General features: G+C 43.6%; 5 protein-coding genes and 1 pseudogene across 6 annotated transcripts in view; 2 read left to right on the top strand and 4 right to left on the bottom strand.

Moving 5' to 3' along the window:
• Positions 1-9,923, bottom strand: part of c2cd3 (C2 domain containing 3 centriole elongation regulator) — a gene marked incomplete at its 5' end in the record, with an annotated part of 27,287 nt that extends 17,364 nt beyond the window's left edge. The window contains 16 exons of the mRNA XM_083636692.1: positions 140-383; positions 1,462-1,613; positions 1,754-2,194; positions 2,786-2,917; positions 5,067-5,185; positions 5,321-5,439; positions 5,534-5,737; positions 6,693-6,829; positions 6,980-7,124; positions 7,262-7,417; positions 7,501-7,633; positions 7,738-7,904; positions 8,019-8,194; positions 8,430-8,587; positions 8,684-8,953; positions 9,872-9,923. Of these exons, the coding sequence (XP_083492818.1) occupies positions 140-383; positions 1,462-1,613; positions 1,754-2,194; positions 2,786-2,917; positions 5,067-5,185; positions 5,321-5,439; positions 5,534-5,737; positions 6,693-6,829; positions 6,980-7,124; positions 7,262-7,417; positions 7,501-7,633; positions 7,738-7,904; positions 8,019-8,194; positions 8,430-8,587; positions 8,684-8,953; positions 9,872-9,923 (2,805 nt within the window). The remainder of the gene's footprint in view (positions 1-139; positions 384-1,461; positions 1,614-1,753; positions 2,195-2,785; positions 2,918-5,066; positions 5,186-5,320; positions 5,440-5,533; positions 5,738-6,692; positions 6,830-6,979; positions 7,125-7,261; positions 7,418-7,500; positions 7,634-7,737; positions 7,905-8,018; positions 8,195-8,429; positions 8,588-8,683; positions 8,954-9,871) is intronic.
• A 3,689-nt stretch (positions 9,924-13,612) lies between these two features.
• On the bottom strand, positions 13,613-28,989 carry p4ha3 (prolyl 4-hydroxylase, alpha polypeptide III; the record flags this gene model as incomplete). Its single annotated transcript, XM_083636691.1, has 13 exons — positions 13,613-13,683; positions 14,993-15,089; positions 15,875-15,943; positions 16,175-16,237; positions 16,379-16,538; positions 21,180-21,244; positions 23,980-24,156; positions 24,981-25,144; positions 25,371-25,422; positions 25,502-25,651; positions 27,421-27,644; positions 28,212-28,366; positions 28,802-28,989. 13 exons carry the CDS (start codon positions 28,987-28,989, stop codon positions 13,613-13,615), a joined length of 1,635 nt encoding a protein of 544 aa, XP_083492817.1.
• A 3,513-nt stretch (positions 28,990-32,502) lies between these two features.
• LOC310776505 (dynein axonemal assembly factor 5 pseudogene) lies at positions 32,503-35,067 on the top strand (annotated as a pseudogene). Its single transcript has one exon. The product of its transcript is annotated as a dynein axonemal assembly factor 5 pseudogene (transcript).
• Positions 35,068-39,872: 4,805 nt separating this feature from the next.
• Positions 39,873-40,814, bottom strand: LOC310776504 (odorant receptor 131-2-like; the record flags this gene model as incomplete). Its single annotated transcript, XM_083636688.1, has 1 exon — positions 39,873-40,814. One exon carries the CDS (start codon positions 40,812-40,814, stop codon positions 39,873-39,875), a length of 942 nt encoding a protein of 313 aa, XP_083492814.1.
• A 3,618-nt stretch (positions 40,815-44,432) lies between these two features.
• On the bottom strand, positions 44,433-45,386 carry LOC310776503 (odorant receptor 131-2-like; the record flags this gene model as incomplete). Its single annotated transcript, XM_083636687.1, has 1 exon — positions 44,433-45,386. The coding sequence occupies one exon, from the start codon at positions 45,384-45,386 to the stop codon at positions 44,433-44,435; it is 954 nt and encodes a 317-aa protein (XP_083492813.1).
• A 10,768-nt stretch (positions 45,387-56,154) lies between these two features.
• diabloa (diablo, IAP-binding mitochondrial protein a) lies at positions 56,155-59,683 on the top strand (the record flags this gene model as incomplete). The annotated part of the gene is made up of 6 exons (XM_083637027.1): positions 56,155-56,285; positions 56,759-56,891; positions 57,318-57,443; positions 58,073-58,183; positions 58,408-58,504; positions 58,966-59,683. 6 exons carry the CDS (start codon positions 56,155-56,157, stop codon positions 59,172-59,174), a joined length of 807 nt encoding a protein of 268 aa, XP_083493153.1. The 3' UTR covers positions 59,175-59,683.
• Between the last annotated feature and the right edge of the window lie 12,054 nt (positions 59,684-71,737).

The following is a 71,737-nucleotide window of genomic DNA, read 5'->3' as shown; positions in this document are numbered from 1 at the left end:
TTCTGTGAATGTTGTTCCACATGTATTTCCACTGATAGGGGCATGATAGTTGTACTTGTGTGCTGTCTTTCCATAAAATATATGTAGTTGAATTGTCTGAAAACATAAAAAGACTAATGTAGCAGCAATCCCCACAGACCTTTGTTTGTGAATGCGGCTGGTGATCAAGCAGGTGGAGCGGTCTCAGAAGATGAGACGCAGAGCCACATTCTTCATCCCTCATGCGCTGGAGGGCAACTATCTGTTCTGATTGGCCCATAGCCAAAATGACCCTGAGGTTTCCCTTGCAACTACCTGAGAACACATCAATGACTGGCATGTAGCAGTCGACCCCTACAACAGGGTACTGTGCCTGGAGGAGGAGTTGGGTGATGTTTGCATCCCTGGACAGAATAAACAAAGAGATATTGTGTTATTGTACAATACAAAGTTATTGTGAAATATAAGCAGAATCCCAAGCCAAAAGCATCTTATATAATAGAATAGGAATAGAATAGCGATTAGCCTCACTATGGTAGAGTTAATAAAACAGACAAGATGCAATAAAAACATCAATACCCCAAGTGAAGACAAAGGAACATCATCATCCAGTACACATTCAGGTTCATATTTACAAACAAACAACATTGTAAAAAGTGCAATTCCTAGTGAAGAATTGCTTAGAATTTCATGATAAGAATTCAATAAGTTCATGGCTTGCACCATTTGAGGTGAAGGTGTACTGTAGCGCCTCCTAGAGGGCAGGTTATTAAAAATTCAGGGGATGTGTTCTAACCTTGCAAGGCAGCTGGATTCATGTGAGATCATGAGATCAGATCACACAACAAACAAAACCATTTGGCAGCGTCAGGTTAGATGTGTTCTTCTGAACCACAGATATCTTAGTTGTCTTCAACAGTTCTTAATGATGTATTCATTTATGCTCAATGTTATTCATTATTTTCTATTTCTGGATTTTATTAGTTAAGACTTATTTATGTATTAGCAGATTTATTTATTTATTTACTTCTCATTACAGTCAAATAAAAAAAGAATGGTCACACAGCTGTTAATACCTACCTATATTAGATTATGCTGATATTGTTTACCAGAACACATACGAAACACATCTTCAACCCCTCAATGTTACTTACAATAGTCTCTGTATATTTATCCTAAGGTATCCCTATCACACTCATCACTGCTCCATGTAGGAAACTTTGAACTGGTTACTCTTACTGTTGGTTACTGTTGCTCAGCTCTTCCAACATTACCCCTCAATGCGAGAGGACATTACATTACCATTGGCTCCATTTTCAAATGTATTAATTTAAATTTTCCCACTTGAGCCACATGAAATGAGGCTTTGTACAAGACCTCTGAAATATTTTGGTTGGCAGCAATACCAGTTAGCCACACCAGATGATGCTAATCTTGCATAGTATTTTTAAGACATTATTTACTGTCATGAGAACTACTCACCTAAAGGACATGTAGAACTGGTGAAGAGGTAATTTAACGAGGCCGAGGAGACGATCCTGCCCCGAGCTTACTGTCCTCTGCCACACCTCGATCACCATCATGTTATTCTTCATCCTCTCCAGCAGCTTAGTTGTTAAGGCCACGGGTGTTACCTGACACATTGGAAAATATATATATAATTTGGCTCAGTAGATTATTTAACAACCACATGAGACAATGTTGCAGCCTTAGCAGCCTGCAATTATTTATTTATTTTTGGCTCATGAGACTACGGTAATTTCTTTTAGCTAACCTGAGCAAAGTTGAAAGACGGGTTTGCCTGACCCCAGCTGATGACAGATCTCGCAGTCTCATCGGACCAAAAGAGCTTGCAGTTCAAGTAGAGGTTTGGAGCCTGCATGGGCCCACAGTTGAAATTCTTTCCATCTGGCACCATGAGTAAGGCATGCAGGAGGACCGCCGAGTCCTCCTCCACCTGCTGGCAGGATTTGTGAGGAAATGCATGGAAGGTGGGAGGAGGAGACGGACCATTTGAGGCCCTCTGGACTCTGGACATATCCAGCCTGGAGCCTCCTGCATAGCCGGCTGGTAACTCCTCTCTGCCAGTGTCAGCATGCTGAGATCTGGAGCTAGGCTCTCTCTGTGGACTGGATATGATCTGTGAAGGCGTTGCAGCACTGCCAGCCAGATTAGCAGATGAGAAATCTTTGTTGGCTGCAAGTTCTAGTGACACCTGAAAAACACAATTCAATAAATATTCCTCCTATGAAAAACACTAAATAATGGCATAAGTCACTTTTTCAAGTTTTTCAGAAAAACTGAACCAAATACAGAATATATGATATTTATGAATCATTCCACAATTTTTTTATGACAATAGATGACTATTGACATACAAATAACACTGTGTGTCAATTATGTAACATAAAACGATTAGATGACTGATTAGATGACTTAGGCCAATTTACGAACATGCCATTGTGACGGCACAAAAAAAATGACTTAGGCCTGACTTACAGTTGCATTTTATGTCAAGCGTGTGACTTAGGCCATTTTATTTTTGCCTAAGTCCCATTGTCTTTACTTAGGCAAAAATAAAACGGCCTAAGTCACACTCTTGACATACGCCATTGCACTACCAGGTAGGAAGAGCATGATATTTTCAATTAAGGACTTAGGCCATTTTACCAGAGGTGGTCAGCATCATGAAGAGATGATTTAGGCAAAAATATAATTTTCCTCAAAAAGTGACATAGGCCATTATTTTAAGAGGGTGGCGCAATATTGGGTTCGACAACATAAATATCTGGGGAAAACCTATCACCTTGAGAGGGCCAATCGCCTGGGTTTCACAGTTCCCTTCCAGACTCTGTACAGCTAAGACAACAGACTGGCTCAGCTGCTCCCTCTGCAGCAGACAACGCAGCGGGTGAACTGCCTCTCCAACAGGAACAGGCTGCAACAACACAAGTTCAAATTTGTTTATTTATGGTCACTATTTTTCCCGCACAAAGGTATATATGTTAACGATAAAAATAAATACGAAAATAACAAGCGCAAATTCGCAATAGCTGCGAGCACATATGCAAATTTCCAAAATGCCGGAAGGTAAGGTGCAGCCCACCCTACTCTGACGCTGCCACCCTACATTTTTATTTGAAATTTGTCCGCTACCACCAACTGTTAGCCAATTGACATGAACACAAACACACATTAACCTCCATGCCAAATTTCAGCCTCCTAGGGCATCAACTCTGCCCGCTAGGGTGGTGTGGACCAACCAACCAACAGAATGACTTACATATAGAATTTACTGTTTAGAGCTGCTGGTCGCAGCTAAAAAAACACAGACACACAAAACAAAGTAATGAATGAATGAAAACCAAATGCCCTCAAAGAGGCATAGAAAAAAAGATGATGAGAGAAGAAAAGAAATCAAACACCAGTACAACAAACCTAGCCTGATATTCAGACTGAAATCGTCAACGCTCAGCGGCCTAGTATCCTCATCACCATCAGTAAATAAATGGGAGCTGGGGCTCTGTCTGTCTGTCTGTCTGTTTCTTTGTCCCACTGTGATGTCATAAATCCCACTGTGACATCATCAGTGATGTCATAAATCCCACTGACGACATCATCAGTGATGTCGTGAATCTGACATGCGTTTACATGGACCGTTTATTCCCCTTTTCATTCGGAATTAACGTTCAATCCTATTAAAAGTTATCATGTAAACATCTGAAAAAACTTAAATCCGAATGAAAATGGCCAATCCGAATGAAAATTCAATCCGATGTAAGTGGCCGGTTGATTCCGTTTTTTCTTCCGAATGAAACCATTTTGCGTTCATGTATACCCTTTTTTAGGAATTAAGTTCATTCCGGTCTTTCTGCGCATGCTCGCTCCCTTTTTCATCCACTGCTGTCTGGCCTTGCGAGTGGGAAAAGGCAATGGACTGAGGTACAGCGGTTTTCTACTGCCTCCCTTCTCCTCCTCAGCAGACGCAGAATAAGCAGTAGCATATTACTGTCGTGCTGCTGCTTAACACAAACGATCAAAATGAAACAGAAAAGTGCGGTGATAACGTTTTCTTCCATGTTGTTGCTATTCAGTTGGTTCATGAAATCGCTGGGCTGCGTGTCCTCCAGTGTTGCTCCTGGCCAATCCCGGCGCCACAGGGCGTGGTTATTGCTTATCCTATGTGGGGTTAGAAATCACGCAGCGCTGAGAACTCTGCTGAGTGTTTACTTCTGGTAAACGTAATGACGTTAACATCCTGTTTACGTTTATCCAATCAGAAGCCTTCCCAGCCCCAAACCTTACGATGACTCAAAAACATCAGATTAAAGTTTCTTTCATGTAACCACCTTTTCGGAATTAAGATTTTACATGTAAACTCGCAGGAAAAAACTTTACTTCTGAATGATTTCATTCGGAAGTTTTAATTCTGAATTAAAAGTCATCATGTAAACATAGCCATTATCAGTGATGTTGGTCTCATTGGCCACACAACAGCCGAGTTGCAGGCAAGGCCGTGCAGCGGGCGAACTGCCAATGCGAGCTGCAGGGTCAGCTTGGCGAGCTGCAGGACGGGCGAGTCCGCGCAGTGGCCGAGCTTAGGAATCAAGCGCACGAGATGCCCGGGCTTTAGGTGTGACACCAGCGAGAAGCGAGCCCGTGATAGACAGATGGTTCATCCGATCACCTGCCAGGTGTATTTTTTAAGTGCCTGTGCTTTGAAACGGTTTCCCAAGCGACTCGTTCCCTAATGGTTATGTGAAAAGAAAACCATCTGGCAAAGTTCCAACAAGAAAGAAAATCCGATAATTTCAGGTTTTTATGGTAGTGTCTGAAAGCAGTCTTTTCCCAGATCAGATTTAACATGTAATGACTGGAGAATCAGCCAGTCCAGATGCTAGCTAGCACAAGGGAATTGGGCCCAATATCAAAGCCTTGGGTACACCTTTGTACCTTTTGTTTATGCTTCGAAACTCAGAGCAAAAGTCACCCATCATTACAAACTGGCACCAATCACATAAGTAGTTTTTAAACCAATACTGCTTTTAATGTCAATTTCAAGCCTTGTACCCATCTATCCCATGTACCTTCTTTTGGTCGTTCTTCCGGGAGTAAATCCTGAAAACGAGGTCAGTTCCCCACCACTGTTGAATTGCTGCTTCACTGATGTGGACAGGAAACACACAGCGCTGATCGAACTTCACCACTTAAAACACAGAAGAGACTACATCAGATACCTTAATGAAAATTTGCCAAAGGCCAGCTCATATCTTTCAGGGCGAAACCATAGATTTTTGCTCTGACAGGTCTCATAAAAGCTGCCAGTCTGAACACATCATACCTCCTCCTCCTGTGATATTACTGGAGAAGGCTCTGGTCACCTCTCTTGCTGCGGCCTGACCGCAATCACGTCGACTGGAACTGGATGCCACAGGGAACACGTACTCTACAAAATATGAGCTACAAAAAGAGAGGAGACGTCACAGACTCTTGTTATGCAAAATTATAATTTATTTTTAAATTAGATCAAAATAATTGAAAATGTTTTGCCTACCATTTCTTAGCTATTAACGGTCGAGGTGGTTTCCCTCTACCAGAGGTCTTTCTGGGAGTCGTGGTGGTGCTGCCTGCCGGTACAGTCAGGGAGTGGATGGTCACTCTTGCCAGCCGGATCCCACCAAGCACCGTCAGCTGCTCCGCACTCAAGCCAGGGAGAATATCACTGTCGTCTAGAGTCTGCTGATGCTCTGACTTTGAGCTAGAGAGAACCACAATACTTTGACCTTATATCAAATGTTCATGACTGTGTAAGGATAATGTAAAGAAATCTTTACAAATGCTATGATAATGAATATTTGTTTTGTTTGAGACTCACAGTAAATGCAGACCAGTTGCATTTTAAGGTCCTTACACACCGAGCACGTTTTTTTCGTGCGATTAATTCGCACGTCAATAATATTTTCCGAACCTATATCAGTCAATGCAACCGTGCATACCGACGGCGAAGTTTCGCTGAGCGTTATTGCAGTGTTTATTTTTTCGAACCACGTTCGATTTTTCAGAAATTCGCTTCCGACGTGTACACATCTGTGGCTGTGATTGACAGGTGAGTCAAAACTCGCATCGCAATTTCGTGCCGTATATTCGCATCGCTCTTGATGTGTAAGGAACTTTACCCTAATAATTTTGTCACATTTTTCCAATTTTGAGAAGGAAAAAAGAAAGAAAGAAGAATCCAGTTCTGGAAAACAAATTTTCAACTTCCATAACTTTTCCAGTATTTCAATGACCACTGGAAACTTGAAAACTTTGACAATTATTTTGAACACTGCAAAGTAAATGCTAGGACACTAAATAAAATGTAGCCTTTTATTTGCAGTGTGCAGAATTATTTTCTATTTCTAGTTTCAAAGCTGCAGTAGGCAATTATTATTTCATTATAATTTTGGTGGTGGGTCTAACAGAAAACAACCAATCAGGCTTAGCTAGAACGTTAACCAGCCGATCACAGCACACAAATAATGGTCATTCGGGTTCTACTCTCTGCTATGGTTAACATTTCATTGATGTTGTTTAAAACTGCATACTGCTACTACTGAACTATGTTTATTATTCATAGCTGTTTATTCATAATTGTTCAACAATACAATGACGTTTATAAGTCATTTAATGTATCTAATGAAGATAAAACAGCAAATTTGAGAATAACTTACTCTCTAGCAATCTTGGGTCCAGATTGCCTCAGCTGTTTCTCAGCTCCACCTTGGTAGTTCTTCTTTTGTTGACTTTTGCTACTAGATATTATCTTCTCAACCTCCACCTCAGTGTCATCTGGTCTGACATCTGACATCTGAGAGACAAGTACAAAAAATGGTTTGCAAGAACCTCTCGTGAAAAAAATCACTGTTAATGGTTGTGATAGAAGTCAACTGACATTGATATCACACACAAAAGCAACAAGTGGTTTTCTCTGACAATCACAAGGAAACCATCTACTCACAGGGGTTTTGTAGAACAAATTCTCCAATAAGCTCTGATCATATTGCGGGTCATTGAGGTCACTATCTCCACACACACTATGTCCAGACAGAGATTCGGGGGAGGAGCCGTCCCCATCCCAGAGAGGTAGAGGAGATGTGTTTAATCTAATAAAAAAAAGAGGGGGGAAAAAAGAGAGAAGAGAATGGACATGGGAGAAGAAACACACAGCACAATTATTCTTATTCACACTGGCTATAATTTGCTGTGAAGTTTGGAAGTAAATGCTGAAACACATAGCTACCTGCCAAGTAGCAGCTCCACAGCCCTGTTCTCCATGTCAAGGTGACGGTCTGGGCTGAGGCAGTCTGACACTACAGCAGCATGATGAGAGTGCTGGAGGCTTGAGTCAGCATGCAGAATGTTTTGGAGCAACGTCCCACAGGGAGGAGGAGATCGCCTGGAGACATAGGAATATAAGACTTAGAATAATAATACTTTTTTTTTTACACAAATCATGCCATTCTCTCTTGATACACTAACTTGAAGGTTGGCAAGATGTTATCCTTTGGGAGAGGGAGAGGGGTGTCTTTCAGAGCCAGGTCAGAATCCAGGTCACATTTCAAAGCTGAAACCACCATGGCGTTTCTAAGCTTGCTGCCACGCTCTAAAATAACTGAGAAGACAAGAGAAAATGTTGTATTGTTAAAACAGTCAATTTGCTCAATCTATTACTTTTGTGATTAAGTACATCTGATGTGCAGCCATGTTGAAACCAACCTGAGAGGATATCATTGGTTGTCTGACCGTCATGAGGTTCCTGTCTTGAGGGATTCACAGCTGTTTGAGTATAGTGAGATCTGTCTGTTGTTGGCATCTGGTTTTCCAATGACTCTTCCTTGCCTTTGTCTGTCTGGGCACTTTGGAAATATAAATGGTCTTTCCCTCTGAAAATATTATATCAAAATATAAAATCATTACCCTCAGATTTAAACTTGTACATTCTCTGATCTGACAACAAGAAACAGATCTGATTATGAACAGCAACAACACAACTAAACCTTGGTGTGTTTCCGCTGCTGTTCCCCGAGTCTTTCCCACTGCCGACAGAGAGACGTCTGGGCTGAGAGGGAACCGTCAGTGTGGTGACTTGTGGTACTTCAATACTGATATCTGAGGCAGGAACTGAGCTGCTGCTGTCATAGGCATCAGTCAGGGGCTCCAAAGTAAGGGACACCTAAGGTGGTCAAAGGCAAATCTATGTAATATAATATTTAACGTAATATTTATCAATATAATATCTGCTAATTAAGAGTAACTGCATACTGGTTGACAAATGAACACCAGGCAACAACCAAATGCTGATGAACTTTTACTGTAGCTGGTACGTTTGTCTACTTTGCCGCCAGCCACTATTATCATTTGGAGGTCCTATTCTAGAAATGCCTTAAAATGTGCCATTTCCCACTTACCTGTAACTCGCCCAACTTTTCAGATGTTGGAGACAAGAGGGTGTAAAACCCGCTGATGGACTGTGACAGAGAGAGACGAGAGATCCCAGCAACCTGAGCACGTGCGATCGGCAAATGATCCAGCTTTGTCAGAACATCCAGCACCAAAGAGCCCATATCTGTTCATGAATGACAGATGTGTTGCAACTTTTAAAAGCACGTACAGTATGTTTGCATCATAGCAAACGCATACATATTTAAGCCTGCTGAGTTACCTGTCAGGTATGAGGTGAACTGCTTTGGACTACAGCGGATGGGGAAGCGAGCTGTGGTCTTGACGCTCTTCTGTGACACTTGTGATCCATCTCGTGGACAGAAATGTGTCCCGTTGGATGATTCTCCCCACCAGCGCACCCTGACGAATGTTACAGGTGGAGGCTCGTGAACCGTCCATAACACTCTGCTTATTGTCACTTGTAGGAAGCATCTCACCTGGCCCTCGACCAGAGGAGGGAGGCTGGTGGAGGGGGACACATCACTAGGAGCTGCATAAGAGAGTTTTGTTATTATTACACAAATTAAAAGAATGTCAATTTGTTATAGTTCATTTGACAAAAAGGCCCATAAAATACTGTTCACAGCTAACGTAGATAATCATAGTTCATGCCTGTAATGCTTTAAAATGCATCACACTGCATAATAGGGGAAATAAATAGTATTTATTTCCCCTAACTAGGTTATAGGGATTTATTGTGGGTATTTATTAAATACCCACAATAAATCCCTATAACCTAGTTATCCCTTGTACATACTTTCATTTCTATATCATTGAATAAAATATGTGCCATTTTAATTATGTTGGTGATGCAGCACCAACATAATTCAGGGATTATACTGTATGTATGCAGGTTCAATTTTATTGAGTGTGACTTTAAACTCAAGTTTTGTTGGAAAATGTTCTGACACTATTCTGTAACGTTATTTGCAAAAGGCATAACCTACCACATCACCTGAGTGGTGAACATGAACCTAACGTTAACGTACAAGAATTTTATATCTTGTCTGTAATTTTGTAACTTTTAGAAATATTTTTGCTGTAACAGGGCGCCATTGGAAATGAGTTTGTTCTCAAGGACCACCCATGTATAATAAAGGTCAAATAAAAAATAAAAATAAAGGCTACACCATTGACGTTACTGACTTTAACGTTAACGTAACGTTACATACTGAAATCATGAAACTACTGAGCACGGACAAGCACAGAGAAAGAGACAGGGCTTGAGAGAAAGAGGGAGCACCTCAACACAACATTAGCATAGCACAAGATTAGCTAACGTTAGTCAACTAATTAAAGTTAGCTACTAGAATGCAGAGTTTGACAGCTGACGCTAACGTTATCTACAAAACAACTTTAGCTGGCTTGCTAGCAATGAGGTTAGCAATACTAACTGACAACACTTTACCTTTCCTTTTGCTGCTTCCACCTTTGGCAGACTTCTGTTTTCTGCCCTTCATTCCTCAGCTAAATAAATAAAGATTATATATGTCCGTTTGACCAAAAGCAGTGGTTGAATAGTTCGCAGGCATCATTTTGTAGCATCCCATCCCATTTAATAGAGCTGTTTTGTGTTGGAAACAAACAGCAACAACGTCCGCTTCGTTCTGTCGTTCTGTCCCGCCTCCACTGCCGCTGCGTTTCATTGCGGCATTCTGGGAAATTGAGTTTTTGTGATTGTAAGCAGTAACGTAATCATCCAAGTATCACAATCACAATATGAAATTAATGTAACTGATTAGTGATTACTCCCCGTTACTTTTGAACAAATTTCCTGCATTTGGAGTCTGGGGCATCAGGAGGACATTTTTCAACAAAAAACAAAAAACAGCTCTGTAATAGGCTACTAATTTCAGACTTTATGTATTTCCATCTTCAGATTACATTGCACTGATATTGTCAGGTTTCTAGTCATTTATTTTTCGGGAGCACTGGTCCTTTTTAAGAGCCAAGTGTGTTTTTTCAAGTGTCTTTCTCTCTCCAGGGTTTTAGGTTTTCTTTATTTGCACCATGATATCAAACATAAAGTAGACAAGAGTCAATATTTACAGTGCACACTGCACAGCTCATTTGATAAATATACAACATACAATAGAATATACCATAAATATATTTTAAATCGTAATCCTGCTAGTAAGCCCAATTTTTTACTTAATGTAACTGTAATCTTGATTACATATTTTTCTGTAACTGTAAGGGATTAGTTACCCTTTTTTGTATCCTGATTACAGTAACTGGATTACATGTAATCAGATACTTCCCAAGCCTGATAACAGGTTTAGTGTAATTATATGTTTATACATTTTATTACAATTATATGTAATAACATCTCTGTTATGGACAAAGAACGTGCATTGATCATTGTGAATGTGTTTCTGTCCAAATAATTATGAAGCTCCCTCTACAGAATATCAGGCTAATGACAGATCGACATTTGGAGGAATTCCATCCACCTACGAACCGAACAACAATTCAAAGTATTTTCTGAATGAGTGAGTGGAATTAGAGTATTGGAGACATTTTGATAGGTTGGAAAATCAATCCTTTCTAGTCATCACCAGCAGAGAGCAGCACTGATCTTCCCATTACTGTCACCAAATCAGCACAATGATAGGACAGCCAGCAGGAAGACTATTTGATTGCTTGGCTGGAAGAGAGATTAAAAAGAAGCTTGTTGGCTTCTGTTTTACTTTTGAGTGTTGTTCATCTCTTTGCTCATTTCTGTCAGTAGGCACATACTCTACTGACCGGTCTCTATCTCAGTGTCCCTATCATCATAAGTAATCACATAGTTCTCAAACTAATCATCAAATCTTCATATTTCACAAGTTAGGAATGTTTCCAAAATGTTAAAATCTGTAGAATGATCTGTTTTGATCATAATCGCAGAAGTCACCCTCTTTTAATGTGCTGACATACCGTATAGCCTATACATTTGATCATGCGTTCAGGTACCTGATGTCATGTGTGCTTTAAATAGTCTCTTTGGACAAGTTGGTGGTGAAATATCTCACGCATAGCAACGAGGACCTCAGCAGCCATGTTTGTTGTGGGGAACATGGCAACACTGGGGGCAAAGGTGCACAGGAATGGTGCAAGGCAAGTCCTCTGAGTCCTTTGAATTGTGTGAAAAGTTAAGCTCTGGGTTTCAAGGTGGACCTGTGAAAGGAAACTTTAGCACCAACAAATAGCCTACAGAGTAGAGTAGAGTAGAGCCTAGAGTAGGTCTATGGTAGAGAAATTTTTATTATCCCCACTGGTGCAATTTATTTTGAAGGACACTGTAAAAAAAAACATACAGAACATTAAAATTGAGTCCGAAAACACATACAGCTAAAGGAACATAAAAACAAGAAGCAGAGTTAAGCTGGACCTGGAATGCTGCTGCTGCTCAACACCGCTTTGTTCATTTCAAGATGACTCACAAAAGACAGTTCACTCAACTCTAATCAAATTGTATAGGGAGATGAATACATTACTGACTACAGATGGTTTGTTTCACATACACATCTGGGAACTCGCCCTGGAAAACGTTTGAAAGGGGCAAGCACTTTCAAAAAATACCTGGCAGGTGATTGGATGAACCATCTGTCTATCACCATCTATCACACGGTCACTCTCGCTGGCGTCACACCTAAAGCCCGCCCGTAGCTGCATCATAGGACGCTGATTGGTGCGAACCACTGGTGTTTCAGATTTAAAACAAAAGATTGGAGCGTGGCAAGATGGATTTGTCCTGCGATCGTGAGCTCATGACCTCATGCAAATCCAGCTGCCTACCAAGGTTAGGACGCTTTTAGCCACTTAGCTTATCAAATCTAAATGTGGCTGTAAAAGCGTTTTGAATGCCTTGAACCCCATTCATATTTGTGACGAGATATTTTGTCCATCAGCTCCGGGGGGGAACAATCAAGGCCTACTGATGACTATGCATGCAGTCAGCACCATGTAGTCTCCATCCAGTATGCAGTATATGGCCAGTTACGTTTTGTGTGTATGTGTGGAGGGTGTGTCCGCCTGTGTACACTGTGGTGAGCCGAAGGGAAAACGTATATCCCTCAACGTAAGCAGAGGTATTATCCTCTCTTGAGCCCCCCACCCTCTTCTCACTCTCTCTCTACTCCTTGTCACTCAAGCAGCAGTCCGTCCCTAAGAATCACATAGAGGCCCCTTGGAGCCTCCAGCACAAGCAGCACATCTCTCATCTCACTCTTCCCTTCTCATTGACAAAGTGAGAAAGCGAGCAGTCTTGTTTTCAGATGGGTTCTTCTGACCTACTTAGACACAGATACATCTGCCTGGTATGCAGACAGACACTCAGCGTTTGTTGTGTGAGTTGAGACATGAAGGCCGGAGCAGATGGGTTCCCGATCACGTCTCTTATGATTAATGACGTTCAACCTCTGACGATGAATAAGAAGCTGATGATGGAACGTGTCAGCTGTTCCATTAGGCACCAGACGAGACAAGGCAGTAACATTAAAACAATTTAAAACCGTCTCTCATGGGTCGCGATGACCACATTGTTTCCAAATGGGAATAAACACTCACAGTGACACAGTTCCTTTGACTCATAACACTGGTCTCAACTGCATTCCTCAGAGCTGACATGACTACTTACAGAAGAACTCTTAAACCAAAAAGTCTCAATCAGCAGTGTGCCAACCAAATAGGAAAGCACGCAAAGAGTACATTGCATTCTGTCCATACGTTTCCGAGGGGCTAGCACAGAATGTGATTTTTTTTTAAGCAAACTGCAAGCAGAGGCAAACAGCCTCACGCAGTTAACTGAAACCAGCCCAGTGTGCAAAGGCAGAGGCCTCTCTCCATCTACAAGGACTGGGCAGCAGGAGCAAGAGAGCACTTTTGCCCTCTGGGGCTGATTGCCAACTGCCCCACTCCTCTTCCAATCCACCTTCCAAAGCGTGGCTCGGCCTCACGCTGCTCCTGCCCCCTCCAGCAGTGTCCGCTGCATGCTCTGTGTTCCCTGGGGCCTGGAGCTCCAATCACAGAGGCGGGCTGCCCCTTCGCAGCTCTCTCCTCCCCTGCCTGTGCACTCTCTGGCTCCCTCCTCCTCGCTGCCTGCAAGTCTGCCTCTCTCCATTGTAGAGGCGTACTCCAAGCGGGCCCAGCTATTGCTCCACCCCTCTCACTCTTCAGAATTAAGGCTGCAGCGACGCCGGAACTCTTGGCCGTGCTCATGAATCCATTTGTTCGCCACTAGAAAGTACAGAAAGTTGCATTGTCATGCTCAAATACATTCAAGATTTTTTTTTTAAATGTATTTAGGGTGAGCACCCTTTATATCAATTTTATATCCTTTTCATACATTTCTGGTACAGTTACATGAAAAGTCAGCATGTGCAATACATGCGTTGTAAGAGCCATGAATTGATTTATGGGGAACTATAATGAATTGAGAAAACTGATTATTGTGCTTGTTTATTGTTATTTTGTTTGTTATTCCATTATTGCAGTGATTGATAGAATTAATTGGGTCAAATGAATGGGGGCGGTGATATCCATCTACTCTAGTTAATTTATACACCTGTTCACCTGCTGCTGGGGAGGAAAGAGGGGAGTGAGTAGGTCTGTTTGTTGACCGCTGTTTCTGATCGTTGTGATTACTTTGATATAAGTTCCTGCACGTTGTGTTGATAATTTTTTCTTTGTAATAAAACTTTAAAACATATTTTTTGATCTCAGCGAATCCTTTTGTTTAGCGCGTCAATTAATCTACAAACAAGACCTATCTCAGCCTCTCAGCGGCTTTTTACTTTGTCTCCAGGAGCCGCTACATGTGTCTCCAGCTGCACTGGGATGACTAATGTGCTTCTCTGTTCTGTGTAACAGAAGCATCAACAACACTGCTGTTCTGGTCTGAATGGAGGCCAACCAGCAGCATGTGTTTAGCATCCAGGATGAGCGCTCAGTGTCTGACCTGCACTCTGCAACATCTCTAAATGTATCTCTGTAATGCAGAGCAGATGTGCCCTATCTCTCAGACAGTAACTCCTGTGCCACAAGAACACTATTGAGAGAAATAGGCCATGATAATAATGCATGTGTTCAAATAAGGGTGGTTCTCAATCTGGGGGTCGGGACCCACCGGGGATCACGAGATTATTTTGGGCGGTCGCTGGATGATTGTCAAAAAGAAGAAGAAATGAAAATTATTTTTCTCCCATGATGATTCAATCTCCCATACCAATTATTTAATGTACTATAAAGCTATATAAAACTATATATAAACTGTATAAAAAAAGATTTCAGTGAGTGAGTGAAATCAGTGAGTGAAATCAATGTGTGAATGTGTGCGCACTGTCGTTTGGTTGGGTAGCGGCGGGAGGGGGGTCGCGAAACCCCAGCCTAAAGTTTATTGGGGCTCATGGCTCAAAAAGGTTGAGAACCACTGAAATAAGGCACTGAGGTGATTTGGATGCCATATTCGAGTAAATTATTGGCTACTTACTATTGACAGCATCATCACATCGGTGGATAATCACAACCTGAATCAATAGACTCTTACCCCATTTGTCTCCAATAAGGACAGGGCAGCCGGCATGCAGGGTGTCCCCATCCCCTTGACCGTTTCTATGGAGATTCCACCAGAATATGGCAGCATTCTGTGATATGAAACACAAAAGAATCACTCCGAATGTGTTAAGAGAAATTGTGTGGTCTAAACTTCACACACGACAACCCTGTCGTCCAAGTAGTACACCTAATGGCCTAAATGGTAAATGGCCTGCATTTATATAGCGCTTTTATCCAAAGCGCTTTACAGTCAGTAGGTACATTCACCCATTCACACACCGATGGCGGCAGGTTACCATGCAGGGTGCTGGCACACCAACGGGAGCAATTTGGGGTTCAGTGTCTTGCCCAAGGACACTTCGACATGCAGACTGGAGGAGCCGGGAATCGAACCACCGACCTCTTTTATCCAAAGCGATTAGTGGACGACCCGCTCTACCTCCTGAGCTACAGCCGCCTTACACACCCACTTGAAAGATGTTCAGGAACCACACCCAAGTGAGCGAGCTCCTGCAGATGATCAGTTATTTTATGGGTAAATAAATACATACTCATTTTGCCAGTGTAACCACAGACAGGAAGTGAAACCCCAACAAAAGTTAAAAGGTGAAAGGTCAAACCCCAGGGACGGTCTGGCAGAGCTTCCACAGCAGCTCAATCCAAAAACAACCTCAACCTCCTCTGAGGCTGAGCTACACAATAGCACGATTGTCAGAAGAAGTCTCCATGCTCATGACGCGGGTATGATCTGACCTTTTGTCCATTTTTGCACTGAGTGAGGGTTGGGTGAAAATGTTCTAGCTTGACGCAAAATGTGACGTGGAAACAAAAGAGGCTGCGTTCAGCACCTCTCAGATATTAGCAGTGCGTTTACCTTCATAACAGGAGCGCTGAAGTTGGCATGGATGAAGGCTGTGGACCCACCTGCCTCGACAGGGTTGAGCTGTGGAAAATGACATTCTTTCAGCACTGTGTCTGTGCTCATGTTATGAAACGCCACTCTGTCTGCGCTGCACTGTTTTCAAAGGCTGACAAAATGACATTATTTTCTAACCACTGACCGCTTTTACTCAAATGCTCACACTGGATCAATGAGAACAATACCATTACTTCTCAAAACATGGTTAGGAAGCACTTTACAGAGGAATACACTTGCAGTAACTACAGGACTTACATATATCATGAAGGTCGCCACTCGATTCCCAGTTTTAAGCTTGAACACGGGGCTTGATGCTGACTGGATACATGGAAATGTAAATAGCCATTAGAAAGTTATTGTACGGTATTACCACATATGATTGTAGACAGAAATAATAGCTGAACTAACACATATAATCAAGTTTTAGAACCTGTAAAATAGGTCTTCCAATTGACTCACTGTAGCGTGATCAAAATGAGGTTCATAGTGGCCACCAATCCCATAATTCACCACTTGGAGGTACTCGCCATATGGAGGCTGCACATTCAGACCCGTGAGCATGGAGATCCTCTGGTCCAGCTGCCCGATAATGGAGCGTGTTGAGCCTTTGAGCCATGCACTAAAAATATGACATAGTCAAGTCAAGTCAAGTCAAATTTTATTTATATAGCACCTTTCATACACAAAGGCAATTCAAGGTGCTTTACAAAAAAATAATCGAAAAAACAAGCAGCAAAGCAATGCACATATAAAAAAACACATAAAAAACACAGCCGACAGTTTTAGTTAAAATATATACTCAAATTAACAAACATGAAACATTATTTCTGTTTTAAATAAGTTACAAGGCACTCTTCAGTATTATTATTACATGTACAGTCCATTTGTTGGAAATGTACAGGAAAAATCTTTTTAAAATTACAGGCCGAGAGAGGCAGTAGTTTAGTAGCAGTTAAAAGCAAGAGTAAACATAAAGGTCTTTAGCTTGGATTTAAAAATAGGCAGAGTAGGGGCAGATCTAATGTGTTCAGGGAGTTTGTTCCAGTTATGAGAGGCATAGTGGGAGAACGCGGCTTCACCATGTTTAGATTTGGTCCTTGGGACAATTAGTAGACCAGTGCCTGAAGATCTCAGGGATCTGGATGGTTCATAGTGTAGAAGCATTTCAGAGATGTAGTGTGGGCCTGACCCGTTGAGAGATTTGTAAACTATTAGCAGAATTTTAAAGTCTATTCTAAGATTTACTGGCAGCCAATGCAGGGATTTGAGAACTGGTGTAATGTGTTCAGCTTTCTTGGTTCTTGTTAGAACTCTAGCAGCCGCATTCTGAATGAGCTGAAGTTGTTTAACAGCTTTTTTGGGAAGACCATTGAAAAGACTGTTGCAGTAGTCTAGCCTGCTAGAAATGAAAGCATGAATTAGTTTTTCAAGATCTTGTTTGGACATATAGCCTCTAATCCTTGCTATATTTTTTAGATGATAGAAGGCAGATTTTCTTATAAGCTTGATGTGGGAGTTGAAATTTAGATCAGAGTCAATAATAATGCCAAGATTTTTTACCTGGTCCTTTGGCTTCAGAGATAGGGATTCGAGGTGAGCAGTAACTTTGAGCCTATCTTCTTTTTTGCCGAAGACAATTATCTCTGTTTTGTCTTTATTAAGTTGGAGAAAATTCTGGCACATCCAATCATTAATTTGCGCAAGGCACTGACACAGTGACTCTATGGGGGCATAGTCATCCGATGAGAGGGCTATGTAGAGTTGGGTGTCATCTGCATAGCTATGATAAGCTATTTTGTTTTTTTGCATAATTAGGCCCAGAGAGAGCATATAAAGGTTAAACAGGACAGGACCTAAAATTGATCCTTGGGGTACCCCACATGTCATTTTGGTTTGGTCAGATGTGTAGTTGCCAATGGAGACAAAGTAGTTCCTGTCTTGCAGATAAGATCTGAACCACTCTAGGACCGTGCCGGAAAGCCCGACCCAGTTTTCCAGTCTGTCCAATAGAATTTCGTGGTCAACCGTATCAAAGGCAGCGCTGAGGTCTAGTAACACTAAGATTGAGATTTTACCTGAATCAGTGTTCATTCGGATGTCATTTATAACTCTGATAAGCGCAGTTTCGGTGCTATGATGGGGTCGGAAGCCTGATTGGAAAGGATCTAGGAGGTCATTGGAGGATAGAAAGGTATTGAGTTGTTGGTAGACAGTTTTTTCGAGTATTTTGCTAATAAAGGGAAGATTTGATATTGGTCTGTAATTGCTGATTATAGAGGGGTCGAGGCTACGCTTCTTTAGCAAGGGCTTAACAACTGCAGTTTTTAGAGATTTTGGGAAAATGCCTGTAAGAAGAGAGGTATTAATTATCTTCAGTATGTCGGTCGCCAGGCAACTGTAGACATTTTTTAGAAAGCTTGTTGGCAGGGTGTCTAGGCAACACGATGAGGATTTAAGGCCTCGTATCGTTTCTTCTAGTTTCTTGTGGTCAATGACATTGAACTGAGTCATGTTAATTAAGCACCTATTCTGTGGGTGCGGCGGAGCCACATTTGTTCTTGATGTGGAAATAGTTAGTCTGATATTTACAATTTTATCCCTAAAGAAGGTCGCAAATTCATTGCATTTGACATTGGATAGAAGATCAGGGGCAATTTGTGGGGGGGGGTTTGTCAGCCTGTCAACAGTGGCAAAAAGAGTGCGAGCGTCATTTGTGTTTTTGCTGATAATGTCGGAGAAGAAGAATTTTCTGGAATTTTTTAGTTCCTGGTTGTAGGAGTGAAGACTATTTTTATAGATGTCATAATCGATGTGAAGTTTAGTTTTCCGCCATTTGCGCTCGGCTTTCCTACAATCTCTTTTTTTGTTATTTACAGAGGGAGCGTTTCTCCATGGTGCTTTTTTCTTACCGGAGATTAGTTTAGATCTAATGGGAGCTACAGCATCAATAGCCTTTAGGGTTTTAGAATTGAAGTTATCTAGGAGATCATTGACAGAGGCTGAGGAGAGGGAAGGGGCCAGCGAGAAAGCCTCCATGAACCGTGTGCTAGTACTCTCGTTGATGTAACGCTTTTTGATGGTTTTTGACCGAATAAGAGCGATAGGGGTGATCTTGAGTTCAAGAAAAATACAGAGATGGTCGGACAGAGCAACATCACTAGCTGAAAGAAACGATGACTCAAAGCCCTTGGTGATAAATAAATCTAGGGTATGGCCTCGATTGTGAGTGGGCCCAGAGACATGTTGTAACAGGTCAAAAGTGTCAAGGAGGTTATTCAATTCTTTGGCATTATTATCATTGGGGTTGTCAATATGAATATTAAAATCTCCTGCAATAGTTAAACAGTCATGTTCTATGGAGATTATAGAAAGGAGTTCTGAAAATTCATCAAAAAAACTACTAGAGTACTTAGGTGGTCTGTATATAATCAGTAGTAAAATAGAGGGAGAGCACTTCAGAACAGCGGCCAGATATTCAAATGATGAAAAGTCGCCAAACGATACCTGCTTGCATTGAAAAGCATCAGAGAAAATAATAGCTACTCCTCCCCCTTTCTTACCGACTCTGGGGGCGTCAATGTAGTTAAAGTTAGGTGGGGCTGACTCATTAAGAACATATTCCCTGTTGTTTAGATCAAGCCAGGTCTCTGTGAGGAACATGAGGTCCAGTTTATGACTCGTAATCAGATCGTTTATTAGAAGCGACTTGCTTACAAGTGACCTAATATTTAGCAGTGCAGCCTTGATAGCTGCACTGCTAGGTTGAATTTGTAAATGCTTTTCAGAGTGTCCCTGGAGAACAGATACTAGGCTTGGTCCTGGAACAGGACGTGCTGAGAGATAATCTTTGTTTGTTCTGTAGCTAATCAGGGTGGGGATAGTTAGACATCTGATCGTTTCATGATCCTCTGTGACCTTGTTTTTGGGGCAGAAAATGCTTTTTTCTTCAGTTTTCCCCTTTGGGGCGGGCAGGGAGATTGAGGGAAGGGTGAGCGGGTGGGAGGGGGAGGTGGTTTTGAGGGTGGGGGGTCGGAACAAGGAGGTCTTGGGGGTGGGGAGGAGCGAGGGGGTCTTTGGGGTGGGGACATATTGACAAAGATATATGTTACTTACTATCTTAGTAATCAATAGCCATTTTCTTCTCCACATTCAGCAAAAATAAATAGGGCATTCACAGTCAAACTGTGGCAACTGTGCCTCCAGTGTTTGTTTATATGTCTCTGCCGGCGATAGCCGTTTTTGGGTTGTCCATCTGTCCGATGCTCGGTAACGCGATATCTCAGGAATGCCTTGAGGGAATTTCTTCATATTTGGCTCAAACGTCCATTTCGACTCAAGGATGAACTAATTCGATTTTGATGGTCAACGGTCAAAGTTCAAGGTCACTGTGACCTCACAACCACCTGTTCGATGCTCGTTAATGCCATATCTCAGGAATGCCTTGATGGAATTTCTTTAAATTTGGCTCAAACGTCCAATTGGACTCAAGGATGAACTGATTAGATAGATTTTTGTGGTCAAAAGTCAAAGTTCAAGGTCACTGTGACCTCACGTCCACCCGTTCCATCAAGGAAGGGGGCGGGGCTCAGTAGAAGGGGCCATAGCCACGGATAGGAAAGTCATAGAGAGTCGGGATACGAGGGGTGGGTAGGGGGAGTGGTTAGGGGGATGAGGGTGGTGGGAGGGGCATGGTGAGGGAAGGGGTGAGGGTAGGGGAAAGGGGCTATAGCTTGGGATAGGACGGTAGTAGAGAGTCAGGGTTTGAGGGGTGGGTAGGGGGAGTGGCGAGGGGGATGTGGGTGGTGGGAGGGGGCATGGGGCTAGGGAAAAGGGGCGTAACTAGGGATAGGAAGGTCGTAAAAAGTCGGGGTTCGAGGGGTGGGTAGGGGGAGACTGGCTGGGAGGATGTAGGTGGTTCAGGGGTAGGACCATTTTCCATGTTGAAAATTATTAGCCGTGTTGTTGAGGTACCCCCAAACATTGCCTAAAGTGTGCTGTGGGCTTCAAGGTATTTGTGCTTTGTGCGTATAAGTCTGGACATGGACAGACATGGATGTAGACTGCAACTTGACTTGTTGGCGGAGGCATACAACTGTGATGCGGTATGTCTAGTTTTGTTTTTGTTGGACATTTATGACAAACATGTTTAAGTGACACTGCAGCATTATGGAAGACAAGTCTACTCAAAGAACTAATATGAACTATTACAAAAATTACAGATAATAAACTGCATATCATAAAGAAAGCGTTCACATCATACCTCTTGCTGATGCGATACTCTGCTGTTGCTTGTTTCTCTCCAGCTGCCACCACAGATCTTCTCAACTTTTCAGAAAAAGATAAAATCAACATTTTAATACTTTTACTGCAGTCAAGCTTTACATCCAGCTGCAGGTCCTAATAAAATGTAAGTAATGGCACATGTCCAAAACAGATAGTAGAAAGAATTTGGACGCAAAAGCAGTTTCCAAAGCCATAAAGATGGATTGGCATTATGCGTCTAATTCTGCATGTTTCTTCAGTGAATTAACTATAATTCTTGAATCTCACTCACTGCAAATCCAAAGCATTCATGGACTTGCTGGTTTCCCCCAAAGGACAGATACCCCAGGTTTGCCACGGGGCTCAGTTTCAAGTTTCATCTTGTCTCATCCCACAACTTAGTATGAAAGTGCTCCTCAAAGTCTGAGTCTGGAGGGGAGTCAGGGGAAGTCGACATTTCTGCAAATTGAGCCTTCGTGAGTTATCTGCAGAGTTGTCACTTTTGTTTTCTGCTCATTTTAGACACATTTACAAATGTGCAAGGGGCACATACAATAAACGGGTAACTTAGGCTATGTATGAAACAAGCAGCAAACTGGTAACGATACATTTGATTAGACCAAATTTGTGATGGCATCCATGTAACTTATGGTCATGGCAGGCATAATCACTCAAGAGAGATTTTTGATTTGGATGAAAATCTGTCGACACGGTCGAAGAAAATCCAGATAATAGCGCTACTAATAATAGTGCAAGCGGTCAGTAAAATTTGCAAAAAGAGGCGCGGCCAGGCGAGTTGAGGTCCGATTCCGGTTATTCAGTTATATATATATATATTTTACAGATGGATTCTCAGATTGAGGGATTCGAAAAGTCATTATTTCACACATCAAATCATCTCTAGAAACCTATAAAGTATAAAGTAACAAACCTTTTAACGCTTCAAATAGGCTGAGAACGTTAAATACTGAGGCCCTGGAAGCCAGCAGGAACAAAGTGAGCGCCATGCTTATGTTTAATGAGTACCGTTCACTGCTCCAAATGGCTAATACTCTGGGCCTGTTTTCAATCAACCCACAAGTTGACATAACGATGAAATAAGTACAGGGATTTTCATCTGAGGAAAGGGATGGAAAATTCATTGAACAGTGCCCAAACCTTGCAGATGCTATAGGACATCACTTTGGTTACCAAATATTCTCAAAATAACTGAGTCAGCATTCTGTAAATGGCTCTAATGACAATATATTGTCTTCCAATACAGCCAGCAGAAGACAGAGAAACCTTTGGGATACATCTGTGGTGAGACATTAGTGGACTGAACTTCTACTAGTGGAGCTCAGGGTAAAATTGGACGCTCCGAGGCACTCAGCCAATGTTCATAGTAACGTATCCCTCATTCCTTTAAGCCCTGCTAAATGTTTGGAAGCACACCAACTCTTCCTACATAGGGGCTTTCCAGTGGCGTTCTTCTCACATTTGGCAGATACATGACTGTAGGTTTGAAGAGAACATTATCAAATTTAAAATCAGTTCATCAGTTTAAAATAACTTTTAATTTTTTACAACATATCCCTCCTCTTGTTACAATACAAATTATTTCAATCAATGTTTCCTGAAAGCAGGGTTGTTGTTGTTACTACTACTATTGTTATATACATGTTATGCTATATGTTTAATGTCTTTGTTATCATGTTTATTGTTGTTGTTCTTCTTATGTTAATTTATTTATTTACTTATATTTAGGTGTTCCAGGCACGTCCAGCTGGGAGGAGGCCACGGGGCAGACCGAGGGTTAGGTGGAGAGATTGTATCTCCACGCTGGCCTGGGAACGCCTCGGGTTCCCCCAATCAGAGCTGGCTAATGTGGCCAGGGAAAGGGAAGTTTATGGTCCCCTGCTGGAACTGCTACCTCTGCGACCCGATCCTGGATAAGCGGTTGAAGATGGATGGATGGATGTATTTACTGTGTATGTGCACATGTGTATATACATATTTATTTACTTTTTTATTGTTTTGTTTCTCTCTCAACTTTTGTAATAATGATTCTGCTTCTCATGTGCAATGCATATTGTATTAATTAAGAACTTAAGAACTTAAGAAGAATATATCTTGAGCTGATCCCTTGGTTTCTGAAATTCAATTTCGTTACACTTTGTTTTGATTGGCATCACAAAGCAAAGGTTTTCCAGACCCCGTGGGAAGCTGTCTTGATGGACATGGACATCTCTTTTTTGACAGGCCTGATCATGTAGAAAACGTCTGTTCTAATTGAGAACCAGAACACTGAACAGAGGTGAAGCCACTTTAGGACAGAAGGCAAGGTGAGATGCCACCACAAGTGAAATGATTGACAAATAAATAAATAAAAAAGTCCTTCTGATAGGCTGCTGATGTAATCGCAGTTTTAATTTCACTCTAATGAAAAACTAATGCCTGGGCAAAGATCCTCTGGGTTAGACCGCAAGATGAAAATAAAAATGATGGGAAACCTCCTATAATAACAGCATTCCCAGTAAGGCCAACACACTAACAGAGTGTGGAGAGTAGTTTCCTGTGCAATCCAAAGCCATGAAACACAGAGAATGACGAGAGAACAAAATGGAAGATGTGGACATGGACAAATGCTACTATAAACAACAATCTCTTGAATCAGTCAATCATAAAACAATTCTGTTTGATGGGACGGTGGGCCGAAAACAACAGGGTCAGAAAATTAAATCGACATTTCACCAGAGTCACGTGAAAGGTTGACATTTTGCAGATGTGTGGAGGAAAATGACATGACGGGCACTTACACCTGGCTGGGCGAGCAGCTTGATGTCCTCCGCCTCTGTGTCGGTGATGAAGCTGTGGTACAGGACCACATATGGCTGCAGGCTCAGCACTTCACGTCTTATCGGCTGTAGTAGAAGCCCAGGACTGCCATTGGTGAAATAATCACAGAACAGTCTGGGGTTTTCATACTGTGTTGGCTGTTGGGAGAAACATGCATCTGAAGTCCATTACCCAAATCAAAACAAGATTTTGGTTTTTGTTTCATCCAAACAAATTAGTGTCAACATTGTTCTCTGTCCATAAGCTTGAAGGGGAATACCGCTTTTAAACAGTCGCATGCTGTAGTTGTTGATATGGTCAAGGACACTTCAATTATACATTTTCAACCCGATTAATTCTTTGATGAATCCAGAAAACAGAGAATTGTTCAAATATGTGAAGTCCCCAAGTTGCATGTGATGTAGTGTAGCCGTAGCCTACTTACAGCTGCTCCACAGACAATGAAAATGACAGTGATTTTTGTGGTTTTCTAGAAGGTTATTGAGTTTTTACTCCCAAATGTGATTAACTCTAAAACCGTGCAAACTGTTGTGAAACAAATGTCACCACACCCACAAAAATGAACTCCTTATCTTCTCACAGCCCTAGTTTTCCATGTGTTTCTCAGTAAAGCTGTATTTTAGTGTGACATCACACATCAGAACATAACTCGTATCTCTCTTATCTCTTATCTTCTGGCTACAGAGTCAATGAGAGAATGTCTTCTAACATAAACTAAGGTATACTGTATACCTTTTTACAACTGTTGATTACCAATGGCAAATCAACAACATTCAAAAAACAAGATTTAATGGCATTTCCCTCGAAGGCTGCAGCCAAGTCTCTGCATGACATTGAGAAAACACAAATGTTCTGCACATTTGGTTAGTATTACTCTGGATGTCATATTGACTTATCTGGACTACTTGTGGATATTCCCGTTTTACATAACGTGGTCAGTACGATCAATAGTGAGGAATACCTGGGAGCCTTGGGTCTGGCAGAGTTTCTCATACATATTCCTGGTTCTTAGATAAGTGGAGTTGGGTCTGCTCAACCCGCCTCCCCCGATAGGTGAGGCTGGACTCTCAACAAGCAGCTTCTCGTATTTCTCAACATTCTGCAGAACTCTTCCATTCAGCGGGTCTTAGAAGAAACATATGATGTAAGTTTAGTAGCCATAGTTTATAGAGCACATTTCTTCATGACAAGCTTCAGCTTGGAGAGGCTAGTCATGCTCTTCACCAAGGGAAATCAGAAACAGTCGGCTGAGCAGTGCATATGCTTTTCAGCGCACGTTTATGCTGCTTAAAAACCTAATACATTCATATCTGTATTTGCATATGGGACAACATTAACTGGAAATAATTACCATGGTGGAGTAACTCCTGAGACAGACTGAGAGCATAGGAAACGTTTCCTGTCTGAAACAATGAGAGGAATTCAGAGCAGTGCAACACATTAATCAGCTTACATGTGTGTTTCGTGAATCTTCCAGCGTACCTTAAAGTGAGAGAAGGCCAGATGGTCCAGAGCGTCCTCTAGAGTCCCTTCGTTCTCAGGGCTCCACTCTCCTCCCGGCCCTCTGAAAAGACGCACCGACTCCTCCAACCACTGCACTGAGTGGTAGTAGTCTTCCTGCTCATAGGCCACCTGCACACAGTTGCACCTGGGTTACTTCTTGCTAGTTATTTTGAATTGTCCATTTCAAATTGGGTTTAATTACTCCAAAACGACATACATTTCCATTGAAGAGAAGTAGGGGGGAATGCATACATTTCCTGTCAAACAGATAATCCACAAAGATGGCATGAGATTGAGCATTGCTGGATTTAATACTATCCACTGTTTGCAAGGCATTTATAGAGGTTCTGATGTAAATATCGGCTGTTGAGTCCCTCTCCATCTTAAATTGCCAGATAAGTTGACTCAACCTAAAGTCATACTGTACTTTTCTCCATCTTTGATTCTTCTAACTCCAGCATGACCAACAATTTTAAGAATGACACCTGCATAATGTAGTATGTAGCCTAATGGACATCAAACTTCTATGCATCGTGCCTATAGGTCTACATCTTTGTTGATCTTTCAAAAACACTTGAAGCATTTTTTTTTCATATGAAAAGACATGAACACAGATATTGTCTATTTTGAACAGGACTTGATTTGCTCTGGTCTCTGTTTCAACTTGATCTTGAACCCATTTGGACCTGGTCTTGATTCCAACTTGCCTTGACCTGGCCATTGAATTTACTTGTATTCAGCTAAGGTGGTTACAGTCCCGAGAGCTCCTACATATGCTATCTTGGACATTAGGGGACAAAGTTGTGTGAGACCAGGGTGTCATTGTGGTCATCAAGTGGGCTCCTCCCATCACAGATGTTTCCTTTAGGTGTATCCACGACACCTCCAGACAGCTCAGCAGTAATTTGGTGGTGTCACAAACTGCCCCCACACACCCCACCACCACACCCCCTCAACACTAATCAGAACTTGACTCTACACAACCAATGATTTGCAAGCTGTTGCTCTTAACAGCAATAGGCTAAAGAAGAAACAACAGATTTCAAGGAGTTAAAATAAATTATAAAATGCAAAATATTCTGTAGATCCTAGTCATAATGGTATCAGTATCAGTGGTTAGATGATGTTTGTCTCATAGAATTCACACCACAATTCTCACGAGAACTGTTTTGTGATTCTTCCCCAACAAACTGACCGAATACAACGTTCTTTTAACAAAGCCTGCTGGTTTTGAACAGTAGTTTAACAGCCATATAAACGCACTAGCAGCAAGCTGTTACTGCACGCCACATTGACTACACCCTAAACGAAGCATCTGTTTACGAATGGGTTGGAGATACTCCCAGGCAGCCCCGGCACAAGTGAAGGCACTACTTTCTCCAAACTCCTCTTGACTTCTGCTGAGTGAGATAATGTCTTTTCCATACAAGAGGATGTTGCTCCTACGCAGCGCTCTGCCCTCATGTACCACCACTGTACAGTACATAAACAGTGGAAATTTATTGTAGGGGAAACTTCAGGCTTTTTTTTTTTTCATATCTGCATGACAGAACCGTATAGTCATTTTCACATGGAATGGTTTCCCAGGCACACAGTGGGAAGAATTCAACCTTTTCCGCTCCGACTGTCTGGACTCCCAGAGAGTGACTGACAGACTTGGAGCAAAACTATTTTTTAAAGTCTTTTTCATATGGGATGCTAATCAGCAAGGCACATTTTCACAGCATCATCTGCCAAATACACTTCATGACTTCACATGAGCTTTTCTAGCATGTGTTGCACAGCGACACGACAGAGAGAAGGCACTGAAACCACTGCCATGGAAATACAGTAGTGACAAATAGCAGTGGGAAAAGGGAATACAGGAAAATACTTTGTCAGATTAATGGCCGACGCACCTTTCCAACCAGGAAGCAGTCGTCACCAGAGAGCGGGATAGACACTATGGGCCTGTAGACATCGATGGGGCTGCCGTCAGTGGCTCTCTGGAACCGACCCCTCACAAGGCTCCCCACTTGCAGAGCGTACACATCCTGCAGCCTCATCAGCCCCTTGGCGGCCCCTTGAAGGTCCTCCAGCTTGGGCAGACCGGCCTCCTCCTCCTCGTAACTGGACCTGAGGGCTGGACAGCAGAAGGACACAGGGTGAACTGGGGGGGTTGGGTGGTGACTGACAGGACAGACCACAAGAGGAGAGATGGGGTTGGAAGGGGGGGGGGGGGGGGGGGGGGGTGGATCTCTGTAAAAACTTAAGTCCCAGGTGATGTCACTTATCAACACCAGATGTGTCTCTTTTTACGGCGTGGCCACAAGCTGTGGCCCGAGCCCTCTAGCACAGGGTTTGTCTGTATAGCATGTCTGTCCCCACAAAAGTAGACCAACCACAGCTCATGCTGCTATGTGCATGATGTCACATGCCCAATGCACCCCCAGGCGGGCATAAAACAGCAATCAAGTCAAAGGAGCCACACGCGATTCAGCGCAGCCCACCAGATGTTAATATCTGGGGTAACACAGGTGCAAGCAAACATTAATGAGAGTTTCCAACTTCCAATCCATTTAGGTGTTCCAGTGACGGGGGCCCTTGTTAATGTTTTGCTTGCACCCGTGTACTTCTTGCCTTTTAGACACAAAATGGCTGAGGTGAAAAAGGCTAATAACGGCATGGAAGAAGAAGGCAGCAAACCAACCTTGTGCGTTCTCCATGGCTTCGTCGCTGTAGACAACGTTCAGCCACTCAGACTGCAGGCGCTTGATGAGGGTGAACGCTACCAGAGGGTTAGCCATGGCAGTTGCTGGGCCATTGTAAACTTCATTGTGCAAGCCAGACACCTTTGCAAAGAAACTGTGGGAAAGAATGAAACCTGTGTTTAAGATGAAGGATTTAAAGTTACATCTGCTGCTGCTGCTGCTCATACCACTGATATCATCTTCATGTGATGAGCAGAGCTGAATAAAGAATGATGCAGTTTGACATGTTTTCCATCATCAACCATGTGGGTTATAGCATGCAGATTGTCAAATGACGACAATGGCATTTGACAATCTGCTGCATAATTGCATGCAGATTGGTATGTATGGCATGCAGATTGATATGCATGCAAATATTGATTTTCGACACAAGATATCGTCTTCAGTCGAAATTTCGAAAATGATCACACACACACACACGCACGCACACACACGCACACGCACACGCACACACACACACACGCACAAGTTGACAGTCTCAAAGAAAACTCATGCAGCTTGTCATCAAATCGCATGCGTGCCCACTCACCGTTTGATGTCCTCGAGTCTCTCTAATTCGTGGTCAATGTAAGTTCCTAAGTGATTGATCAGTATCCGTTCAACATTGATGGCTTGCCTAACGTTCAATAGCGACGTATACATCTCACCCAAAGACACAGGAACCACAGCTAAAGTTAGGAGACCCGAAGTAAAGCAAACATAGCTGAAATAACCCATAACGTTAATTGGGTGCAGAAGCTGTCTTGGGTTATTTCCTGTTCCAATAATCCAAAGTGATTTCCACTTGCTTCATCTGACTGTAGGCTATACTCGGAACGCTTCTGTAGTTGCGCCTTGCCTGCCTCGTGTGATAATGTGCCTCTCTGTCCCGTTCACACTGGGAGGCGCAGGGATCTCTCACTGCTCTGGGATCAGCTTTCAATGTGCGGCAGGCAGACTCATAGGCTACTGGTAGAAACAGAGTAGTAGGCTACAGGTTGAGCTGAGCATCAATTATGACGATCGATTGGAATAATTGAGATCTAATAGTTACATTTTGGGTAGCCTACAACCAACAGTTTCGCATTAAGCGAGCTCAAGATACTTATAACTTCGATTGTGCAGGGCAAATTGCTTAATGTGAAAACAAAACTTGAGCTCACATTGCCTATGGAGCGGCAATTAGTGTAATTTGAAATCACAGCGACACCTGCAGGTAGCCTATATACCTGCAGGTGTATTGGTTAAGCAAGCAAGATGAATAACGCAGTACTCAACCAAGTAATCTGGGGATCATGTCTATGTTCCCCGGGTTCTATGTTCCCCGGGTTCTATATTCCCCGTTTTTCACTAACCTCTCCCAGCCCCCACGCCAAACCTAACCTCCCCCCATGCCTAAACCTAACCTCCCCCAGACCCTAACCCAAAACCTAACCTCTCCCACCCCCACGCCTAAACCTAAGTTCATAGAAAGGGTTCTATGTTCCCCGGTCCCACAAAAACGGGGAACATAGGACCCGGGGAACATAGGACCCGGGGAACATAGGGATGACCCCGTAATCTGGTAGCTATACTGTACGAGCGTAGATGCTGATCCTATTCTCCCCCCTTTGGTACAGCATCAGGTTAGGGCAGTGTTGGGCAAGTTACTTTCAAAATGTAATACACTACATATTACTAGTTAGGCTACTTTCATTTGAAAGTAATACGTTACTTTACAATATTACTGTCTGTGTAGAGTAACCGGTTACTTATTACACTACTTTTGCATTACTTTCACCAATAGTCCAAAATTCTGAATGTTATTATCCTCTTCCTTTGTTATTGTCATCTAGTGGTTAGGGTTTTGTGTTGAATTATTGATGTATGTTGTATGTGTGAATCAGACTTTATGGGAGACTGTGACTTTAAATCCTATTCCGAGTTACGCCACAAGAGGGCACCGTGGAGCGCTAGTCGGTAGAATTGAGCCACCCAAACTTCCGTCCTTTAGACAGACAAGAGCCTGCGTGATGAACACCACTAATGTCTCCCGTCTCTGCTTTTACCTGGAGGTTGGTAACGTACCATCCAGTAGGCCTACACATGATGTAACGGCTACATGTCTAGCTTTGTTATTCTGAAGTTTGGTTTCAAATGGGTCGACTGTAATGCATGGTTTAGTTAGTAGGAAACATCCAAATCTTCTCATTGTCTAAAATGGATGCACGCGGACCTGTTAAAGTAGGCCTTGAGAAAATGGTGATTGCGTCGTCTTGCGCCGTGCCTTCTGTGTTTTTCCGTGTGCTTCCGACCAGAGGGTGGAGTGCTATGATGACTGGGTGCAACAGCACAAAACACAGAATGATTGGTATATTAAAGTTATTTATGTCCTCGATGATGTCAATTTATTATTGACAGCATCAGTTACCACTGGCCCACTCGATGATTGTGGGGCATGACATCATCAGTGGGTATGACATAATCAGGGGCATTTGCATGCTCAGTCATCATCAGTGACCCCTGGCCATCACTTGACAATGATGACAATGACAATGACATCCCCCTCCACTCCGTTGACAGCGATGGATTTCTGTGGGGGAAAGCAATGCAACAGCCCGGGCCCGACGAGTGCGAGTCCGACTCGGTGCGGCTTGGAGCGGGCAGGCAGGCGAGAGCAGGCGGTGGCGTAGCCGCAGCGGGTGGCTGTCCTGGCTCGATAGCGGCCGAAATCCCAGCTGTAGCGGAGGACCGAGGCGTACGCGGCGAATCATGATCATCTTGTCGTATCCGTTTAGCCGCTGATGTAAAAAAATTAAATATCTTGCTCTGCTCGCTCTGTCATTCCATTGTTGTTACGAGTCGGGCAGTCGGCATGTAACTAACCAGTAATACCGTTTCAGAGTCTAATCTCAGGTGGGCGTCCCCCACCAGTAATACCGTTTCAGAGTCTAATCTCAGGTGGGCGTCCCCCGCCCAGCACATTGTAAAGTGTAAACAATGAAGTGTGTATTGGGGGACAGTGTAGCCTATTGTGTTTCAAATCGCATCAGCTGAGCTATCATTGGGAGCGGAGGCTTGTCCTTTCCTCCAGGGGCAGGTCAGGAGCAGTGGTCGCTATTTCTTTCCAGCGCCCGGGGACCTTCATTGGACCATCATTGGACCAACTTCAGATGTTGTCGTCACTGGTCAGATGACGATCTTCTGCATGTTTTTTTTAGTGGGGGGTTATGTACGGAGGAACCCCCTGGGGGGTACGGGGAGAACATGCAAACTCCACACAGAAAGGCCCTTTCGACGAGATAGCCCACCTGGGCAGTAGGCACTGAAGATGTTTAGAAAGTTTGCTGCGCTTGTGACAAATTGCTGTGTGAAAGCGAACCGAACCAAATGAAAATCGCAACAATGTTGCAACTTCACCCCCCCGAATCGCACCGAGTCCACCAGCTTATATGTGAAAGCGACCTAAAACGGATTTTTTTAAATTCAAACAGATAATTACGATGATCCGATGTAGAAGGCTCAGAGGTCGATGGGGGGTCGGCCCATCACAATGGTCGATGACATCGTCCATCATGCCAACCCTAGGCTGGGGCCCACAGGACAGACAGATGGTCCGTGCCATAACGGATTGAAAGACGGTCTGTGCCATAATGGAAGGACGGTCCGTGCCATAACGGAGGGACGGAAGGAAGGACAGACACACACACACACACAAAGTCAGTTATAGAAGTGGCTGCACCCCTTAAGAAATGTTGCATGCTTCGCGTGCTCATCTCTAGGGTGGAGAATCTGGAGACGATGCACCATGGGCGCAATTTTTTTTGGGTGTGACCAAAAGCATGCCAACTCATACGCTTAGTGTGCCGCACTCCGTGTCCCTTCTGTGATCTTCCACATATGCTGCAGGACCAAACGGTGACCTGGTCCAGGTCTTCTGTCCTCTTGTGGTCCGGAAGTGGTTCGAGCTGGTCATGTGTTGTTGTCGCAGGTTCGCAGGTTGATTGGTTGGGTCAGGGTTGGGTTGGATACGGCAAAACTGGTTGCAACAATGCAACAGTGTGATCCATGAAATAAAAACGTTGACGGCTCAGGTGGCTAGGCCACACACTCAGAATGGACCAGGGCAGGTCATAGACATTGTGACATCATCAGTGATGTCACAAATGCTTCCCAACAGAGGCGATAAGTAGGACCGGTAGAGTTTGTGTAACCGCACTCGGTACAAGTGAGTAAGTGAGCAGGCACTGCACTAACTGACACCAGTTCAAGATGGCAGAGATGGACTGGAGCACTGGAGATGAGCGTGCCGCTCCTGAAGTTTTGAGAGGACTCGCTCGACATTTAAACTGTCTCAACGAAGACAACAAAGCCACAAGGAAACGGGCTCTCGAAGCTATCAAAAAGGAGACTGTGGATAAAGGGCTTTCCAGCAGTGTGTTACAGGAGGTTTTCTCTTGCCTCCTCAAGCCTCTGCTAAAATGCATGTCAGATCCAATGGAGAGATGCAGGGAAACTGCAATCGTGATGATAGGAGAGTTTATTCGTTGTGTCCCTAAACCAGAGGAGTCCCTGCCTTATCTCATGCCCTGTCTGTCTCAGAGGTTTGGGAGGAAGGAGAACCTGGAGCCTGCAGAGGAGCTTCGGCTGTCAGTTATGGAGATGCTAACTCTCACCGTGGAGGTGTGTGGAAAGCAGCTAGCACCTTATTTGGACGACATGATCAACATACTGCAGAGAGCTATCGTCGACCCTTTCCCAGACGTCAAAAGAGAAAGTTGCAAATGCACTGTAAACTTTGCAAAGTGTGTGTCGGAGCACTTTCACGTGCAGGCTGACAGTCTGGTCAGGCCCCTAATGCAGACCATTGCTCATCAGCACTCCCGGGTGCGAGTGTCTGTCATTGAAGCCACCGGGGCTGTCATTCAGCATGGCACTGGGAAAAATGTGGGTGATGTACTCTCTCACCTGGCACAGAGACTGTTTGATGACTCTCCACAGGTGAGAAAAGCCGTGACAAATGTGGTTGGTGATTGGCTGCTCCACTTGACAGACAGATACTCCTTCTTCCACAAACTCCTCCCCCTCCTGCTGAGCAACATCCATGATGAGATTCCAGAAATAAGACTCCTGGCAGCCGACCTTTGGAGGCAGACAGGCGCTCAGTGGGAGAAGGAGAACAAGGATGACATCAAGGACAAGATGGACTTCCTCCTCACACCACCTCCCCTCTACCCAGCTGGAGTGGAGCGCCCCGGGCTGGGCTGCAGGGAGCTGGTGGTGAGGAACCTGGGCAGGATGGTGCCGGCCATCACCCACGACATGACTGACTGGCTGGTGCCCACGCGGGTCAAGACCTCCCAGCTGCTGTCTGTGTTGCTGCTCCATGCCGAGGACCATTGTACCCTTCACCTCCAGCCTCTCCTGGCTGCCCTCTACCGCGCATGCTCAGACTCAGAGCGGGACGTGGTCGACAACTGCCTGGTGGCTGCTAAGCTCCTGGGGACCTTTGTCCCTCCTGAAGTCTTCCTCAAACTGCTGCTGAACCATGTGGAAACCACCTCTTCCTCCCACCCCTGGGTGCACCTCATGGTGCTGGCTGCGGTACTGGCAGGCTGCTCCGGACCCCTCCTTAAACCCCACCTCCAGCAGGTCACTGACACGCTGGCCCAGCCTGACGTCTGCCAGGAATATCAACAGGTAATGTACTTGGAGCAGCTGTTGGCCTGTGTAGACGCGCTGCTGGGCCAGTGTGAGGCCGATTGCGGTCTGGTCAGTCTCCAGCTGCTGCAGGTGCTGGTTACTGTTCAGAGCCTGTCCACTGAGCCGCTGCTCAGCAATAAGGCCCTGGAGAGTGTACGGCGGCTGTGTAAGGTGCAGGGCCTGAACTCGGTGATGGAGTTGTATAGACACCACATGGGCCAGCTGCTGGACTGGCTGTCTGCTTCTGTTAACACCTGGTCCAGCTACTCCCCGCAGAAGCTCCAACTGCATGTCATAGCCATGCAGTCAGGTCCAGTGATCGGGGAGTTTGTGACCCAGCTGATGCCCCTGCTCCGGAGCTGCCTCCACCGAGATGACAGAGACCCAGAGATGAAGATGAGTATCTTCACAATGCTCGCCAAACTGCTGCTGGACTCAGCCAACACACTGGACTCCCAGGGGTGTTTCCGAGATGAGTCAGAGATGTTTCTGTGTGAGGTGTTGCTTCCTAACTTGGTGTGGCATGCAGGCCGCACTGCTGCTGCCATCCGCACCTCAGCCCTGAGCTGTCTGTTGGCCCTGCTGCACGGAGGGGCCATCACACCTGGACAGTTGCTGTGTGTGGAGGAGAGGCTGAGTCCCCACGTGTTGTCTGCTCTACAAGACGACTCTCAGATGGCCAGACTGCTGGCATGCCGCTGCCTGTCCAAAATACTCACACTCATAGGACCCAGTCTGCATCCGGATGCACTCAACAAGATCTACCCTGAGCTGCTGAAGCGTCTGGACGACAACAGTGAGGAGGTGTGTGGTGCGGTTTTGCGCGCCCTGGGCCTGTGGCTGTCCAGCCTGCCGACAGACTACAGCCCCCGGCTCTGTGCTCCTCACCTGGAGCTCCTCTTCCAGCAGCTCCTACTGCACCTGGACGATCCCAACAGCTCACTGCAGGAGCAAGTCCTTGGGGTCCTGAAGACAGGAAGTTCAGTCCACCCGGAACTTCTGAAGAAGGAAGTGGAGGCGGTGAGGGACAAACAGCACAGCCCGGTGTACTGTGACCAGCTACTACAGCACATCAACTCACTACCCATGGAGTCTGCTGAAGACTGTGCAATGACAAACTGTAATTCTTTCTAACACATCTAACATCCCCTAAGTCACCTGGCAGCAGCTAAATTGGTAGCAGTGGAGCAGATTAAAGTACAGATACTGTGTTTTCAAACCTCAAAGTCCGGACCAAGGTCCGAACCATATTCATGCTTTTGTTACATGGCCTGGGGAAACTTCCTGTAATTGGTCCGAAAGTCTGAGCTATCCCAAAAATGCTTTCACACTGTAAACAAACCGCACCATGGTGGTTTGATCTGGACCAAGACCACCTCTCACACCTACCACTTTGGTTTGGATAAAACTGAAAAGTCCAAACCAAACAAGGTTGGTGTGAAAGACCCCTAGTATAGTAATGAAATATTTCTACTTAGTTACTTCCCATCTCTGCCACCAAACAAGGTTGGTGTGAAAGACCCCTAGTACAGTAATGAAATATTTCTACTTAGTTACTTCCCATTTCTGCCAATGCCCACAGCGCTGTGAGCTCTAGCTCTCTCCCCACAAGTAATAATGAAAAGCACAGCCAGAGAAGAAATGGAGACAAGAGTATCAAAATAAAGGTAGCCTACCTTAGAAAGGATGAAAGCTGAAAATGCCAACAGTCTTCTGAGTCAAACCAGGTACAACGTAAAAAAAAAGGAAAAAAAATCTTCATCAGGAGGTGTCCATCTGAGATGCTTGCCTTTCGTTAAAGAGGAAGGAATCCTGATACTCCTTCATGTACTGAGAGGATCTGGCTTCGTCCAGGAACAGAGGGTAAACTTTTAATGTCCTCCACCTGCACCTCTGTCCCTCTGCGTTTTCGACACACAAAACTGCAGTGGCAGTGCTTCTTCTTCTTCTTTAGTGTTTTATGGCAGTTGGCATTCTTTATGTTGCATTACCACCTCCTTCTGGATTCCGCTCTCCAGCAGTGCTTCTCATCGGTGATGAATCTGATATCAGGGATATCGTCAGTGATGTCACCCAAGCAATTGTGATGTCATCGGTGATTATGTCATCAGTGAGTGATGTCATCAGTGATGTCACTCGAGCAATTGTGATGAGAGCCAGTAGGGTTGGTGCGAGTTAGAATATGTGATAGCATATGGCTCCAAATCCGCTCATTAGTCAATCAGTCAATTCCCAGCGAGCATTTTTAGGTTGAAAAGACGTTTAAAAAACGTTTAGGGTCAACGTTGAAAAAACGTGCAAGAAAGGTTCAAGAGTGAAAGTTTTTTCACCGACTATTTGCAGTTCACATTTAGACCATATTTCACCAGGATCTTAAATTAAAAATTCAGCACCGCACACGGGATTCGAACCACGTTCTCCCGGCCTGAGCTATATATTTACTTACAATAACTAGGGAGCCGGGCACATATATATTCTATCTCGCACGCGTGTGTGTGTGAGCGTCTATAGGCTGTACGGCTTCAGAGGTTAACTTCATTTAACACCAGCAACTCAGGGGGTACACAGAGCCTATAGTCTGTTACAATAACAGCATGCCCAGAGCACCTCGTTCCGCACTTGTTGCAGACCGGTGCAGACTTGCCTTGGTCTAGTCAGTCACACAGCTAGTAGCTAGCGACTAAGTACTTGCGCATGCGCATTGCTGCAGGAACTCAATTCATTATATATTATATTGCGCTAAACTATTAACCACCATAGTTGTGTCTTGGAAGCTTTTTGCTGGCACCACATAGACTACACAGTAGTCCCATATTTATGATATTTCATGTGACATAAAATGCGTTGAAATGTAGTTTTCGTGTAGACCAGATTTCAACTCTCAGTTACACAATAAAATGGACAAATGCCAATTCACACACTATCAATATTCTCTATTCCAAGCTACAGCAAATGTTTTAACAATATGATTAACCAAATTGTGTTTTTTACACGTTGAAGTTGTAACCGCATTTTAGCTGGTTGAAAAGAGGGTGAAAGTAGGTCTTAGACACTCAAACCCAATATCACCCAGATTTAAACTAAAAATCAACGTTGAAAAAACGTTTTGTGCTCACTGGGTTATTTTAACGAGAGTTTCCCTTTCCGTTTTGACCAAGTTTCCCCTGCTTGAAATACAGAGATGGGTAGTGGGAGCATTTGCAGATGGCAGGAGCCAACGTGTCTGTTTTAAGAGACTAATAACTCTAGACTCAATCTGGGTGAACATTTATTGTAACAGGGTAAGTTCTTGTATTGTTCACTGTTTGAGTGTGTCGTGAGAGAAATCTATCTTTACCTTTATCTTATGTTGTCACTGTTTGTAGTTTAGTTCAGTTAGAGCAGTGCCGGCCCCAGCCTTTAGCCTAAACAGAATTTGATTTGGAGGGGGGGACCCCCCCCCCACCACCTCGGTGCTGCCATTAAATTACTATTGTCAAAGCTTCATCATTCGTACCTGTAAATCTAACACACATTAGTTGTTTTGCCATAGCGCCCAGACACCCATCTTTATTGGAAACATACCTTTATCTTTCAGTTTTTTCCTCATCTTCTCTTTTGATTGTGTATGAATGTAACACCAGCTCTGACAGAGGCAGTTGGAATTGATTAAAACACTAGTATTAACTAGCCAGTCTGTACAACACAATATTGTGTTTTTGTATGATTAATATTGACATATAATGTAATATATCGAGAAAAATCAAGTGCGCTTGGGGGCCCTAAGCAGGTGGGGTTCCTATTAGCAGTTGCTTAGTTTGCTTATGCCTAGGGCTGGCCCTAAGAGACTGTTGAGTTGCAGTACTATTATCTCTGCTTTAATGTTACAGAAGTCCAGAGTAACCTGGCGCTATTTGACAAAGATCATCGCCTCTAAAAATGTTGACAATGTGGAAACGCAGAACCGGAGCCTTATTATAGTAGTAAGATTTAAAATGGTATTAAAACGTTTTTAAAAAGTCTTCAATTTAACTTGTTTATACCTGTAGACACCCTAAATGTTACTTCCTATATTTCTTCTTATGCAATTATTTTAATTATATTGTCACTATCATACAATAAGTAAGCTACCCTTGAGAAATCCACAGGTCTTCTAACACATTGTGACTAATATGAAACATGACAACAATATTGGATCTGTATTTGCACAGCTGCAAACAAACATGATGTACATCCAGATGTCACTTTGCTTATCAGCTAGGAGAGCTTGAAGTGCAACACACTTGTATCATTATGTATTATTAAGTATGTATCATTTGAGTTTCCAAAGTGCAGGTGAATGACAGAAGACCAAAAGCATTTAGTCAGAGGCCAGCCTGCACAGTCACACAGGAAATCATGAATCCAGGGTAAATGTTGTTTGTTGAGAGAGTGAGAGACTCGGTGAAGTCATCTGGCTTTCTGTTGGATGTAAAATAATAATAATAACAACAACAACAATAAGAAAAATAAGAATAATGTTTATTGATGCTGCTGGCATAGATTTAAGGCTATTGACTCTTAAAGGATAAGTTAAACAAATAAATAAATAAATCTGTCATTATATCTACTCACCCCCATGCCGATGGAAGATGAAGTTCTTGATTTGTTTTCGAAAAGAAACAGAGTTGCAGCATTCTCCTAAGCAAATGAAGTGAATGGTGACCAAGTTTCAAACATAAAAAAAAACATTCTGGCGTAATCCAAGTCCCCAGAAGCCCTGAGATGCCATGTTGACTTGAAAATATTAATTTATACCCTGTTTTTGCCAGGCAGCTTGCTGTCGGCCTAAATTTGGCTCTGCATGAAGCTGACTGACTGACTGACTGACTGACTGACTGACTCACTCACTAACTCACAACCCTGAGCAAGTATCCGATGATGTCACCTAACACACATGCTGCCTGGCATATAGGCTATGTTTACCCTATTCTTGTTATGTGAAATCTTCATTGTAGACACGTTGCTCCAAGAAGGGCAGCTCCAAGCTACAGTGAAGATTTCAGCTAAAAAGAGGGTGTCAATTAAGTCTTTTCAAGTCAATTTGGCATCTCGGGGGTTGTGGATACTGGGGATTACGCCAGATGAGCAGTATAGAGCCCCCTGTTGTTGTTTTTTATGTTCGAAAGTTGGTCACAATCTACTTCAATTGTTTAGGAGAATGCTGCAACTGTGTTTTTCTGTGAAACTCCAGGACTGTTTTGTGGGCTAGAAAATGTCACTCGCCCTTCCATCAGCATGGGGGTGAGTAGGCAAATATATCCATCAAAAGAGAAAAGAGGTTGTATATATGTGTCCACAGAGCAGTGTAGGACATAACCAATTAAAAAAAAAAGTTTGAACCATTCAGTGACAATTTAGTTAAATTCTTATCATTTGACATAACAAGTTTTGATTATTCTATACCAGGGGTGCCCAAACTTTTTTGACCCAAGATCTACTTTTCAAGTAGCCAGCCTCCCGAGATCTACCAGTCCAGTTTCAACATCGCAAACGCACACACATCGTTTCCAGCCTGCAGTAACTAACCTCACAACACTTTCTCGTTGTCCCACAACCACTTGACATTAGGGCTGTGAATCTTCACTGGCCACATGATTCGATTCGATTACGATTCAGAGGGCTACGATTCGATTCGATTACGATTATCGTAATTATACTATTATTATACTATTATTAATTATTATCACTTTTTCCCCCAATACATGATTTATTTTTTCTCACTTTACAATACAATTGCATTGTATTATGATCCATAATTAAAATAAACAACTGCATGTACTTCCATTATATTTTATTTTATTATAAAAAAATAAAAAATAAAATCCCCCCTCAATGCCATGCGATCTACCACACTACCTTCGCGATCGACCGGTCGATCGCGATCGACGTATTGGGGACCCCTGTTATACACATCCCAATCAGCCAGTTGAAGAGCTAAATACTGTCCTGTGTGGGCAGCAGAGCATGGATCTCCTCATGTTGCGCCTCAGACTCTCATCCCGAAGGCCATAGATGAGCGGGCTGAGAAAGCGTGGTATGATGATGAAGCAGAAGAAGTTGAAGAAGGCGATGTCAGCTGGATTCCAGTTGGGATTGAGCACTATGAGGGCTTCAGTGATGGGGTGAGTGAAGGCCAACATGCACAGCAGAAGCTGAAAGCCGTGTAGCAGCACCGTGTGCATGGCTTTGCTCGCAGACGCCCGGTCCTGCCTCATCTTCCTCGTCTCCAACAGGATTCTTATGTAGGTGAAGAGGATGATGATAGCCACTACCACAAAAAACAGCACATTGAGGAAGACCTTGAACAGTGTCTGCAGGGGAGATGCATTGAGGACGGTCGATTTGCAAGTCACAGGAGTAGAGAGAACATCCACACCAGGCTTAGGCTTCATTATGGAGAAGTCAACAGCAGGGAGGATGCAGCTGACGAGCCACAGGGATAGGATGATCCTCCACATGCGGTCTGAACGCCAGGCGGCTGGGCGCTGCAGGGGATAGACGATGCTCACGTAGCGCTCCAGTGACATGGTAGCCAGGATCAAGGGGGTGTTCTGGAAAGTGGCAGTAGCTATGAATAGTATAGGAGCACAGAAGACAATGGCAAATTGCACCTTGCCCATGACGAAGAAAAAGAGCAGCACAGAGGACAGGAGCTGGAGGGTGTCATTGATCAGCATGCAGGAGAACAGGATGTAACGTGAACTCTCCAGAAACTGCTTGTGAGATGCAAAGATATGCAGCATAATCACAATGGAGGAGAGGTAAACACAAAAGACAGGGGTGACCACAGACACTTTCAATATCAGAGACAAGCTTGTCTGTGATGTTGCATTGCCTGGAAGTTCAGTCAGATTCTGCATCATCTTCCAGCATGACTGGAGCAAACCTGAAAATGTTCAAGAGAAAATAATTCAAAGATCCATATTCACACACTGAGCAATAAAAAAAACGGTTTGCTAAAAGGCATATCTTCATTGTCTTGTCTGAATTTTCATTGAGTATTCCCTCAAAAAAATTACAGCATGTTCAGACCCTGACTTATAAGTGAGAGAAATACCCAACTTTGTAGAAAAGAAAAATTAAACAGGTTATCTGTTTCCTCATTCACTCTTTCAAACATACATTAATTAGCCTATACATTACCCACATTCAGAATGATAGAACTTACCTGAGAACCTTCTCATCAGTCAGCAGAAATTAGGACTGGCCAGGCTACAGAGTTATATTCATTTTATCCAATAAGATGTCCTTGATGAATAACATCTCTGGGACCTCTTCCCCTTTCTCTAATGTGTTTTCCATTTTGTCAATATGTCTGACACAGGCTCGATTTCTCCAGAGATAAATTAATCTCAAAACATTGTTTTTCTAATTAGGAATAGATGTCCAGTGGGGAGATAAGTTGAAAAGTTGACAGGAAACTAATGACATAAGCAAAACTCTTATTTTAGGTGTCATCTCTGGGACCTCTTCCCCTTTCTCTAATGTGTTTTCCATTTTTGCAATATGTCTGACACAGGCTCGATTTCTCCAGAGATAAATTAATGTCATGCCATTGCTAAACATTGTCTTTCTAATTAGGAATAGATGTCCAGTGGGGAGATGGTTTCAAAAGTTGACAGGAAACTAAGCAAACTTTTATTGTAGGTGTAATGGGGTTATTTATTAACTGCATAACTTGTTTAGCAATAATGCTAATTTATGTGACATTTACCTGTCTGACACTACATGCTGTATAGTTGTGAATATTGTGTTTTGTACTGACTGCAGGTGTCAATACAAATCTAAATATTTTTTTCATCAAACTGAAAAAAAAATCCAACAGAATGATGTTTCTATGATGTTGGTTCACATAATATTTTTCAAACATTAAGAACTCACCAAAGTGAGAAACAAGGCCAATACTTTAATTTGTAATGTCATCACTTCCAGTTTGTTTCATTGTTGTGCATACAGGTAATAATCACTCATTCATGTAGAAATCACACAGGGCAGTATCACAGTCATTCCCCCGTTAATTTTCAATTGAGTCTCTCCCTGATTTTCTTAATTATATTTTAAAGAGTGATTCTCTTCGTTTTATCTTTAGGTGAGATTTACCAATTTGCACAAATATAGAATGTCCAAAATCATAGGAATACATCAATTATTCTCTGTTAGATTTTCTCTTTTAATAAGCATTTCTGTATTAGAATGTTAAAAACATGAAAAATAGTGGGAGATTTTTAATATGCATAATTTAAAGAATTGTTTGTGTTTTGCAGATTATTTATATTTTTATTGTATTGACATTTCATCCCCTTCCCACATTTTCTCCTAACTTATTTCATTGCCTTGCACAGGGCCACATCTACCATTATGGGCAACCTGGGCAGGTGCCCGCCGCTGCCCGGGGGCCCTAATTTATTTATTTATTTCCGTCGGGCTCATGTCGGGCTCCACAGAACTATTACAGAAATCTAAGACCAATCAGAATTAAATAAAAATACTTTCCAAGAAGGTTAAGTCTCATGATTGATTGTCATTGGATGACTGCGGGCACATGGTGAGCCATTCATGTTTCCATAGACATTTTGTAAAATGCTTATAGAAAATAGATTTACTTGGTCAAACAAAGCGATTCAGTTATATTTAGAATCATAAGAGATCATTATAACATTTCACTCTAACCTTTTTTTGTGCCCGAGTGAAATGCTATGGGGAGGGAGGGGAGGGGGGGGGGGTGTTAGGTGGATACTGGAATATTGGCCTTGGCGGAGGTCTGCGCTCTCCAAGTACACTTCTAGTTGCATTCATGTTGTCACTTTTGCATTTGTGTTTTGGCTTTGTCATTCGTGTGGTCTTGTTTTTTGAATTTGTGTTTCCCGTTAATGCAGTTGTTTTTTCGAATTTGCAAAGCGTTTTGGATATGCAGGTCAAGCCGTCTGGGCCACCGTACTGAGGAGGTGCAGGGAGGGAGCTCTCACTTGTCTGGGATCAGCTTTCACTGTAGGGGAGGCAGTCATTGGTAGAAATCAATCAGTAAAATAACATATCACCTCTGTAACCTGATGCAAATGCATGACAGACCCCACATCATATTTATCTGCTTTATGATGATGGGAATACTTTATAGGCAATAGTTTCGAAATTTAGCGCACAACAATCTCTTAAGCTTAGTTGCATCGCTCTTGGTGTAAGTTACTTATCACCTTGATTGTTTAGGGCAATTTGTATTGCTTTAAAGTGTGAATGTGTTGCATCATTTGTTTTCTAAAGAGAAAAAGAAAAATACTTGAGAGTACATTACCTGTGGCAATAATTTGAAATCACAGTGACACCTGCATGTAGATGATCTGTACTGCAAGCAAGCTGCAAAGGACTAGGAATATGGTAAACACAGTAAATACACATTGGGGAACAGAGAAAAAAATAGGCTACTTAACCAAAGTAAACTGGCACTTTATTTTACCCTCTTACTTTCTATAATTCTTATGCAATTTGTTTTCATTATATTGTCACTGTCATATAGTTCCCTCAGAATAATGCACAGTTCTTCTAACACATGATTTACTATTAAATATTACCACAAAATATGCAGCAGTAAATGTGTGCAGTTGCAAACAAAATGTGACGTACGTACATCCAGATGTTAGTATGCTTATCAGCTAGGAGAGCTTGAAGTGCATCAACACTCTGTGGTGATTTTAGTTTCCAAAGTGCACTTAAATATCTGTAATGTATCTTAATGAAGTGAATGACAGAAGGCCAAAAGCATTTAGAGTCACAGGAAATCATGAATCCAGCATGAATGTTGTTTGCTGAGAGAGGGAGAGACTCTGTTCAGTCATCTGGCTTTCTATTGGATATAAAAGAAAAATAACAATTTGGTAACTAGCCTTTATTGATGCTGCTGGCATAGATTTACGGGCACTGACTGTTAATGTAACAGCAGGTGCTCTATAAAACGGTTGATCTGAGCTCGGAAAGTGGTGCAAATATATCCATAAAAAGAGAAGAGAGAGGTCTTATGTTTCCACAGGGCAGTGTAGGACACAACAGATAAAAGGTTTGAACCAATCGGCAACAATTTAGTTCAATTCTTAGTGGTCACTGGTCAGTATGTTTGACTTGGCTTCTCTCATTGTCTTCACAGACATGTACTAGAAGGATAGGCTAATTGATTTACATTGCATCTGTAAGTCTATCCCGAAGGCGATAGATGAGCGGGCTGTCCACAGAGCCGTGTAGGACACAACAGCTAACGTTTGAACCAATCAGTGACAATTTCTAGTTCAAAGTGGAAAGTTTGACTTGTTCTCCTATTGTCTTCACAAATGTGTAGAGGAGGATACATGCTTTTACATATTGTCTGTAAATCTGTTGGTTAGAAAACTGCAACATCATCCTTCATTCTGTTTATGTAAGATAAATGTCTTAACACCATAAATACATCATTTGACATTTCAGAAGTGTTGAGTATTCTCTATAAATCCCAATCAGCCAGTTGAAGAGCTAGATAAGGTGATGGGTCCTGTCCTGTGTGGGCAGCAGAGCATGGATCTCCTCATGTTGCGCCTCAGACTCTCATCCCGAAGGCCATAGATGAGCGGGCTGAGAAAGCGTGGTATGATGATGAAGCAGAAGAAGTTGAAGAAGGCGATGTCAGCTGGATTCCAGTTGGGATTGAGCACTATGAGGACTTCAGTGATGGGGTGAGTGAAGGCCAACATGCACAGCAGAAGCTGAAAGCCATGTAGCAGCACCGTGTGCATGGCTTTGCTCGCAGACGCCCGGTCCTGCCTCATCTTCCTCGTCTCCAACAGGATTCTTATGTAGGTGAAGAGGATGATGACAGCCACTACCACAAAAAACAGCCCATTGAGGAAGACCTTGAACAGTGTCTGCAGGGGAGATGAGTTGAGGACGTTCACTGTGCAAGTCACAGGGGTAGAGAGAACATCCAGACCAGGCTGAGGCTTCAATATAGAGAAGTCAACAGCAGGGAGGATGCAGCTGACGAGCCACAGGGATAGGATGATCCTCCAGATGCGGTCTGAACGCCAGGCGGCTGGGCGCTGCAGGGGATAGATGATGCTCACGTAGCGCTCCAGTGACATGGTAGCCAGGATCAAGGGGGTGTTCTGGAAAGTGGCAGAAGATAAGAATAGCAGAGGAGCACAGAAGACAATGGCAAATTGCACCTTGCCCATGACGAAGAAAAAGAGCAGCACAGAGGACAGGAGCTGGAGGGTGTCATTGATCAGCATGCAGGAGAACAGGATGTAACGTGAACTCTCCAGAAACTGCCTGTGAGATGCAAAGATATGCAGCATAATCACAATGGAGGAGAGGAAGACGCAAAAGACAGGGGTGACCACAGACACTTTCAATATCAGAGACAAGCTTGTCTGTGATGTTGCATTGCCTGGAAGTTCAGTCAGATTCTGCATCATTTTCCAGCATAACTGGAGCAAACCTGAAAATGTTCAAGAGAAAATAATTCAAAGATCCATATTCACACACTGAGCAATCAAAATAAATTAACTGTTTGGTAAAAAGCATGCATCCTTATTGGCTAATGAATTTTCATTAATGAGTATTCCCTCAGAAAATGTACAGCATGTTCAGACGTGATAAGTGAGAGAAATACCCAACTTTGTAGAAAAGATCAATTAAAGAGTGATTATCTGTTTCCTCATTCACTCTTTCAAACATACATTAATTAGCTTACATACATTACCCACATTCAGAATGATAGAGAACTTACCTGAGAAAGTTCTCATCAGTCAGCAGAAATTATAACTGGCCAAGCTTCAGATTTATATTCATTTTATCCAACAAGATGTCCTTGATTCACAACACCAGGGACCTCTTCCCCTTTCTCTAATGTGTTTTCCATTTTGTCAATATGTCTGACACAGGCTCGATTTCTCCAGAGATAAATGAATCTCAAAACATTGTTTTTCTAATTAGGAATAGATGTCCAGTGGGGAGATAAGTTGAAAAGTTGACAGGAAACTAATGACCTAAGCAAAACTCTTATTTTAGGTGCAATGGGGTTGTTAATTTGCCACGTAACTTGTTTAGCAATAATGCTAATTCGTATCTGTCTGGGACTGGTTCATTATTGGCAGGTAAAAGATTAGAAGTATTAGAAGTAGGCTATAATTGTGAATATTGTGTTTTGTACCTTACACCTGTACAATCTCAATCTTTTTTCATCCAACTGCCAAAAAACAAAAATACTTCAAACAGAATTCACATAATTTCAGATGTTAAGAAATCTACCAAAGTGAGAAACAAGACCAACACATACATTTTGATGTCATCACTGCAGTTTTGTTTCATTGTTGTGTTTACATATCCTAAAATTGGCTAGGTGGGCGGGCAGGCGGTGTCTGACTGTGAGTCCAACCCATTCTCACTCCCAGCGCGTAGCATATTGACGCTTTGTCCCATCCCTTGTGCGTCGCTTGTTACTAACACGGTACCCTTGAGCGACCCATGAAACGACTTGGGCTTTCCGACTAAACTCCAATGTAAACCCATGGAAGTCATCTTTGACGCTCATGGCAACTGCTCCCCCATTAGTCAACTGCTCCCCCATTACGGTCTGGGGGGAGGAGCTAACCTCTCCCAGCCCCCATGCCTAAACCTAACCTCCCCCAGACCCTAACCATAACCCTAACCCTAACCTCCCCCAGACCCTAACCCTAAACCTAACCTCTCCCACCCCCCATGCCTAAACCTAACCTGCCCCCAGACCCTAATGGGGGAGAAGTTGCCATGAGCGTCAAAAATGACTTCCATGGGTTTACATTGGAGTTTAGTCAGAAAGCCCAAGTCGTTTCATGGGTCGCTCAAGGGTACCGTGTTAGTAACAAGCTAAGGGACCGGGACAAAGCGTCAATATGCTACGCACTCGGAATGAGAACGTGTTGGTGAGTCACGTTAAGGCCTGGGCCGACCGATGCATACACACACACACACACACACACACACACACACACACACACACACACACACACACACAACAGAGGTCCTTGTAGGGGTTCCAGGGGTCTGAGAGGGGTTCCAGCTGTTCCTGATGTCCTTGAAGGGGTTCCAGAGGTTCTTGAGGGGTTCCAGGGGTCCTTGAGGGGTCCAGAGGTCCGTACCGATAACGATACGGATGCTGGTGCAGTGCCCCGGGCTGGAGGCCCAACGAACTAGATTTGAAGGCCATGTAAAATCACACACTGTCACAAAATCATTCTTCCATACATTTTCATTTGAGCCTCAGAAGCCACCCCTGCACTTGAAGTCGGCCCCAGTGTTCTCCAGGCCTGGAATATGGAGGGCTCTGAGAGCACGAAGACACTCTGTGGCCCATAGCCAGCAGCGTAACTACCATATATGCAGGGAACGCGACTGCATCGGGGCCCGGCGTGCTTGGGGCCCGGTCGCCCGGCTCGTGTGTAGCCGAGCATCAGGTGTGTGGCCGAGCGTCGGCCGGGCCCCTGCTGTATATTGCAGCGCACTGGGTGAGTGCGCTTGTCAGCCTCTCTGGTGTTACACAGTTCCGGGGGGAATTGTGAAGTAGTGCCTGCCCGGATTCAGAAACCCGGTTTTCGACGCCACAGGAGCTCCAGACGGCCGGCCCGGGGCTCAACTCCGATGCACGCTGAGGTGGGGTGCAGGGTGTCGGGCTCGCAGCACCGCTGCGGTGTGCTGCGCCATCCTATCAGGGCCCGGTTTGACCATCTTGCATCGGGGCCCAGGGCTGACTCGTTACGCTGCTGCCCATAGCCACGAGCTTTCAACAAAGGTGAGGATCTGAGTCCTCCCTGTCTGTTGATATAGGCCGCTGTGGTGCAGTTGTCGGTTCTGACCAGCACCTGGCTCCCCTGGATCAGTGGCAGGACAGCAGGTTGATATGTGTGTTTGCCTCGCTGGCTGACCAAACTCCACCAACTGTGTGAACCAGACTGGTTCCCCCCCAAGCCCATCATGGAGGCATCTGTGAACACCAAAGTGTAAGAGTTCAGTCTACCCATCGGTGTCCCGTGCGCTAGGGTACTGTAACAGGGGTCCCCCAATGAGCCAGGTCTCCCTTGGTGTAATGGGGAATGTGAACCATCCAAAATCTGTGAGAGTGTGGAATGCGGATCCAGATGTAATTGAACCACCTCTGCAGGGCCCTCGTGCAGCAAACTTAGTGGAACCACTGGGTGAGCGCCGCTGACATGAAGCCTAGGAACCGCATGACGCACCGGCAACAGCACAGCCGCCTGTCTTGTGTCTGACAGGCGCACCTGGATATTGGCTGGGTTCAGAAACATTCCCAAATACACCGCCTACTGGCTGGGTATGGGACTATTCTTCTTCCAGCTGATGGCCAAACCTAATCTGGTTAGGTGGCACACCAGCTGCAGAGTGTGTGAGATGGCAAGCTCCCTGGAGCGGTCCATGAGGATCAGATCTTCCAGGTAGGAGAACACCCTCATCTCCCTGTGTCTCAGGGGCTTGAGTGCCGTGTGTCCACGTCCACATGGAAAAGGTGCGAGGGGCGAGGGAGAAGCCGAACGGGAGTACATTGTACTGATAGGCAGCCCCTTCAAAAGCAAACCTCAGGAATTTCCTGTGCGCTTTCATCACAGGGACGTGAAATCCACCGTGGTGAACCAATCACCTGTCAGCAAGTGCCGCAAAACTGGAGATGATATCCCAGACGCTGTGTGTGTACGCCCATGGGATAGCGTGCAGTGACGTAGCCATTGATGGTAAAATTCCATTAATGGGCATGCGTCTAACTGTACCTCTGGATTGAGAAAAGCCCTGTATTCCTCTCTGTCACACTCGATATGTCAAAGTTTGGGCCGAGAGGTGAAGGGCTGATGAGAGAAGCGCTTCTCCTGTCCCCTATAGGCCTTACCGCCATGGAGCCGGCTGTCAAAAACAGCTGATCCACCCAAGGTGGGCCCCGAGGGAAAGGGCTGGCCGGCAACCAATACGCCTATTTCACATCCCACCCAAATCAGCCATTTTGTGTCTAAAATGCAGGAAGAAACACGGGTGCAAGCAAGACAATAATTAGAGGACTGTACCAGCTGTCCCTGCAGCGGAGGACAGCAGGCTTTGCTTCTTTGTTTTACTTCCTGTCTTTTAGACACAAAATGGCTGATTTGGGTGGGATGTGAAATAGGCTAATGGGGAGGCTGCCGGTGGAGAGCCGGACAAGCTGACACTCCCCTGAGTGTTTGCTACTGTACATCAGTGAAGGCAGAGGCCCTCTTGAGGTCTGCCTCTGCCTCGTGGCGGAGCTAACGTCCGAGAAACCGCGGGAGAGTGAGTTTGGTCCTGCTGGATCAACTCGCCGCCACTTGACCGTGGGCCGATAAGCCGGGCTAACCCAGGCTGCTGAGAGAGCGTCAGACCTCAGGCTGTCAAACGACACCAGTGGTACTCAGCGCTCACCGCTGTGGTGCACTTCCCAGTGATCACCTGTCAAACTGTGTGTCCAGTATGACGTCTTTTTCCTTTCAAACAACGTCCGGGTAGTGTAGCGGTAGATTCCCTGCCTACCAACACGAGGTTTGCAGGTTCGCACTTCCGTGTTACCTCCGGCTTGGTCGGGCGTCCATACAGGCACGATTGGCTGTGTCTGCGGGTGGGAAGACGGATTGAGGGTATTTGACCTGGTCGCTGCACTAGCGCCTCCTTGGTCCGTCGGGGCGCCTGGTTGGGGCAGAAGGGAACTAGTGGGAATAGCGTGATCCTCCCACGTGCTACGTCCTGCTGATGAAGCTCCCCACTGTCAGGTGAAAAGAAGCAGCTGGCAACTGTGTCAGGTGAAAAGAAGCAGCTGGCAACTGTGCATGTGTCGGAGGAAGCATAGTGCTAGTGTATGGCTCTCCCCAGATCGGCAGAGGGTGGAGCAAAGGGAAATTGGCCAAGAACAATTGGGGAGAAAATGGGGGGGATATCAGAAAAAAAACAAGTTTGCTGTCCTCACATTCGGAAACACACACACAAACACACACACACACACACACACACCACCACCACCACCAGTGTTGATGATGTTTTTGGAGAAAATTATGAAAACTAGAATGGAATGTTACTATTGGTTGTTTATGAACGATTATGTAATTCACTAGACGAGTGAGGTACTGTGAGACCTCCCCAGCGTAAAGTGAGTGAGCAGGTCCCTTACCCGATGCTGGCTGATTATTAACATAAAGCTCCTGAGTCTACTCTAATTGTGCAACCTGATGTTTTCTTTTGTTTGGCAAACAAGTTGAGTCTGTTGAGAGTGGCTCACTGGGGTATGTCCTTTCCACAAGGCCTGCGTCACTAATCAGGACTGCTGGGATCAGACCAAACTCTGCATCCAAAACAAACTTGCTGATGCCCAGTGGATATGCCACCTCAGCAAAGAATTTGTTTATCTGATTCTGCAGGCTATCAGAATAAATGCTATTGCAATATTAATATCATATATTTTTCTGTGAAATATTCAAGGTATATGAGAGCAGATTGGTTCAACAGTCTACATGTTGAAGGTATATGCAATCAAATGTTACCTTAAAGCAGGGATACTCAAATTCCTTTGCCCGGGGGCCACATTTGCTAAATGAAAATGACAGGAGGCCAGGGGCCGGTTAATAAGCAAACATTAATAATGTACATTTTTCTGTAGCACGTTTACGTTAACGTTTAAGATTTGTACACTCTAACATGAACCCACAAAGCATCAATCTGAACGACCAAGCCGAATGCAAACAAATAGAGTGAACGTCACTTCCTGCTTCAGCACTGTACCAGCGATTTTCTAACGGAATTTATTTTCCCATAGACATTTCGTAAAATGCTTATAAAAATAGTTTTACTTGGTCAAACCAAATGGTTCAGCTATATTTAGAATCGGGAGAGACCATAGAACATTTCACTCAGACCAAAACTTAAAAAAAACATTGAAAAAATATTTTCTTTAAACCCGCATTTTTTTATGTTTTGGTCCGAGTGAAATGTTATGCGATTGATTTGTTCTAACTTGACTCGCTATCAAGATTTGAGACTGGCTTGGGACTTGAGTGAAGCTGACTTGGTCACACCTCTGCTAAGAACCTTCTGAATGGTATTTGAAGAATGAAACTAAACTGAATGCTCATTTCAGGGGGCCACAGTATGACATAACTGTCAAACATATAGTTTGCCTGTACAACTTAGTGTGTGATATGCAGCACAAATTCATCCAATTTTTCTAATGTACATGCCAAACAAAACATTATCATGTTCATAGTACCTTTGTTCAAACGTTGACTGCACAACTGCACCAGACTGGATCACACTGCTCCGATGTGTGTCAGTTTGTTTTAAACATTTTGGACTTGAGTCAGTGTTGGACCTTGAGTGCTCGCCAAATGCCCGAGTCAACTCAGAGACAGCAGGAGGGAATATGATATCACACTGACAGTGGCATTCTGCAGCCTTGACTTGGTTTTGTCCATGCGGATTCAGACAATACAATGATAATAATGATGATAATTAGACAATTGTGTGTGCTTTCTGCTAATGAACTAACTGTGAAAAGAATCAAAAGTGACTGTTAATTGGTTCGTTAAATATTTAAGAGAGTGCGCTGTTCATTTTGGCTCTGAATGGAGACAGTAGTTGAAATTATTTTTAATAGTTGGAAAACAAATGAAAACAAATGATACAACTAAAGATAAACAAATGAAGATTGTATTTATTATTTTCCACTTGGATGTTAGGAACTCCCAGGTCCCAATTCCTAATTCCCCAATATCAGGTAACGAGGAGTATTGAAACAAATTACCGGTACAATAAAGTACATTCATGAAAACTCAATTTTGGATAGTAACTTGCTTAATAAGTTTGTGACATTTTTTTTTACCACCAACATCCTCCTGCATCTCACCGTCACACATCTGTATTTGGTATGGTATAATATGGAAGAAATGGCTGACCAAAGACTGAGTTCAAGGCCTTAGATACAGTATGAGCCAAAAATGTTGCCCTCCAACCACCATACGTCATTGGGATCATTTTTAGCTGATCAGTTTACGGAAAATGTTCATATGGTGTTCTGTGGGAAAACTAACCTAAAGGAGGCAGCTGAGGTCATCGAGTACAGGACTAGAGTATAGCATAAAAACACTGTGCTGCTCAAATACTGGATTTCGAAATGCAAATAGCAAAATGCTAAACGGTGCTGGTGAACCAGCTCTATCTAACATGATAGCGACCCGGCCTGATATGGCCTATCAGACCTGGACTGTCTCCTGCACCCGTCCTGCCCTCTTGTTCACCATGCACCGAAATCTGCACCATGAAAGCCACCGGGCCTCACTGTCCACCTTCAGGCCTTTAAAGAACATGTGAGGTGCAGAAGAAGAAGCTCTCTCCCAGACCAGGACACACTATTCAACACTGATTGGCAACCAGAAAAACCACCCTAATGCTATTCTCCACCATCAACAGGATACTATGCCCCCTCAACGCCCCCCACCCTTCACCTTCCCTGACCTCCAGGGCAAAGTGGACATATCTCCCCAACAGGAAACAGTTTGTTACCATCAGAGACCACCCCAGCCCCAGTAAAGCAAGGCTCAAAGCTCTATGCTTGGACCCCTCCTCTTTACCATTTACATACTCCCCCTTGGTCAGATCATCCGCCACCACGGTCTAAGCTTCCACTGCTATGCTGATGACACACAGCTGTATCTCAGCACTAAACCATCCACTCAGCTCCCCCCACAGTCTCTTGTCAACTGCCTGCATTAAATAAAAAAATATTTATGTCTTCTAACCTACTCAAACTCAACAGCAATAAAACTGAGCTCATGGTTGTGGCTCCCAAGGCGCTACTCCGGAAGGTTCGAGATCTTCTTCTTGATGACATCAATGTAGACAGCTGTCCCACCTGCCCATCCCCAGATGTCCGCAACCAGGTGTCTGACTCCACCATTTCTTTCCAATCACACATCAAATCCATCACCAAATCTGCTTTCTATCACCTCAAAAACATTTCCGGACTCCGGCCATCACTCTCAGGCTCTGTGGCAGAGACCCTTGTAATAGACCCTCATCCATGCCAGGCCTTCATCACCTCACGTCTGGATTACTGCAATGGTCTGGGGTACCCAGCAAATCCTCCTCACCTACAAATCCTCCTCTCCTATACCTCGTCCCGGAATTTACGGTCCTTAGACACGGGTCTGCTCTCCACCCCCCACAGCCGCCTGCACATTTTTGGGGGACAGAGCCTTGAGCCTTCAGTGTGGCGGCCATCACCCCCTGGAACTCTCTCACAGAGATCTGCACTACCCCATCTTTGGACACTTTAAGAAAATCCTGTACACCCACCTGCTCACCAAGGCCTATGGCCTCTAGTTAACCCTTTCATCCCCAGGCAGCCATAATTGCTGTTATTATTACAGTATTATTAATATTATTATTAGTAGTAGTAGTAGTAGTAGTAGTAGTTTAGTAGTTCCCCACAGTTCCCCTTCCCCCGAACAGGCGCCCCGACCGAACCAAAGGAGTCACTAGTGCAGTGACCAGGACACATACCCCTATCCAGCTTCCCACCAGCAGACACGGCCAATTGTGCCTGTATGGTTGCCCGACCAAGCCGAAGGGATATGGGGGCTCGAACCTGGGACCCTTGTGTTAGTAGGCGGGGAATCTACCACTGCCATCATTGCTATTATTATTTTCTGTTCTTGTCTTATTTGTTTGTCTCATGTAAAGTGTCCTTCAGAAAGGTGCTATAAATCTAAGTTATTATTATTATTGTTAATAATAATAATAATATTTGTATGCTCAATGTCACAGTTTTGGGGCTGAGCAAAATGTCTCACATGAAGGTCAACAGCCTGATAAACTTTTGGACCATATGATAAAACCCTATCATATGGTCCAATAATGACAACAACAAAAACTACTACCTTGCAAGCAAAATAGTTTGTCCTCTTGCCTCACACAGATTAGTGTGTTTACACAAAAATACAACTCTCACTGTCCCAATACTTTTGCCATGATTTGTACTGTCTACTTCTGAGTCAGTTTCAGTGCCGTGCAAAATATTTGTGCAACCCCACAATCAGTTGTTGATCATATCTGGCTTAATGAGGTTTGTTTGTTGTTTGTTGTTCAAAACAAGTGCAACTCATGGTGGCACAAGTCAACTGGGAATAAGTCGTATAGACTATTTTGCTCCTTAATATCTGCTAATGAGGTTCAAATTAGAGTGTGATTATAAGAGATTCTAATGAGTCCCAGAAGATGATCTGCCTGGTGGTTATATATCTTGAATTTATCTAATATCTTTCTGTAAACATGTGTTCGCAATCAAACTAATTGCTCAACATGGGATATGCAGCATAGAAAACACTGGTCCCCTCTTCATAACTCACATGAGATCTGTTGGCCTGGGGGACTAACGATGCTAATGATCATTTGCTTGTGAGCCAGTGAACACCTCTGTTACAAAGGTTCATTAGAAAAGTTAATTATTAGGTAATTCTTTGGTGTAAAAGTTTTAAAACTCAAAAGTAGTCTCAAACATAAAGGCAATAACATTTACATAAAAATACCTAAAATATAATATAATACAAAAAATAATAATAATATAAAATTAATTGATGAAAACAACTTGTGTACACGGGTCACAACTCTTGGAGACTCAAGCCATGCTGCTAAATATATCGGCCGTTAAAAACATGGTGACACATAATCGTTGCTGCATGATATTCATGAATATTTTCTACACTTAAAAAGTCACAGAACAGTTGTACACTTAAAAAGTCACAGAACAGTTCATTACAGTTCAGTACATTTCACTTCAAACTCTATGCATCCCTGACTGCTCTCTAATGATGACAATTCATGACAACTAGAAAGCAGCACAGATTTTTTCTTTTCTTTTCTATTAGAGGTAGAAACACAAAATTTGCTGTGGACAGTCAAGACACTACACATGACAAAATCAAACAATTTGATTTCACAAATCATGCCTTAATTGGTAGACAAATTAGATTTTCTTTTAAATGCAAAATGGCAAAATGCAATGCAAAATGCAAAAATGAAATCACAAAAATAAGTATAACATTAATTTGACATGCTAAATATTAGATTTACACTGTGTATCACTGCACATATTGAAATTGAAGTGATATATTTATTTATTTATTTATTTGTATTCTTGTGTAATGCACCTTAAGGTGCCCAACCCTCATGGGATTACAAGACACCAACATAAATTACCATTGCAGTGGTACATTTAAGTCAACATAAATCGCAAGTCAACACACTGCTCAAACAATAAATCAAATCATTACATCACTCTCTAAACAAAACGTTCTGACTTTGTTCCCAGGCCTGACAGATACAATTTGCTATGAAGAAGGTTCCTTTTTTTTTAAAGCACAACTCAAGTTGTTTTGAATTCAATGGCACCAGGCGATATAATTCCACTCTTTTTTTTCTTTTCTTTTTTTTAGATAGATACAGCCATTTCTCTATACTATTTTTAGTTGTTAGTCAAACTGGCTCTCTACTACAGCGTATTAGGGCCAAGGTACAAAAAAGAGAGAGAGCTGGCATAAAAGTCATACCCCCCCCCCTTGGTTTTATACACTACTGCCTTTCACTTGATTTGTTGTTTGAAGCAATTAGAAAATTAAAAGAAAATATAAGATAAATTTAAGAGAATGTTGCTGCATGAGGCCCATTGTGTAACTTGTGAGAACATTTTGAGAATAAGCTGCCTTGGACTGTGCTGCACACACTCATTATGTTAATCGAGAGAGGGAGGGAGAGGGAATGATAGGCCTAACTATATCAGCGTCTGCATCTGTACATAATGCTATCTCCGTGGGCCACTTTCGTTCATGACAAGTGCGCACATTTTCAGGTCAAAGTAAACAGATCAATGCATTGTGCGTAATGGAAGGGGGGCCCGGGCTTTATAAATACCCAGGGGACCTGGCAGACTGCAGACAGTTGTTCAGCAGACTGCAAGGTTGGAACTGAGAGAACAAAAGCATCCTGCTCATTTCACCACTAGAGGGCGGCAGATCGCTATTAGCTCAAATAAGAGGAAAGAAACTACAATAAAACAATCAACGACAAGTTGTATCTGTTGCTGTAGATAATATCAAGTATTTTCTGCGTGTAAAGACGTTATCGGCATATCATTTAATTTGCAAAATGCAAGCTGCCCGTCAGTGTTCATTGTGCGCCGCCGGGGGACTTCTTCTGCAGAGTCGGTCGGACATTTTACTGCTGCGGACCAACATGGCGGCGCTCAGAAGGGGGGCAGCCTGCCTCAGTTTCCTAAGGTAGGTTTGTTTATTATTGTTATCGTTACACTGTCAAAAGCGTGTATGGGATTTCAACACACACTATTTATAAAGTCGTATCTTAAAAATCAAAGATGCAGTTGACGTTTCATGCTCAAAAATAATAATTGTCGGGGACTGCGGCAATCGCAAAAGACGATAACAGGAAGTTAACGTTAGCTAGCGTTAGAAGTTTAGCATGGATTTTTTTTCTTGGCCTGAAACATGCTTTTAGTGTTACATTTTTCTAGTTTATAGCCAACCATAAAAGTGGAAGATGTAATTTAAATAAAGAGTGGCTGTACCGTTCACTTAAATAATGTTTCCGAGAGCGTGGATTAAGTGTTGACCTCCCTACCTTTAGCTTTGGCTGTATGGAGTTTGAGTCGTGACAGCGCTGCTGAACTTTGAGCTGAAGTCGCTGTCATAATCGTGTAATAATGTGTTTTTAATCTGTCCTGGTTTTTCCACAGGAGTTCTGCCAGCGTCCTCTTCAGCAACAGGAAGCCTACAGTCCGCAGGTTGGGCAGATGGACAGATATCGTGCACAAAAGTATAGCGTCTTTGAGCGTCGGCGGCGCGCTGTGTGCTGTCCCCTTCACACAGGTGGGTCACTCACCTACCAGAAATAATATGATGATTGTGCCTAGCTGATACAGCTGGCCAATACTTTATTTGGATAGTCCGCCTATGAGAGTCTACAGAGTATTTGTAAAATTTCAACTGATTGGCTTTTATATGTAGCTGCATAGAGTAAGCTAAATATGTGTCAATTCATATTCTCAGAATAATTTAGTAGCTGCAGGTGATGAGAATCAGGTGTGTGGAACTGAAGCAAACAGAATCTGTTAAATATCTAGAAAAAATAGCGAAACAGCTGACTTGTTGAATGTCAACTAATAGCTGTTGAATTGTTACAGTAGACTCTCTGTAGGCGGACTATCCAAATAAAGGCTTACCTACAGCTGCACTATGTTCATCCAGTATGAAAAACGCTTATCTCTAACACTTAATTATTATCTCTGCATGCAGAAAGCGGAATATCTCTCTCATAACTCCCTCATCAGAAGAGCAGCCTCATTGGTCACAGACAGTACAAGCACTTTCCTCTCCCAGACCACCTTGGCCCTAATAGATGCCACTACAGAGTATGCAAAAGTAAGTTTTTGGTCTTGTATTAAGCCTTGCCAGATATTAGGATTGCCAGATTAATGCTATAAAATTGTGTGGAATTTATTCATAATTTAGTGGAAAACGGCACCAAAACATTTGTGTGACGATGAGGCACATCCACATTGATTTGCAGCTATGTTAATTTCAGCATACTAGTCATATGGTCGTGCATGATTGGTTTTCTGTTATTAGTAGATTTGCATATTCCAAACTATTTATTGTGTTTTTTTTAGTAAGTGAAGTTAAGATAAGAGTAGGACCCACTTGTTATTCTATGATTTGGGGTAATTAAATCTGTTTTTGAATAACTGAAAACCGAGACCCCAACTTGTTTCTGTTATGTGAGCAACAAACACTTTACAGAGCTTTGCATTTTATAATGAATTAGACATAGATTTTACACTCTCATCAAACACCCCCCCCCCCCCCCTCCCCAATATCTCAACAATGTTATTTCATACTGAAGATAATGGCTCTGAAAAGTGCACATATGCCATAATTTCATGCAGACATAAAAAAAAGTTGAAGTCAACAACAGTTAAACCCAGTTGTGCTGTACTTGTTTGAGTTTGAATGCCACTGACTGTGTTTTTCCTCCCTCTGTTTGCTCACAGGCTGTGCACACACTCATCGCTCTCCAGAGACGTTATCTGGCCTCGCTGGGAAAACTGACCCCAGCAGAGGAGGATTCGATTTGGCAGGTGATCATTGGCCAGCGTGCAGAGGTTAGTTTGTGTTTTCCTCACTGGATAAATGGTGTTTTAAGAAACCTGAATGTACCCTTCAGTTTTTCTGCTTAAACACGTTTGTTTCCTGTCAGCTTTTCACTCATTTGTGACAGATATGACAACAGACTTAAAACAAGAACCTATAAATGTGTTGCAAAGTAGTCACGAGATGTTTGTGGACTGTGATTGAGGTTTTTCTCTCTCTCTCTCTGTTCTGACAGGTTGATGACAAACTAGATGAATGCAGGCGCTTCGAGTCGAGCTGGGTCAATGCCGTCAACCTGTGTGAAATGGCAGCCGAGGCAGCGTACGTCTCAGGTGTGTAAAACACAATGTCTCAGTGGCCATATGATTCAAAGGAAGAGCTGAACCACAGCTTCAAATTGCCCTTAGAATGATAGAATTGTTGAAGAGTTGAGCCGGGTGTTCCCAGGCTTCCCATAAACAGTGACGAATACAGTGAATACTGAGAGACAGTGACGTGCCTATACTATATGTTGTTTAGCGGTAAATCATCTGCTCGGTGCTTTGTAGATTTCTGTTTGTGCCTCTCCCTATTCACGATCTGTCAGTGTTACACTTTAGACAGTGTACGGATCAGTAGCTGCCAGTCAGCGGGGCTTTGAAACAAGGCGATGGGCTAGAACAAACTGGAGATGATGGACAGGAGCACCTGCTTAATGTCTTTACCTAACGTCCGCACTTGAGTTGGGGTTGTCTGCTCTTTGCCCTTTCTCAGCCGTGTGGCTCAAGGTGTGTTTACCTCTGTGTGTTCCCAGGAGCTGAGCAGGCATCCATCACCGTGCGGACAAGCATCGAGGTGGCCAAGTCCCAGGTGGACGAGGCCCGCAAACTGTCAACGGACGCCGATAAGAAGTTGGCCGAGAGCAAAGTGGAGGAGATCCAGAGGATGGCAGAGTACAAATCCTTCCTCGACAAGGACAGCGAGGAGCATGAGGTGCATGAGGCGTATCTACGGGAAGACTAAGAGAAATGCCCAACAAACCATTGTCACAACAACCATATTCAACTGAGAGCTCTCAGCAACTTTTTCCTATCCCTATGGTGTTCTCCTTTTTGAGTCTATAATGTATTTGCCTGGGTGATGTACCATGTCTCACTCTAAACACATTGTGATGAGTGTAATTGGTTGTGCATTTTGGTATGAGGGGAATGTTGGAGATTTAGTTTTGTTGAGTTCATTTTTTATGTGCATCTCTGCACTAACGCAAAGAAACGGCAAGATTGAAAAGGTGAATCAAACAAATTTGCAAACAGACTTGTTTGTAATTCTTCACTTTCTTAGAAAGGTTTGATTATTTAAAACTATTTATTTGATTTAATGAATGTGAACTGGTTCTGGAGTGTGGGAGATGATTGTCTTGAATCTCCAATGTGTATTGTTTCGCTGTGGGCTTGGCCACCATCGGATTACAATTTATCTTTATTGTTTATTATATTTTGTGGTTATATTTTGTTGTAATAAAGCCAGTTTTTCATGAACCCGTTGTTTGACATTCTTTGTTTTCACTATTTGCATTAACCCCAGAAAAACACCGTAGCTCATTGAATTCTATTGAAAAGATATGCTGGGGCCTTGATCTTTTTGCAATACAATGTGCAATAAAGTTAATCTACATTACTGAAAGTTGTTCAGTGAAAATAGAGGACAGTCCATGTTTTTTCTCAGCCCTGAAAGGATTGCCTGTGGATGAGTGATGTGTGTGGAAGCAGCATGTGGCAGAAAATGTATTTTTCTCTAAATGTTTTAATCGTGGGAGAGAATATGATTTACGTGAGCTGTGTGTGTGTGTGTCGACACTGAAAAGCTCTGCCACTGTGTTCCTCTTGAGAAATACTCTGATGACAGAGGGCAGAGTCGCGTGTCCCTTTGTAGACAGCATATTAAGCAGCACATTCAATTAATGAAATGGAAGGGGCAGATTTGTTGCCTGCTATTGAGAAGTAATTTATGTTGTTGTGAACAAGTCTTCCATGAGGGTTCCTAGTTGCAAATGAATTAATGTACCAATGATTCCTGCTCTGATCTCCCCCTGAGAACATATTTTTTCCTTTTCTTTTTTGTGTTCCTTTACTTGGTGTTTGCATCTCTTCTTTCACTCATCACCTCATCTTCACTGCAAATTATCCATGCCCTTAGTCTCTCCGATAGAGCTTTTAGGCTATTTCTCTTCTCCCCTGTCATCACGTAATCTACAATGTCACCACTGCCACACTGTGACAAAACAGAAAACAAAGCTCCCTAGACTAGATCATGTCATTATGTATTTGTCAACGATGAAAAATTGGTTGAGTCATGGCACTTTTATGGGACTTTTTCCTGAAATGCAACAATAAAGAATGTTTTCATGATTGCGGAATTTTGCATGCAACAGCGTTAGGAAAACTATCCAGAAGTAAAAAAAAAAAAAAAGTCTCAGATTCTGTTTCAGGCTAGTAGGGAGGACAGGTGGCCTAACTTGCAAATGAGATGAAGACAGATTGTGAGCTCATTTGCATGTTTTAAGAACTTTACAACTTGCAGCTTCTTTTCACTTTAAACCAAAATTATTTTTTTGTTCAATACTGCCATTTCTCAGAGCAACAGACAACATGATTTAGAAATTCAACCAGACAGCAAACAACAAGATCCCACTGAGGCCTTGGACCAAAGATGTCCCTATTCCCACATGCCTGCCTTGCTTTGTAAACTGTAATCCAGCAGATGGCGATCAAAATCCATTTCAACAAAGCTTTATGCTGTTGCTAAAGTTGCAATATAGCAATTCCAATGTCACATACAGGTCGGGCTTGTTCAATTTATCTGGAGCAGATAGTTTTTTAAATATTTTATATTATGGTCATTTTTCTTCCAACAGTGTTATCTCATCAGACGTGACCCATGCTTTTGTTTGGGGAGTATGAGTCCTGTGATTGATTATTGTGCTGTAGGCCCTAAGTTCTCTTTTGGGTGTTTCAGTGGTCAGACGGCTCAGAGCAGAGAGCCATTCATTATGGTACCTGTGGCCTTTTGTTTCTCAATCAGTTTGTGCAGCTTGTTTGAACCCAACTCATTTCTGTCACCCTCTACTCCTGCTCCAATGCTCATCTTCCCAGTATATATATAAAAAACAACAAACAAACAAACAAAAAATGTATGAAATACTTGAAAAGGACAGACTACCCTTTAAAAACACACGCCTAACCTGCTAAATCTATTGCCAACAGAAACCTGAGCCATTAGTAACCTCAATATACGAGGTAGAAAGTAGGCCATCTTAATTGTCTTCACACACGCGCTGTAAAGGTCAGTTTGCGCTGTAGAGGGTCATTTCGGAGCGAGCTCATTATGGGGAAGACCTCTCCGGAGCTGTAAACACCAGTGTGTGTAGCGTCAGCAGTGAGATGACCTCTCCCGCCTCGAGATGGTCAAGCCTTGGCAGGGGAGGAGTGTGGAGAGAGAGGAGAGAGAGAGAGGGGGGGGGGGGGGGGTGAGGTGTGCAAGGACTGGCTCACCAATGTGACTGGTGAGGAATGCTGTGTTTAACAAAGGCTGTTTTCACAGACTGTAAAACCAAACGCCCCAGACAGGCCGTGTGTGTGTGTGTGTGTGTGTGTGTGTGTGTGTGTGTGTGTGTGTGTGTGTGTGTGTGTGTGTGTGTGTGTGTGTGTGTGTGTGTGTGTGTGTGTGTGTGTGCGCGTGCGTGTGTGCATGTGTGTGTGTGTGTGTGTGTGTGTGTGTGTGTGTGTGTGTGTGTGTGTGCGTGTGTGTGTGTGTGTGTGTGTGTGTGTGTGTGTGTGTGTGTGTGTGTGCATGTGTGTGTGTGCGTGTGTGTGTGTGTGTGTGTGTGTGTGTGTGTGTGTGTGTGTGTGTGTGGATGTGCCTCCTCTCTGCTCACAGAAGAGTTGGTGCCAGTGCAGCCTCTCCTGCCAGACTGAGACTGGAAGCATAATCATAGCAGTCTCAGAGAAAATATTTTGCAGCGTAAAACCCCTCAATGAGGCAACTGCAATTACAAAGGTCACGGCTCATGAATGCCCATAAACTGTTTAGTTCTACTGAGGGGATTCTGTATTAAGAGGCGAAACTAAACTACAGCCAAAATTGAACCTTTACGCAGCAGTTACACCGACGCCGTGGAATAAGCCCAAACTATTTCACCCAAATTGACGCTATCATTAACACATCGATTGCTTCATGGGAATAAAATAAGATTGGATTTATCATCTCACAAAATATACCGTCATGAGTCTCGTCACTGCACCGACTTTAACGGTTACATGTAAAGTGGCCCAGTGAGGGTTGATTGATTGGTGAAAAGGGCAGCACTTTCACCTGGGGATTTATAACGCTTTGAGGATATAAATAAACCACCAGAGGGGGTATAAATAAACCACAGGAGGGGGTATGAATAAACCACGGGAGGGGGTATAGGACGGGGACACATCATGGGTCATGCTTTAATCACAGTGGCGCTGAGTTGTGGCGCTGCGTCGTTGAGGGACCGGGTTAAATTTTGCAGGAGGTGGAGGCCCCCCTGCAGGGTCAGTGTCTCCTGATGAAGACTTAGGAACCAATAGAGGTAAGAAGATGTCACTGCAGAGTGAAATAGGTTGCTAGACATAACGGCATCATAGACCCATTTCACAGCAACCGGTGTGAGGTGGTAAAGCAGGAAGTAAAGCAGGTGTAACCAATACCATCAATGATGCTTCCATTCCATTTGCAGTAGGTGTTCCAGAGCCAGGGCCCTCGTCAATGTTATTGGTTACATCTGCTTTACTTCCTGCTTTACCACCTCAAAACTGCTGATGTGAAAAGGGCCTATTGAAGAGGGAGTTTCTGCTAATGTTAAATAAACATCATTATGGGGAGGGAGCAAGTTTTTTTTCTGAGTTTTTTCAATTCAAGCCACAGTGCATGATGATAATACAGTAACACTTTGCTGCAGACAATGCGGAATTTCTGAATGCTCAAGACTAAAGGAGCTGTAATTATCTCAAACAAATGCAACAATGCAAGAAAATGTCATGGGCGTTTAGTTACCACCACATCATTCAAGGACAAAGTAATTGCAACGTTTCTGTTGTAATGCCTGTGAGAATGCATTTCACTTTTTCCACAATCAGAAGTAGGTGGAGTAGTGCTTCAGCGGCATGCAACTGTTTTTCCCCTCCAGAATTCGTGAGCTTTATATTAACTTTCACAATCATTTCCTTGTTTTTTTAGACTACTAGATAATAGGCACGCTTTTCAAAACATAGATACACATTGTCAACAAAAGAAGTGCCTCAACAATCTCCCATACAACAACAGTGATGATAAAAGTGACCTTAGTTTGTTCATTTTAACATAAATGTACTGTCTGTAGTTCAAATTAGACCAGTGGTATACACAAATGTATCTCCCATAGGTGTCAATTCATTTTCTTTGACCCATAATTATCTTTTACTAAATATTTGATTGATTTCTATTTAACCATTTACCATTTAACTCATTCACACAAGGTATCTTCAATAAGACGGGCCTGGCCAAGAAAACCAGCATCAATCACAGACATAAAGGTTACTGACATACAATTCAAAACAAAGCTGTCAAGATGACTGAGTTTTGTCTCAATAGGCTGAAAAAGTTGAATATTTTCATATCTCAGTCATGGAGACACAATCAGCATGTTGTGAATATCGTTGCAGTCAATGAGGCAGCAAATAACCCATACATAAAAATAAAATAACCCAGACCGGTGTTGTCTAAAAACTACTGAGGAACATTTGAGGTCTAATGTTAAAGTGAAACAAGAAACACATGCTTCAAATGAATTGGAGTCTATGAGTCTTCAAAAAGTTTAAAGGTAAAAGTAACATTGAGATCAGATCAGATTTGATTGGTTGGATATGAAAAGCTGACCTGTGGGTCAGCGTGGCCTTGTTGTTAGAGGTTGTAGGTCTGATCCCCACAACAGCCATGGGTCCTATAGTGCCCTGAATCAAGACAGTGAACCTCTACTTGCCCAATCCCTGTACGCTGCTCTGGATAAGACCATCAGCTAAAGCCATCATCAAATGTAAATGTCAGTTTTGAGTTGTAGCTTGAATGCTTTATTAAGCATTTCCGTGTGCACGTAATGCCCTAAACCACTGGTTCCCAAAGTGTGATCCTGGGACCAGGGGTGGACTGGGAAAATCATTCAGGCTAGGAAATATAGCGCAAAATATAACCCCAGTCAGGCCACTTTTTAAGTGGGGGTCTGGGGGTCCACACCAGGAAAATCTTAGTTACAAAGACTTCATATCCTGCATTCTGGTGATTTTTTATTATTATTATGCAATGACAATGGGGGCAGGGTTAATTTTTTGTCCAGGGCATAAAGGGAACACAGTATAGTGTAGGCACTTTAGACTTCATTGGAACATAGACCCAGGCCCAGACCCCCTCACATTAAGTGGGGGGGTCTGGGCTCCCCCAGCTAATTTTGAGTGTCAAGCACATCATTTCCTGCATTGTGGTGTTTTTGTATGCACCTGCAGGCCATTTAGCAGGCCAGCCCACCAGCAAATCTCCCTTTGCTCCCTATATGGCCAGTCCGGGCCTGCCTGGGACCACAAGGGGTCCCTGTGACGATTCCAAGTGGACAAGCGACAAGCACCCTTGTCACTTTATTTGTCACAGAACATGCAGTGAAATTTAGTCTGCTTTTTCCCATCGAGGCTTGTCCTTCCTCCGGGGGGGGGGGGCAGGCCAGGAGCAGGGACCAACTTCATCTTGTCATCGTCACTGGTCAGGTGACGATCTAATGCATGGTTTTAGTGGGGGTTCATACTGATGTTGTAAGGAGGGAAGCACGGGGAGAACATGCAAACTCCACAATGAAAGGCCCTTTCACAAGATAGCCCACCTGGGCACCTGGCACCGAAGGCATGGGGAGACATACCCCCAGTGCCACCAGTATCCCAGGCGGGAGTTGAACCCAAGACTTCTTGCCTTGAGGCGTCAGCGGCGCTACCACTGTGTCAGCTGCGCTATTATTTCATGCTCTAGAAGTACGAGAGAATGCACTTTTTTAAGCACTTTCATTTCTCCACCGAATGAACAGCTGTCCACTTCTTAGCCAAATCTACTTTAGGTCAAAATCTTACCAAATGGGAGTCAAACTCGGCGTGAACTCCCACTCCATTAGGCTATTATTACAATGTATTTATTATCTATGACAGGGCCAGGCAAATGTCCCCTCTCTCTGGTTGAATGTGTGCTAGTCAGTAAAATCAGCTGGTGCAGTCTTTGGCTGGAATGAAAACCATACATACCATTCATACCCTTGGCACAATGCCACATACTGTAGTTGCCTAGCCCTGATCTATAATAAAAACTACTACTAGTGTTACTACTGCTACTGTTGCTGCAGTGCTACCGCTATGTCTGCAGCTATCATTAAAGCAGCTTGAGCTCCTTGAGGGGGCGCGGGCTCGCTAGCTTGGCCGCTGCGCGGCCTCGTGGCCTTGCCCACCCTGCAGCCTGCTCTATTGGCATGCACAGTGCACAATTGCTCAACTTCACATCATCGAGAGTGCTCGAGTGACATCACTGATGATGTCATAGACATTGTGACATCATCAGTGATGTCACAATTACAGTGACATCAGTGGGACAAAAATTTTAAGAGACACACAGAGCCCACTTACTCCCTTTTATGATGATGATGATGACATCATCAGTGACATCACAATTACAATGACATCACTGTTGATGTCATAGACATTGTGACATCATCAGTGGGACAAAAATTGAAACAGAGACACAGAACCCTGTGTGTGTGTGTGTGTGTGTGTGTGTGTGTGTGTGTGTGTGTGTGTGTGTGTGTGTGTGTGTGTGTGTGTGTGTGTGTGTGTGTGTGTGTGCGTGCGTGCGTGCGTGCGTGCGTGCGTGCGTGCGTGCGTGCGTGCGTGCGTGCGTGCGTGTGTGTGTGTGTGTGTTTTGTTTGTTGTCCTGCAGTAGTGGGTACAGCCCACGCGGACGGGTTGCTATGGAGAAGTTCCCTGCGCAGGCTACTAGCGTAGCGCCACAGTCTCGGAGCTGGGAGCACGCAGAGGAGCCAAAGTGCCAGAGCGCACAGGGAATCATGGAGAAAAGATTGCCACTCAAGACTACTTTGTCACCAAAGGGACTGCGACTTATAACATTGCTTCTCGTCATATACGGATTTACCTGTGAGTTATTCGTCTCTCTTTTGATTTTCATAGTAGTTTTGATGCTAATGGAAAAAGTTCGGGACTGAATGGTCCGCAGTGTCTACCGTTAGTTCCCGACAGAGACCGCTAACCTGGCTATCCCTGCTGTGTTGAAGTGGGCTGTGTTTTGTTCATAGCTAGCTAGCTCTGAGCCATTCCATCTAAGCTAACGTTTTTTTGTTTTGTTTCTGATGACTAACGTTAACGTTATATCCATAGCTAATTAAGCCGACGAATCTAACGTAGCAGATCGTGTCAATTCACTGTTAGCAAAACTGATAACGTTAGTTGTCTGGTTTTCTCCACTCCTTTCTGAATCCCCAACCGTTACCAACGCTAGCCAATCTTAAACCACTGCTAATTATACTCGAGCTAACTAATGTGATTTCCAGCTGGACTGAACCTTCTTTGGGACATGATATATTTAACTTGGCGCCGCATTGACTTGAGTAGTGAGTGAGTGGCTGGCTAAGTGATGTGCAAATTTTGTAATACTTCCTCTATTTCACATCGTGACTTAACATTAACATTACCCAAGTGGTTAAAGTGGAAATACCGGCCGGTCTCCAACTCATATGACCCAAAATTCACTGACTAGCAGCGCATGAAAAATAAATAAATAAACATGTCATTGGGAAGCAAAGAGGAGCTCCTGCATGAAAAGTTTGCCAAGTGTTGGGATGGATGTAGCGGATAATGGGGGAGAGAAGCGGAGCAGCACGCCAGGGGGAGGAGAGGCAGCGTAGCCGCTTCTAGTGAGAGGTGTGTGGGGTGGCAGGGGAAATGAAGACATATCTCTGTGACTGAGAGAGGAAAGGCACTGCAGCCGCAGAGTCTGGAAGTATTGACCTGTAGTTGGGCCACATGCCAGAGCACCTACCAGTCTCACTGTCCCAAATAGTGTGGGGGAGGGGGGGGGGGGGGGGGGGTGCTTTGCTGCTCCCCAATTTTGACCCAGGAGGACCAATGGCCAGGACACACTACATGTCCCCGGTTGGCTAGGAGAAAACAATGGTCAAACATAGATGTATTATACAAAGCAAATAAGTTGCTGCCACACCAGTGCAATATCTGGCTCTCTTACACACATGCTCATGCACACACTCCCCTGCAGTGCATACTGCATACCATACTTTTTCTGTCTATAGCCACAAAATATGGGGTCATAAATCAAGACAGAAGTGATACACATTGTATTGTTGTAAACAAAGTGGATTAGCCTAGACACAGGGCTGGGCAACTGTGTATGCCGGTTTTCAATCCAACCACAACACTTGATCCTCCTCTCTGGTTGAAGCTGTGCCAATCAGCCAAATCAGCTGGTGAAGTCAGTTTGGTTGGAATGACAGCCTGCAGATTGTCGGCACCCCATGGCACACGGCACGCGGTTGCCTATCCTTGACCTAGACCTGCTGTTTATTTTCAGCAGAGTACAAATGCTCTCTGTCTCCCACTATGCAGAGGGATTTTTCACAAGAATAGATCTGATGTGTATTTCGTTGGCTGCCTGTGTCATTTTCAGAATCCCTGTAGTGCAGACAGCTTGTGAGGAGGGGATCGTTTCAAGGCGTGGCTACAGGCTGTGAGGTCTATAATTGAAGACCGTAGTTTTGTGGTTTCTTCTCTTGGGGCTGCATGATTCGCAATCTAAATAAATAATGTAGTAATGGAGCCACCTAAATTACAGACTAAAAACAGAAATAGATTTGAAGAAAAAACATTGCACTGACTGAGCAAGTTTGTGCCTAATGGAGATTCTGGTATGTCAGTGATTATTAATTGGCAGAGAAATGCAAAAGTAAAGTAGGTCTATCATCCAAATAGCTGCAGCTTTGTCACGACTCACAGCATGACAACAGGTGAGGTCAGGACAATGTATTGGACATGTTTGCCTCTGGTTGAACAGGTGTATGGGTAATTCCATGTCGTTAACTTGAACATAGAAACATGTATTTATCCTTATTATTTAAATTATATATATTTTTTGTCTTGTGTTGTGTGTCAGAGTGAACTATGTGAATTCAGACTAGAAACTGACTTTTCCACCTACCATCACAGTGGGAAGTGAATTAAAAAAGTCACCAGGGAGCCTACTTTCATCCTTTTTTGTTTCTTTTTTTTATATAAAAAAGTGAGCAAATGGGCAATATTCTGTCCGTCTTCTGTCTGTTTCAGTTTTGTCCCACTGATGATGTCACAATGCCTATGACATCTTCAGTGCCTATGACATCATTAGTGATGTCATAAGATGATTTTGGTCTATGATGTCACTGATGACATCACTGATGATGATGTCACAATGTCTATGCCTCATCAGTGATGTCATCAGTGACATTATTGTCCAAAATCATCTTATGACATCACTGATGAAGTCATAGGCACTGATGATGTCATAGGCATTGTGACATCATCAGTGATGTCAGGCATTGTGACATTATCAGTGACACTAGTGATGTCATCAGTGATGCGAAGTTGAGGAAATGTGCCATGCCAGAGCAGGCGATTGTGCGCAGTAGCCGAGGCGAGCCCGCAAAGCGGGCGCGGGGCCGAAACCCTAGTAATTTTAAAGAATCTCCAAATCATTTTGGGTTATGTTAGTGGCTGCAGTAGACAGACGTAGGCCGTGTGTCCATCTAGCGTCTTTTTCCGACCGTTAAACGCTGGAAGTACGCTGGGAAGCGCTGATCTCAGCGCACAATATTACAAGGAAGCAGTCTGAAACTAACGTTAGTTCAGTGCGGTAGCTACCTTGATAGCTGACAGCTAACATTAGCAAACAACACATACAGTGATTTAGCTCAACACTCACCAGAAATATTAAGTGTCTAGCCAATCTGCTCCCACAATTGAGCCTTTCTGTCTCTGTTGCGATAGTTTCTCCATGATTAGTTGCCAAGAAAGGAGCACCCGTGACCCGACACCAGCGTCTTTCTGAAAAGTTATAATATTTTCAGCTGGGAGCTGGAGCGCTGTGAAAATAGACGCTGGACGCAGCGCACTTTCTCTAGACGTCCGTGTGCGCCCGCATACGCTCGCTCCTCATTGGAAAAAACTGAACAAAGACGCCGGAGCTGATGAAAAGACGCTAGATGGACACAGGCCCTTATGAGTCGCTAACAAAATATGCCAACCTTTGGCTGATGGCTGGTGCTAATTTTTCATGATGATCGTTTGCTACTGGAATGGTATTCGAGAGAGGCCTTTAAAAGTCAGTTGTAGTGTTTGGGATCTGTGGCTCGCGGGCAGCTGTTGCATCCATCTGATCTTTTCATTTGATCTTAAATCTCAGTTGTGAGGCAGCAGACTGAAAAGTCCCAACTAATCACATTAAAAGGGTCTTGTTTTTGAAGGAGGGCCATCAGCAGATGAGTGTTTTGCTTTATTGTGGGACGTGCCGGCTGTGTGTGGGGATCCGGGAGCAGGCTGTGGCTGCGCTGAGGCTCTGGTGACTCCACCCTTAGCCTTGTCTTTCCCTGACAGATGTGACTGTCGGAGGTTCTGTCTGCAGGGCGAGCCACTCCCCGGTGCTCCATTAGTGTAGTAGAGTCAGTGACCTCCAACCTTGGCACAGCCCAGGACATGGCTCTAACCGGGATTAATCAAAAAGGCCACAACAATGTCTGCGTGACAAAGCATTCGTAGATCACTTTTAATCCAGTGCTTTTAGATAGGAATCAGCATCAGTGACTGGTCCATTCAGGCTTGCCAGTACAGTACTAGACTATGCCAGAATCTAATGCACTTGCTATTGATATTGTCTAGCCTCTTGTACCCTTTTGTGTGTGTGTGTGTGTGTGTGTGTGTGTGTGTGTGTGTGTGTGTGTGTGTGTGTGTGTGTGTGTGTGTGTGTGTGTGTGTGTGTGTGTGTGTGTGTGTGTGTGTCTTTGTTTGTGTTTGTTTGCAAGATCTAACTGAAATTGTATTATACAATGGGTACTTTAAGCTGAGCAATCTGTCTGGCTGGTCAAATATGAAATTTCAGTAGTCCTTCAAATCAACATAACAAAGCTGCTTGATTGGATACAATAAATGATGATACACATAATGGTGCTGCTGTTGGATGAAAACATTCAATCTTCTTAAAGTTTCAAAACATTTTCACTTTGAGTCTATTGCGGCTTTGAAATTATAGTATGTGTTTTGAATGGGTTTCAATGTCCTGTGGTTTAGGAACTCTACTTAGCTCACAAAGGACTGTGTGAAACTCCAAATCACTAAAATTGGAGTTGCAAGCATCAGCAGCATCATGCCTTCTCTGGCCACACTGGGCATGTCCAGCTCATGGTTATTCTCGTGAAGGTAAATTCTATTGCAATTCCAAATTTGTATTTTGGTTTGGTTTTGCTAACATTTGCACTGCACGCCACGCCAGCTAGTATTTCTCTATGGTTGTCTATCATAACTATATCTTGTTTAGATGGCAATCAACTGTTTAAATCATAACTTGGAGGGTTTGAGTCATAGGAACTGGGTGGTATGATTGGCCTCCAGATATTTTCATGGTTAATTGCCAACTGTGAATGAACAGAGAACGCTTTTAAACTTTTATTTTGACGGCTGTTTTCAGGATTCAGGCCAGGGTTTTCCCCCCTGAAAGAGCAGATCACACAGTGTGTGAGTGATGTAAGGGTCAGTGAGTGTGGATAGCCGGTGGTTTCACAGTGAGTAGTGGAGAGTGGTACAGGCAGGGCAGGATGTGCACAGTCAGCAGAATCCCCCAGGAGAGGAGCTCCAGGGTTATGGGAAACAGGTGTGGCTGCTTTTCACCACTCCTCCATCTTCTGTTTCACTCATTCATCTTACAGGTGTTCATCATGTTTGGGATGAGCACATACTGTAGCTAGTCAGTTGTATGCATGCACGCACACACACACACACACACACACACACACACACACACACACACACACGTAGAAAATGATGAACAAAAATGGTAAATCCTGGCGGTGGTCGATAACTTTGTTAAGCTGTTGGTAGTCTCCGTCTGATTCATTGATATGCCACAGGGAATAGTGAAATCTGCTTTTGCGCCGGATTTGGTGGAAGGCAATCATCGTTTATCTCCACATGATTTTGCCACACCCACAACATGGTCCTCCTCACATTGGTTTTCTGTGTCCAGTCTGGCTGCAAAGGCAATCCAACATTTAGTAGCAATGCACTTTATCTATATGACGCCCACCGACATCCTGCTTTGGCATACAGTGTTACTTTAAATCCAGTCTCTGTGAAAAGTACCCAGTATGCTCTGGGGATAATAGTTCATTTTTTGAGGCAGAACTACAGCACAGCTGTAAAATATTATACGTATGTAAAATATTATAC

The sequence above is a fragment of the Poromitra crassiceps genome, assembly GCF_964638095.1.
Source record: "Poromitra crassiceps genome assembly, chromosome: 5".
Taxonomy (NCBI): domain Eukaryota; kingdom Metazoa; phylum Chordata; class Actinopteri; order Beryciformes; family Melamphaidae; genus Poromitra; species Poromitra crassiceps.
This window is presented reverse-complemented; position numbering and strand designations above follow the sequence as displayed.